The sequence below is a fragment of the Microtus oregoni genome, unplaced genomic scaffold (assembly GCF_018167655.1).
Source record: "Microtus oregoni isolate MIOR12 unplaced genomic scaffold, Mior012 000008F_ref0000371, whole genome shotgun sequence".
Taxonomy (NCBI): Eukaryota; Metazoa; Chordata; class Mammalia; order Rodentia; family Cricetidae; genus Microtus; species Microtus oregoni.
This window is the reverse complement of record NW_024543067.1, coordinates 1,075,203-1,147,291: the sequence shown is the minus strand read 5'-3', so window position 1 is coordinate 1,147,291 and position 72,089 is coordinate 1,075,203.

The following is a 72,089-nucleotide window of genomic DNA, read 5'->3' as shown; positions in this document are numbered from 1 at the left end:
TGCCTCCTCCCCATTTCCCATTTCCCTCCCCCTCCTCCCACACATTGCCCCTCCCCCCACTTCCCTCCCCCTCTCCCCCCCCCACTCTATTCCCTCTCCCTCTAGAGAATGACAAGCAGTCCAGATTTCCTGCCCTTCTGGAAGTCCAAGGTCCTCCCACTTCTATCCAGGTCCAGGAGGGTGAGTATCCAAACAGGCTAGGCTCCCACAAAGGCAGTTCATGTATTAGGATCAAAACCTAGTGCCATTGTCCTTGGCTTCTCATCAGCCTTCATTGGCTGCCATGTTCAGAAAGTCTGGTTTCATCCCATGCTTATTCAGTCCGAGTCCCGCTGGCTTTGGTGAGCTCCCAATAGATCAGTTCCACTGTCACAGTGGGTGGGTGCACCCCTCGTGGTCCTGACATCCTTGCTCATGTTCTCCCTCCTTCTGCTCCTCATTTGGATCTTTTTTTTTATTTATTTATTATGTATACAATATTCTGTCTGTGTGTATGTCTGCAGACCAGAAGAGGGCACCAGACCTCATTACAGATGGTTGTGAGCCACCATGTGGTTGCCGGGAATTGAACTCAGGACCTTTGGAAGAGCAGGCAATGCTCCTAACCACTGTGATGTGGGAGTGATTTCTTATTAATAAAGAAACTGCCTAGACCCATTTGATAGGTCAACCCTTAGGTAGGCGGAGTAAACAGAATGGAATGCTGGGAGAAAGAAGCTAAGTCAGGGAGTCGCCATGATTCTCCCACTCCAGACAGACGCAGGTTAAGATCATTCCTGGTAAGCCATCTCGTGGGCTACACAGATTAATAGAAATGGGTTAGATCAATATGTAAAAGCTAGCCAATAAGAAACTGAAACTAATGGGTCAGGCAGTGTTTAAAAGAATACAGTTTCCGTGTAATTATTTTGGGTAAAGCTAGCCGGCTGGCGGGACACAGCCCGCCGCTCCATATTTCAACAGAGTGGCACCCAACATGCTAATGAACTCCACGTAAAACCTGAGAGGGCTTAAAAAGGAGAGAGGGAGAATTTAAGACAGCTTTTTGCTGTTTGTGGGTTGCGTGCCGCAAAGAAATTGTCCTGACTCAGCAGCAGAAAAAACTGGCTGTTTTAAAATGCTGGCTTTCTGGGCTGTGCCGCCATTGCGATCTCTGTCTGGCTCCTGTGGGAGACAGAGCTTTTGAATGGAGCATTTGGAGTAAAGCTCTACGGCTTGCTTGATGGCAATGTGGACTGCTGTGTGCCTGAAACTGTGTGTGGCTCAGGGGCACCAAATGGCTCTGAGGCAGGAGCGGCTTGGCTCAGCTCTGCCAAGCTGAACTGTGCTGGTCTCAGGCAGAAACTACCGTAATTACCATAAAAACAGCGCAGTTAAGGTTTCAACTGGGCAGGACACAGGCGGTACCGTATTACCTGTACATGGCACAACTTAAGTTTTTAAGAACTGTTTAACATTTTAAGAAATGTTCCTGGATAGTAAAAAATTGTTACAGATTCACAATAAAACAGATTCAGACATAAAAGACCACACTGTTGGATGAATGCACATAAACTTGAGAGAGAGAAAAAAAAAATATAGAGATAAAGTTAATGGTTTAAAAAAAAAAGGTAAAGTCTTTAAAGAGACAGAGTACAGATAGTTAAGAGATTAAAAGAAATAAAAAAAATAAGCCACATAAAAATAAAAAATTCACAGAGAGTCTGGATTATGTACATTGTGCTTTCTTTAAAATTTTTGACTGTAAAGGAGCTAAGTACAGAGAGACATTTCATTACATGGGCTGCTAAGCTAAACCACAATGGATATAAGGGTATTACGATTTCAAAATTTGGGTTTAAGAATATGATGCTTTGGAGAGGGTCTTCTTTTGTTTTCACAGAGGACCAGACCCTGTGGATTTCTTCTATTACGATTTGGTATGATAGACCACGCCCTCCTGAAAGGTTGTTGTAAACATCTTCAGAAAATTGCTTCGCTCAACTGCCAACTGAGATGAAACTAGCACACAGGTTATACCATAAAAGACCTAATTAACGACGCCCCCATTCAGCAGGAAGCAGTTTGGAGAGAAAAAACTGCGCCCATGTTCCCAAAATATTGTTTGTAAATGTTCTTTTACATTTAAAGGGGGAAATGATATAGGTATGAGTAATTTGCATTGGTGTGGATTTTACAGTCAATTTTGTTATATGTATATGTATTTCTGATCTTGATTAAGGTATTGTGATTATGTAGTTCATTTAAAAATGTAATGTATAATTAAGAAATATAGGTTAATGGTTAATCATCAATAATAGTCAAGCTTGTAGTCATGTTAGTTAGATTTTCTAGATATATAGAGATACATTTCAGTTAGAGAGACATTCTTCATATCTTTCAAAGACTGCAGGATATGGCATTTAATGTTTTAATAACTTAGGACTTTTCATGACAATGAGACATATCTGCTCCTGGTGGCACCAATCTACTTCGAGAGGAAGATGGGCATCGAAGAGGATCCTTATGGAGTTGGATAGCCATTTGGGCAAGAAACTGCTCTTGCCTGGACTGTTGCATAAAATGGACACAGAGAACCCGCAGAGAGAGGACTGCTAAACTTGCCTAAAGGTGAGACGGTCTTTTGGGGTTCATGACTCATGAAAGAGTCTGCGAGACATTCTGCAGGACACAGCAGATAGTGACTGAACTGTCTTTGAAATTTCCTGCTTCATGGAAATGTCTGCTGGATACTATGGGCCTGAAGGCTAAAGATGGATGCCCCAACCATACAAAAGAACTTTGGGTGACTGTCCAGGCAGCAAGATGTCTCTGTCATTTCTAGAGTTTTCTTATTTCTTGTTTACTTAGGTAGTATTATATCCTTCTAGAGTCTTTGATGGAGTTGAAAAATGAATAGATAGTTATAGTTTTCCTTAGTTATGATAAAAGATAAAATAGATATAAATATTGTAACTGTAATTCTTGCTTGATAACTGTTTTGCTATATGTAATTTTACTATGTTAAAGTTAAAGCCTTTCTTTTTTGTTTAAACAGAAAAAGGGGAAATGATGTGGGAGTGATTTCGTATTAATAAAGAAACTGCCTAGACCCATTTGATAGGTCAACCCTTAGGTAGGCGGAGTAAACAGAATGGAATGCTGGGAGAAAGAAGCTGAGTCAGGGAGTCGCCATGATTCTCCCACTCCAGACAGACGCAGGTTAAGATCATTCCTGGTAAGCCATCTCGTGGGCTACACAGATTAATAGAAATGGGTTAGATCAATATGTAAAAGCTAGCCAATAAGAAACTGAAACTAATGGGTCAGGCAGTGTTTAAAAGAATACAGTTTCCGTGTAATTTCCGTGTAATTATTTTGGGTAAAGCTAGCCGGCTGGCGGGACACAGCCCGCCGCTCCGTATTTCAACACCACTGAGCCATCTCTCCAGCCCTCCTCATTTGGATCTTAAGAGCTCAGTCCGGTGCTCTTATTTGGGTCTCTGTCTCTATCTCGATCCATCGCCAGATGAAGGTTCTAAGGTGATATGCAAGATATTCATCAGTATGGCTATAGGATAGGGTCATTTCAAGTTCCCTCTCCTCAGTTGCCCAAGGTACTCTCTGGGGACATCTCCCTGGACACCTGCGAGCCCCTCTAGAGTCAAGTCTCTTGCCAACCCTAAGGTGGCTCCCTTAATTAGGATATATATTTTTCTGAATAGGCAGAATTCTTGTAGAAACCCAAAATTCTTTTCTTCTTTAGTGTGTGGGATATCAGATGACTAACTACATTTATTTTTTACAACTGTAAAATGGGAAGATTAAAGGAACATTCCCACTTCATACAACTTTGAGGATTAAAACTCTCAGTGTGGGTGATATGGTGATGAAAATTAGGCCTGATCCATTTAAGTTCAATAAAGTCCAGTTATCACTATAATAATAATTTTTATAACTATAATTACTACCAAGGGAAATTATTTCCATTTTAGATTGAACTTTGACTATTATAAATAACCCCATTACACTGTTCATATATTGAATAAAATATATGTGGAAATATTAAATAAGATTATATGATGATATAAAATTTCAAGTTGTTTCATTATTTCTATGGGATCAAGGTCTTGTCAAATTTAGTATTCCATCAGGCAGTCCCGAGCACGAGTGGGTGGTCATTCCCATTCACAGCTCCACTGGAGAATCCCATTCAGCAGAAATTCTTTGCTTATAATTAACGCATTTGCTTCCTGAAGATGCCTCTTTTAATCATTACTGCTGCTACCTCTTCACAACTTATTCTTAGCTCATCAGCCCACAGTGATGAGGAAGAGGAACATGGAGAGAAGACGCTCACAAAGACATTAAGGATAATCATAATGGGAATGATAAAAATTTCACACTGTGCCAGACATAGGAACTTATTATTTCAAGGGAGACAAACAAATAATTATCATGATTATTTTATGTTTTAAAGTGAACATCTGTCCTCTATTTCTCATATTAAATGACACTACTAATTATTTCAAATGTATTTCTACACTTAAATTTAGTTCAGAAGCCAAAACTTTGGTGAGATGGTTAGAAAATGCAAATCAATCCTTTATGGACTTACTTTTCTGTCTGTAGTCTAGAAAAAAATCAACATACAGTTTAGGGGACTTTTTCATTTTTTTTTTCAATTGCAGCCAAGTTTAATCAGTTCTATCAAGTACAGGTAAAGATACAGTATCTCATTTTTTAAAGCAAATTGAAATTACATAAAGTTCAGCCTTTTACTAGAAAGCTCATAGGTTACTAATATTCATGCTATTTTAAAATTCATAAATCCCTTAGTGTTTCTAAAGATAGTTGCTTTCACTCAGATATTTGGGAGAGGATTCAAGACTATCCCTACATGTTCCTGTGTGTGCACTGCAGGGGTAGTGGTGACAGATTAATTTACTCTATGAAGAGAGAGTACTAGAACGCAAATCTAACCTAGAGTCACTGAGCTAAAAAAGAAAGCTCATTTCTTTCATTACTCTCCACTTTCATCCGCTTCCCAGTCAACTCTCTCTTGTTCCCATCCCCAAGAGCCCACAGTCTACCTAGGACTTTTATTTCCTCTTCCCAGGGGTCTCCTTGCTACCTAACCTCTCTAGGGCTGTAGATTGAAGCATGAATACCCTTTACTTTGCAACTAATATCCACTTATGAGTGAGTGCATCACCCTGTTTGTCTTTCCTTGTCTGGGTTACCTCACACAGGATGATTTTTTTTCTAGTTTTATCCATTTGCCTTTAACTTTCCTAATGTCATTGTTTTTAACAGCCTAGTAATACTCTATTGTATAAATGAATCACATTTCCTTTATCCATTATGTACTTGAGGGGCTTCTAGGTTGTTTCCAGTTCTGGCTATTACCAATAACACTGTTATACATATAGTTGACCAATTGTCCTTGAGTAATGATTGAGCATTCTTTGGGTATATACCCAAGAATGGTATAGCTTGATCTTGAGGTAAACTGATTTTCCATTTTCTGAGAAATTTTCACATTGATTTTCAAAGATCCCACCAACAGTGGAGTATTCCTATTATTCCACATTCTCTCCAGCATAACATGTCATTAGTATTCATGATCTTAACCATTTTGATAGGTGCAAGATGGAATCTCAGAATCATTTAGATTTGCATTTTCCTGATGGCTAAGGATGTTAAACAATTCTTTAAGTGCCTCTCCATAATTGGAGATTCTTCTAATGTGAATTCTCTATTTATATCAGTACCCAATTTTTAATTGGATATTTGTTTTTTTGTGTCTTGTTTCTTGAGTTATTTATATATCTTGGAAATTAGTCCTCAGAGAGTAATGACAGAGATGTCTTGATTTTGGGGTCGGATAGAAAACTGGTGCAAGGGAAACTCCCACAAATCTACAAAGAATGACCCCAGATAAGACTCCTAGAAATTATAGATAGGTAGCCTGAACTGACCATCTCCTGTAATCGAATTGGTGACTACCCCAATTGTCATCAGAGACCCTTTTATCAAGTGAGTGATGGAAACGGAGAGATTCACAGCCAAGCAATGGGCTCACTTCGGGGTATCCTGTTGAAGAGAGAGAGAGAAGGACTGTACAATCCCAAAAGGGTCAAGGTCATCACAAGGGAACCCACAGAGACAACTAACCTTGGTTCATGGAATTTACAGACTCTGGACTGAGAGCTAGGAAGCCTGCAAGGGACCAACCTAGGCACTCTACTGTATGTTTATGACAGTTGCTTAGCTTGATGGATTGTAGGACTTCTAGAGTTTGGAGCAGGGCCTGTTCCTAACATGCAGGCTGGCTTCAAAGGACTTATTCCTCATACTGAGTTGCCTTGCCCAGTTTTAATACAAAAAGAGGAGCTTAGTCCTACTTCAACTTGATATGTCATGCTTTATTGTTGACCCTGGGAGGCCAGAACTTTTCAGAACAGAAACAGAGGAAGAGGAGATGCGGGGTGTTGGGGGAGGAGAGGTGGAAGGAGCAATGGGAGGAGAAGGAGCAGAAACTTCAGTCAGGATGTAAAATAAATGAATAAGTTTATTAAAAAAGAAAAAAGAAAAGGTGATCTGTAAAGTGGAATATGGCTCTTCCTTATATTCTTTTTCTAATATGTCTCCTGAAATCTCACCTTGAGAAAGGAGACTTCAAGAGTCCAAAATATTTGATATGCCTTTTGTATGTTCTCTCCCTCCTTCGCTCCCTCCCCTTCCTCTCTCAGGATGCTTAAAAGAAATCCCACACTAGCTCAGAATTGACTATAATATAGGGTTATGTATGTGGCGGTAATCTCACAAATGACACAATCTTTGCTGGAATGGGGAACAGTAACCAAATCCTGCAGCCAGAAAAAAGTCCAGATGAGTGCTTTACATTGACATATATAGTATAAGAGATCATGCCAAAGTGGGCAGGTAACATTCTTTTTTATTTTATTACTTAAAAAAATACCAATCCAAATTCCTATCTCCTCCCCTCCTCCCACTCCCCTCTCCCTCCCTCCACAGTCCCTCCCACCCAACTCCCCTCCAATCCTAAGAGAAGGCAATGCACCCTGCCCTGTGGAAAGTCCAAGGCTCTACCTACTACATCTAGGTTGAGCAAGGTATACATCCAAAGAGAATAGGATCCCAAAAAGCCAGTACATGCAGTAGAGACAATCCCAGTGTCACTATCAGTGGCCCCTCAGTCTGCCCCAACTGTCAACCACATTCAAAGGGACTTGTTTGTTCCCATGCTCCTTCAGTCCCAGTCCAGTTGGAGTTGGTGAGCTCCCATTAGCTCAGGCAAACTGTCTCAGTGGATGCACTTCTTATGGTCTTGAAATCCTTGCTAATACTCTCGTTCCTTCCATTCTTCAACTGGATCTTGGGAGCTCAGTCCAGTGCTCTGATGAGAGGTCATTGCCTCTGTTTCCATCTGTTATTGAATGAAGGTTCTATGGTGATATTTAAGATAATCATCAGTCTGACTACAAGGTAAGGCCAGTTCAGATATTGCTTAGGGTCTTAGGTAGGCTTCATCATTGTGAATAGCACCACGAGGCTTAAATACACTGCAGTCAATGGCCAACAGGTGAAAATCCCATCCTCTGATCCTCTAAGCAAAGCACAGCTTTTAGTCACTTCAATTAGAAGGCTCTAGACAGGGAAATGCAGCTGAAGGCCAGGACTTAATTGGTCCCAACAATAACCCAGACCCAAAAAGAGGAATATGGCATGTATTCACTCATTAGTGGATTCTAGACATAAACAAAGGACATTGAGCCTATAGTTCATGATCCTAGAGAAGCTAAAAAATAAGGTGAACCCAAAAGAAAACATATATAGATCCTTCTGGAAATTGAAAGCAAAATTGCCTGGCAAAAGTTGGGAGCATGAGGGTGGGGTAGGGGTGGGAGTGTCCTTGGGGGAAAGGGAGAGGTGGAGAGAAACGGGGAGAAGGGAAAGACTGGGGAGAGCTTGGGGGAGTGGGAGGGTGGAGATGGAGGAAGGGAGGATATAGGAGCAGGGAAGAGGATATCTACATTAAGGGAGCCAGTTTAGGGTTGGCAAGAGACTTGGCTTTAAAGGGGATCCCAGGTGTCCACTGGGATGTCCCCAGCTAGTAGAGGGTGGCAGCCGAGTAGAGGGTGCCTGAACTGGCCTTGCCCCACTACCACACTGATGATTATCTCGAATATCACCATAGAGTCTTCGTCCTGCAATGGACGGAAATAGAGACAGAGACCCTCATCAAAGGAACGGACTGAGCTCCCAAGTTCCAGTTGAAGAGCAAAAAGGGGGAGAAGATGAGCAAGGAAGTCTGGACCACGAGGAGTTGGTCCACTCACTGAGACAGTGTGCCTATTCCAATGGGAGCTCATGAAATCCAGCTGGACCGGGACTGAATGAGCATGCAATCAAACCGGACTCTCTGAATGTGGATGACAATGGGGGCTGACTGAGAAGCCATTGATAAAGGCACTGGGACTTGTTTTTATGGGATGTTCTGGCTTTTGGGGACCCTAGTCTATGTGGATGCAAAGCTTCCTAGGCCTGGATGTAGAAAGGAGGGCCTTGGACTTCCCACAGGGCAGAGTTCCCTGCCTTCTCTTAAGGAGGAAGGGGGAGGGAGGAGAGTGAGTGGGGAAGCAGGAGAGGAATGGGAGGAGGGGAGGAAGTGTAAATTTTTGAATGGAAAAAAAATTTAAAAAATTAACATAGAAGGGTAGAGGATATGTAAGCATGGTGGCAGTGGTTTATGAATGCTCTGTTCACATAATATGTTCTGTTTACATATTAATGACTTAGGAAATGGCGATTCAATCTGAGACTGCTATAATCTTCAAAGCAACATCCTATTAGGCTACATTTGCAACAGTGCCTTCTGATTTCTCCCTAAATGACCTACCACCTTTTAAAGCAGACCAAGTGTTCAAATGTATGAGTCTGTGTATATGCATTCAAATATGACTTTGTAGTGTGCTTTCTCTTCCTTTTGTTTTGTTCTTGTATTTTAAGAGTGCTACAATGACAATGTGGCTTTTATATTGCTTTTAAAACCCAGCCTTTCCCCCTTTTTACTTTCCTTTATGTTTTTGTGTATCATCGAAGTGTATTGACTTTTAAAATGACTATCTAGACAGAGTTTGGACAAATGTTTAGCATCACCAAGTGTTTGCTAAATGAAACCTTTAGACCCACAAATAACTCTATATTCTTCTGGATTGTTACAAAGTGTAAATATAACACCCAGGTTACTCATATTCTCTTCACTTCAAAGTCCCAAGCTTAAATAAAAAATGAACAAATCTACCAACCAATAAAAACAGAAAACTAGACTTCTTGGGTCTTCAGCTTTCAGATGGCAGATCTTATGCTTTCTCAACCTACATAACTGAATGGACTGACAGACAGATATATATATATATATATATATATATATATATATATATATATATATACACACACACACACACACACACACACACAGAGAGAGAGAGAGAGAGAGAGAGAGAGAGAGAGAGAGTAACCAAAACTTCAAAGTACCTAACACCTGTAGTGATTACTAGACTTACCAGGACATATCTCCTTTCGTTCTGTCTACTAAAGTCTTATTAAATTTGAGGCATCATGGCTCAGTGGTACCGTTTCCTGATACACACTGTGCTATACTAAATAGCATCCCCCATCTTCTCACCCTCTCTGTCTTCTGTCACTTTCTCTCACTATCTCTTTCTTAAACTCCTACTACCCAAATATGGATCTATAATAATCCTCTTTCTAACACTCTAATACTGTGAATTAACTCTACACCTGTAATGGGAACTGGATGACAACTCACCTGTGTTTTACTCCCTCTATCCTATAATGCCTTACTAAGTGGTCCTCTGTGGTCCATGGATTTTATTCTTCAAATTTGTGAAAAAATAACCAGAAAGAAATTGGTTTGGGTTTGGCTTTGGTGGCTATGGATTTTGGGCATGATCCTTCCTCAAAAAGTCCTCACCATTCTCAAGGATGCCTTTGTATTCCCATATCATCTGTCTTCACATAAACTTGTGAATTTGAAGAAAATTCTGACTTTTTCCCCTATCATCATTATAAATAAAAACTGCTTATCACTTCTAATGACTAGAGGGAAGATATTCTGCATATTAATCAAAAAGTATTAAGACTTTCTTATCTTTCATTTAATGTTGACTTTTAATGTCTCAGGTTTCCAAATAAGCATTAGAAAAGGCCACGTCCTAATGAGATCTATGTGTCTTTAGGGAGGAAACTGGTAACTACTTCTCAGATTTACGGCACCTTATCTGCCACAACCAGTGAGCATAGGAAGGGAAATTTTCACTAGTGATCCTTGCTTCAGTTTGTGCATCACCAAGTAGAGCCAAGGACATCGTGTTCTCCCTCTGTCTCCATGGCAGCACTCATTAGCACATGGCTACTTTCTTCCAAAGTTACAATATGATCAGATCTCACGAGGAGTTTCATTCACACGGAAACTGAAGGTTTTTAAATAACAAACAATGTGGAGTGATAGCATCCTAGAAATAAATCTTTGACTATGGAAATGTCACAGCTAAATTTTTAATATCAAAAGCTGGAGTTCTATTTTAATGAAATGATCACATTCAATTAGATAACATGACTCGTATTTGTTAAGAGCCTCATATCACCAGATTCTAATTCAATTTATACTGAGTTCTTTTGTCGCCATTAGAAGCTCCTTTATTATTTAGAGTAAGATTGTAAACAGACCTTTAAAGTCCATGATATAAATGGAATTTCTTTCAGTGTATTTTAAATATGAAGATAAAAAACAAGATAAAATTACTTAATGGAAAGTTGAAAACAAAATTTCACTGATTCTATAATTTGTATTTTACTAACAAGATTGTGAAGCTTCTAGTTTGTCTTGAAAGACAGATTTTAATACCTATACATCAGCAATAACATCCTGTCTAAAAGAAAAAAGAATCCCTAATATTTCCAATTCTGGAGTTACACACCTAATTCAAGGCTTATTAGGCTCCAGACTAAGTTAAAGACTATCATTGGACTCTCATAAGCTAGGAAAGCCATACACGCACCTAACTTTTTCTATTTTTATATTGTGATATGAGAATTAAGAAAGCACCATTTGCAATAATAAATAAAACTTTGAAACATTTTTTTCAATTCCTAATTTGCCTGATATTTTTCAGTCAAAAATAGACAAATTTGTGTATTTAAAATGAAGTATTAAAATACAATAAAGCAAATTAACGATAAACATACAATGCTGACATAACTGGCATATCAAAATTACTTGTAGAAGTATTTACAAATATATATATGCACATGTCAATGAACCCATGTGTATAAAACAAGCGCAGAGAAATGTATCATAATGTACATTAAGTTATACTTTGGTACCTAAACATTTTGTTATTTTCTCATGGATTTGATTAGGGAGTTTTGAAACAAGATAATGTCTTTGTCTAAATCAAATTCCATGTCAAGTCCATGATTTCTTTGGTTTTATCAAGGTGACTGAAATCTTCTTAGGACATAAATTCTTTTCAGTTTGGTCACACATCACTCTTGCACAATGACGTCAAGGCACATGGCATTATTGCAGTCTATTCTACCATCCCTAACAGGATAAACTGCTCCTCATCACAATAGAAAAAGGAAAAGGGGAAAGGAAAGAAAAGAGAGAGAAGTGCAAAGAGAGGACATAAGGAGAGGGAGGGATAGAAAAAGGCAGAGAGACGGACACAGAAAACTTTTGATCCTATGGTAAGATATGCAGTCTTCATATTTCCCTTTTCTGAAAGGCCGTTATGTGGGATGTGCTTGCTGACACTGTGCTCTAGCCTGGAAAAGGAGTTCAAGGATGGTGAAAATCCCACATCCAAATTTCATTCATCAGATGTCATTTGCCCAAGACATTTGTTTTCATCCTGCTTTTTATCCACAGGATGGCCGTCTTTATTTGATTTTCTTCTCAGCTAAGGTCCTGGAAGAACACTCCAATTTATGCCAACTATATGAACTAATTTCTCTACTATGTAGTATAATTTGATGAACCTGAAAGTTCAAATTTCTGGTTCTATTGATAAGTATATGCCTTTCTTGTGTTAATAAAAACAAGCTCCTCTGTTTGGTACTGCTTACGAACCTTAAAAAAATATAAGAATTTTGGTAAGTTTTGAACAAATAAAAACAGATAGTAGAAGAGGGATAGAAAATAAACTAATTATTCACAAGCAAACAACAACTAGAATGTTAATATCTGCTGTGTATTTTGTTCTAGGGGTCAAGTTAGAAGCATGAGAAATTAAATGCACACATTTTCTGTTTTAGAGTCAACACATCTATTGTTTCTAATTTAGCATATTTGCTAACACAACAGTAAGAATGCATAATATTTACCATACTTTTATATAAAAGTTTGCTCAATAAAGTTTAGCAAGGATGTACCTGAGGACAATCAATTTAAAAATGTAGATGGGGAGGTACAATAAACATGTATGCACATTTTTACACACGCAGCAAAAGGAAATCTGTTCTCTGAAATAAGGATTTTAAAATGTTCTGATTTTCAATTATTCATTTGGCTTTTTCTTTTTGTCATAGAAGTGTTATTTCAAACATAAAATGTTTCATTGAAACCAATGATAAGGAACAGATGACTTTAAGTCAGTGTGTAATTCTAGAAACATTTCCCATGGCTTTACCATGGAGCTCCTATGAATTCTTTTATGAAGGATCTGTTAAAGTGTTCAATTCATTCCTAATTGGCTCATTTAACTTATTACTCATTCATTGTAGATCTCTCTCTATTTTAGATAAAAATCTTTTTCCATAATGCATACTAATGTTTTCAATCTGTAAAACTTGCATTTTTATATTAGCCATTTTTGCTGAGTTCTCTTTTTATGCCTCCCTTTGATCTTTTATTCTTCTCTCTTAGGTAAAATCCTTACTGCAGCTTCCCCTCCCTCTACTCCTTCTAACCTTCCTCACATCCCCTCTCTCTGACATCCATTCCTCTTCCACCTCCCTTGAGAAAATAGCAAGGCCTCCCTGGGTTATCAACTGAATATACACAGCATTAAGTAATTAGAATACAACTAGGCACAAACCCTCATATCAAGGCTGGACAAGGCAACCCAAGTAGGAGAAAGGGGGTCCCAAGAGCAGGCAAAAATGTCAGAGACAATCCCTATCCCCGCTGTTAAGAATCTCAGAAGGACTCCAAGCTACACAACCATAACATATATGCAGAGGACCTAGGTAAGATGCTTACGAGTTCCCTGATCGTCACTCCAGTCTCTGTGAGCCCCTATGAGCCTTGGTTGGCTGATTCTGTGGGCTATGTTCTCACAATATTTACAAGACCTATTTCCCACAATCCTTCTCTGTCTTCCTGGAAGCTCCTCGAGCTCCTCCTAATATTTAGCTGTGGGTTTCTGCTTCTGTTCCTATCAGTTGCTGGATGAAGCCTCTCTGATTATAACTGGCCTAGGCACCAGTCTTTGAGTACAACAGAATACCGTTGGAATACATTTCATTGATTTTTTTTTTCTAGACATGTTTGGCTGTACAGCTCTCTGAACTACCCAGCCTCTGATTCATAGTCATCACTGCAAGGTCAGTGGTGAACCTCTTTTCCGTTTCCTGGCACTAGGGCCTAAGGTTGGACCAGTAATTGGTTGCCTCCTACCACAATTTATGTGCCACTTTTACCCCCAAACATCTTCTAGCAGAGAACAAATTATAGTTCAAATGATTTACGGCTGGGTTGATGCCCTAGCCCTACCACTGAAGCTTTGCCTGGTTACTGAAGATAGCCAGTTCAGGCTCCATATCTGCCATTGCTAGAAACCTTCTCTAGGGTCACCATATTAGATTCCAGGGAATTTCCACTATGCTAGGTTTCTTTATGCCGTTTTTAACTTTTCATCTTTAATGAGAAATTTTGGGCTCTATACACGAAGAAATGCTTATTTGATGATCATTTGTATGTTCTGTAAACTTTATAGTCCAAAAAACCGGCTGTGTATATCTGTGATTCAGCATCACACTGAATGAGGCAGAGGGGTCCAGACTGCTGTTTCCACCACATATATTCAAAATCTTTCCCCAATGATATGTGTTATCATCTTTTGTGACAGATCAGTTGTTTAAGTTTGGAGGGCTATTTAATTGAATTTGCTCTCTCTCTCTCTCTCTCTCTCTCTCTCTCTCTCTCTCTCTCTGTGTGTGTGTGTGTGTGTGTGTGTGTGTGTGTGTGTGTGTATACAGAGACCAGAAGAATGCTTTAGGTATGACGGTCTCTTGTTGAATCTTAAGTTAGGCTTTTCAGCTGGTAAACTCTAGCAATACTCCTGTCTCTGCATCCACTGTGCAGGTGTTTCAGCTAATCTGCTACTTCCAGCTTTTGTTTACTGCGATGCCAGGATTCCAGTTTAGGTGTTAAGCTTGTGCAGCAAGAACTCCTACTCATTGAATCATCTCCCTAGAGCTTGGGATCTATTTTAAAATATTTTGGTTTTATTAGTAGTTTGCCAACTATTTAAATGTTTTACCTCTATGTTTTAGATATTTGCTAATACATTATCTCTATTATATTTTCAAAAAAGTAATTATATATATATATTTATAAGAAGCCAGTAAGTCAATTACTTTGCATTGTTTCTAACATACTAATTATCATTATATTATTTCTGTCAATCATTGTTCCTTCACACAAATATGAATTTCAATGATTTGTCAATTTTCTTCTAATTGAAGGACACTATTTACATTGCATATTATGTGGGTCTGGTGGCAATATGTTCTCCAGTTTCTAAAATAAAAGAACATGTTTTTATTTAGTTGAAAATGTACAGTTCTTTATAATATTCCCCTCCTTTCCTATATTTGGTGATATCACTCTATTATCTTCCTTTCCCTTATGCTTTGATTAGATATTTACTATCAAATACATTCCACCCCTTTCTTCTTTCTGTTGTAGCGCTTTAATGTTCTCAGTAACTCCGCTTTCCTGCATGTCTAATACAGTAAGGTTTTTCTTTGTAGTCATCAAGATTGACTTCGTGGTTAGATGTCTTTCATCTTCTTTGGGGAAAGAAAGTAACTTTTATCTCCTAAAGCCTTTCCTCTTCCCATTATCTTTGCTATTCCTGGAATGAGAACTACACAGAGATTGAATGTGTTGACCTAAAGTACAGTTCCCGAATGCTTTGGTGTGTGCTTTCATTTTCATTTTCCTTTTCTTGCTTTAGATCAATTTGAAATATTTTCACCCAAATTCTTAAAACACAAAGTAATTTTTGTCTATTCCACTAAGTATTCGCACTAAGGATTCTATATTATATTTGAATATTAGAATGCTTAATATTTGTTTTTAATTAAGTGACTCCACCATTATTCTATTCATTTTTTTTCAAGAATAGCTGTATTCTTAGGGTTTTTTCCCCCTTGTTTTCCTTAGAGATCATCTTGCAAGAAGCATATTTAAGACTTTAATCATTGTATGATGAGTATTCTCTGAGGATAACACTGTTCTTAATATCTGTTTGCTACAAAATGAGTTGTTTTATCGTAGACAGACTAGCTGCATTCTGTTTGAACTCCATCTCTTCCTGGTCCTCAGCCACCTTGGGAATGCTTTGAGAAGCAAACTCATGAAAAGTAAAGTTCTACTGGTTGGCAGTTTTTCATTTCAAGTATCTCAGCCTTTTGTTTATATATTGCGTTTAATTTTAAAGCAATGTCTATACTTTTCATTGGCAGATATGTTAGGCAACTGCGTCCTGCAATCAAGGGAGAACCCAGAATTCAAATTTATATTAATATTATTATTTCACACTGTTCTACAACAAAGGCACTTATAATTCCTATTGTTCCACTGAGGAATCCAAGAAGAAATTTCAGTAAATATCTCACTATCAGTAGAAGACTAGAAACTATGAAATTGTATTTTGATATAAATTCTTATTTTAAAGTATAAAATATATACCAAAAAAGAACTCAGTGTTTTTCCTTTCCTTTTGCTCAGTAAATCAATTGCTTCGAACTGCTTCTAGCACACTGATTATCATCCATCCTAATTATTTCAAGTGTGTAGTTCTTCTATGGATATGCTTAATTAAGAGCATGATTAATTAGAATTGTGGCAGATTATTCCTTTTTGATTAAATTCCAAGTGGCAGAATACAATGGATTGCAACTACTTCTGCAGCTACCTACGATGGTGGCTAATTTTCTTTTGCCTTGACCATCGCTCTGATTGTTGTTCTCCTAATCAAGCTTCTATGAACCCAAAACAGCTATTGCATATGCAAAATGGAACATTTTATGCAAAAATACTGAAACTAAAAGAAATCTTGCATTATTGAAAAATTAATGAAATACCATTTATTGAGTCTCTCATAGCTGAACAATTCCAAAATCTTAATTTGTGATTAATAATTGTAAATATTCCATAGAATAATAGACACTGTACAGGTTCACAATTATTTGGTTCTATGTTTCATTCCTGTTTTGCTTTCTAGCACACAGAGCTGATAAGGTGATAATATGCACAGGGGTTTTTAGTGATCAAATTGCCAAAATAAAACACCAAAGTGAGATTGATGGATCAGCAGTCTTTCTTTTTATTATACATCTCGAAGAAAATCTTCCAAGATCTATGAGAATGCACACATCATTTAAAGTAACAGAAACTAAATAATCCTCATAGTCTAATGTTGCATAGAACTAATGTTTGATATAAATTACAGTGTTTATCCCACAAATTCACTACATAGATATATTATATAATTATTCCTACAACTGGATACCTATATAAAGGTAGGTCTTACAGGAGAATGGGAATGGTGAATAAAGGATGAATGAGACCTTGTGCTGAGCAAGACAAGTTCTTCATCAGATGCTAATATACAATTCATAAAAAGATTTGAAAAGTAACAAAACGGACACTGACAGTAATTATTGTCACCTCTGGTGTTTCCTGGTACAACACTGAAAGAGTCTTTTATTCTGGATATAGCCATTATTGACGAAGATATTTTCTGTACATAGAGCATTGGTATATCCATTTGATACCTATTTAATTCGTACTTTCTGTTAATCAGAAATATACAAAAATAGTTATGATTTCCCTTATAAAGAGAGTTGCACAAGGAAAAATAGAAAATGAAATAGTGTTAATTAAATTTCAACACATAAAAAAAGAGATGAAATATGGAAAGACTGAAAATGTAATGAAAATTTGGGAAAATATGCATACATTCAATATAGTGAATGAATGTTCATTATTTCTGATTTAGCCATCCATCCATCATTCAGCCAGCCATCTAGCCAGTCATACGATAACAATAAATAATGGCCTATTAGGTACTGGACAAATAGCTTACTGGGCAGTGGTATTTCAGTAGCACACACAGAGAAAAAATAAGAATTACTTGGGTCACAACAGAATTTAGAAATTGCATATACTTTGGTATTGGAAACAAGGAATTCAAAGTTGTTATTTTTTCTTTCTATATACAAAAGTTTTAGTATTTCTAAATACTAAGAGTTGAGAAGTAAATGTTTAGCTCTTTGTGAAGAGAAAGTATTGTTCTTCTAGGAAACAGATTGACAAAGCTGCCAAAATCAAAGGATGCGTAACTTTAAATGTAGTTCTTTGAATGAGCCTTTCATTTGTTTATCTTTGCTGAAATTAACTAGTCCTGAGGTTAGCTTGGTATGGTTCATCTTTATATCCTAACAATACGTAGATTTTATTAAACGTCAATTGGTAGCATAAGGCCCTCAAGCCACACAGGAGCTCAGGACCCTCCCTTGAGGATCTCCAACTTCCAGGTTGTACCTACAGAACACTCTGACTGCCCAAACTCCACCCTTCACAGTAAAAAGTCCAAATTCTGGACTTGAAATTCCAGCAGTCTCCACTCTGGAAAGCTTCATCCAGAGAAGTTTTCCCCACTTCCTCAGGAACCTCTGTATAAACCTGCCTTCTCAGTTTCCTGCTGTTTCTTGCCCAAGCAGAAGGTGCCACCCTCCTGTTTTTCCCTCTCTTAATAAATCTCTTGTGTGAGGTTTGTTGTGTGGTGTGACATTGTGGTATTCCCCTGCTACCTTTCTATGTGAGCTATAATACTTACAGATAGATTTTCTTGAATTGAGAAAAAAGAGGTTCTGTTTTAGACAATTGTGATCAGCTTATTAATGGGAGCTGAGTAGAAACAAATATAAGTGTATAATATTAACAAATATTTTAAAAAGAAATGATGCAGAAATTACTTAAATTAACTTAACATGTAAATAAACTATACTCCAAGATGATACTCCAAGATGTTTTATTAGTTATAGAAACTAACTAAATAAAAACAAATGCTCTCTCTTCCCACTGTTCCCAAGTTTGCAGCATCATATCACTAGTCAAGAATAACTAATAATAAGTTTGTTGGCTGAGGATTTGTATTTGGAATTGGCTATCAGGTAGGAGGTAAGACTAAGCTCTCTGAACATGAGAGCAAAAGAGCAACTTCCTTTCTTTAAGTTATGTCTCTTGGATAGTTCATTACAAAGGAAAGTCAGACTTATAAAAAAAGAGCATGTACAACTCCATGAGAAGCCAGGCATCTGCTAATGCTATACTGACATGTACGTCACTCTCAGGATGTCCAGTTTCCTTGAGCAATAACATATTTTTATAATAATATACTTTCTGTGACTCATCAGTTCATTTTCTTTGTTCTCAACTATAAGGAAATGGCTAGTATAATAAGTTGAATTTCCATTTTACCCATGTGTTTCTTCTCATCTCCATTCTATTGGGTTCAGAAGAAGAAAATAATTTATTTTACAGAACATGCATTAAATATTTTAAATAAGTAGATTTATATTATTGATCAGTTACTTCCTTAGCTACAACGTCTATAAGCTTCAGTCTGAAAATCATGGGTATAATCATTGTTTGAAAAATAAAGAAATGTCCTAAAGTAAGGTTCTTATAAGAGAAAACAGCCTTTTCTAGTTATCTCTGCAATGTGCACTGACTGTCCCTACATTTAAATAATTGGGAAGTTTTAGGAGAGTCATTTCTCATGAAATTCAATTCTAATGGGTTATTGAATCTGACATATTTACAAGATAACTTTCAGAACTATTTTATGAATGTCTAAGTTTCATTTTACTCCAACTATTGAATACAACTGAGATTAAATTATCCTGTACATTTTTAAAATGATACTTTAAGATTTTGAAATAGAAATGTGTCGCACTTTTTGATAGTACCAATTATTGCATTCCCCACATGCTGGTGTGAGGTTTGACTTGTCCATCACATAGCCCACTAGTTTAAAGTGATACATTAGTGTCAAGTATTGTAAATGTGTTTACTTTCTGTAATTAATGAAACTATAAAATAATTTGTAACCGCAAACTTTTATTTGATCCAAATCTATACTCATGAAATATTGTTGTATTCACAAAATTCAAGCTGATATAACATTATTTCTATGTGTAATTGGCTGCTGAGTTCAGTTTGACACTTGTTTTGGGGTCCTATTTATATGACTCCACTGTTTCTAAACACTCATTAATTTATTGAAAAAGCCATAAATTCTTCATAACTGAAAATAATTGTTTCTTTAATGACCCTTAATGTCTTCAAGAAATTACAAATAAACTTTGATGTGACAATTAGCTGCTCTAGCTGAGCATAACAGCGACAATGCTACAATGTTTCCATATGTCTGCAAAAGTCATGCTTCTATGTTATTATTTTCCATCTACAACTGTACAATATTTTGAATTTATAACAACATACCTATTTAATCCAATTCTACAATTTTGTTTCATAATTTATCTTTACATATATTAAATATATTTCACAATTAAAAATATGTGGTTGCCACTATTATGTTCAAAGATTAATATAGCTGGGATTGTGCATGCCATAAAAAATAGCCCCTGGATATTTCATATCCTTCAAGTGGAAATTTACCTGCAATCCCTTGCAATGATAAGCATTATTCAGTAACTACTGACTCTTTCAGTCAGATCAACATCACATCCTCCTACCCACCACATGAACATATTTTACTTAAGCTTGTACACTCCATTATGCACCTCCATGGCTCTGTTGTACTTCGCATGGAAACATAATTTAATAGTGGGTTAATGTCATATTTCAAAACTGATTTCCTGCAATTAGGAAATTTTAAACTTTCCTACTGGAAACATTGCCTGTCAATTTTACTGTGTCATCAGGAGCATGTCACCTTAAGACCACAGAGAATTAAATACAAAGAAACAGTTTTTAATGACATGAGCTCCCAAGGTCCCAAGGAGGAGCAGAAGGAGGGAGAACATGAGCAAAGAATTCGGGACCACGAGGCGTGCATCCACCCACTGAGACAGTGGAGCTGATCTACGGGGAGCTCACCAAGGCCAGCTGGACTGTGACGGAAAAAGCATGGGATAAAACCGGACTCTCTGAACATGGCGAACAATGAGGGCTGATGAGACACCAAGGACAATGGCAGGGGGTTTTGATCCTACTTAATATGCTGGCTTTGTGGGAGCCTAGCCAGTTTGGATGTTCACCTTCCTAGATATGGACGGAGGGGGGAGGACCTAGGACTTAACACAGGGCAGGGAACCTGGACTGCTCTGTGGACTGGAGAGGGAGGGTGAGAGGAGTGGGGGGAGGGGGAGAAGGGTGGGAGGAGGGGGAGAAGGGTGGGAGGAGGGGGAGAAGGGTGGGAGGAGGGGGAGAAGGGTGGGAGGAGGGGAAGGGAAATGGGAGGCTGGGAGGAGGTGGAAACTTGTTTTTTGTTTATGTTTTTTTTCTTCTTTTCGCAATAAAAAAAAAATGAAAAAAAAAAGATATATTTGAAGAACTATGATAAGGTCAGCCTGATCAAATAAATACATAAATAAAGTGGAACAGTCAATCCAGGCAAGAATTAGCAATGTTTAAGTAGAAATACGAACACTATGATTGAAATAGTTTATTCTGTTATATTTTGTTATACAGAAGTTGGATGTTTTAAATCTAGAGGACAAGTGTTGTAGATTTGTATTATTCTGACAACCAAAGCTGTTTTCATCTCACCCCAATAATAAAAAGAAAACATCAGATGTTGGAAAGAATATAGGATAAAAATGAACTTCATGTCCTGTAAGTAGGATATGAATTAGTTCAGTCATTATGAGAGGAAATATGAATGTTTCTCAACTCACTTTTCCAGAGATTAACCTCCTCTGGTACTTCTGCTAAATGAACTTAGTAGTAAATTGCCCTCTAAATTTGGACCCTCATAGCTTACTGCTGCTCTCAGGCCTCATGGGAGAAGTTTCTTTGTGTAGTGGACTGAGATTAACACTTAAACTAGAGTATATGTACCAAAGTCTATTCTGTTGTGAAGAAGAATATTATGTCCTATTTTAGGAAAACATATTACATATTATAATAATAATTAATATTAGGTATTACATGAGCCACACTTTATCTTGGAGAACTTCATTGGATTGTAAAATATATAGGAAGAGAAAATTCTAGTGTAACACAGTACCATGACACTGATGTCACCTACTCCCCAAACCAGACTCCTAACTAGGACATGAGTCCTACCTGGCTCTTTATTTAGTTTATTTTCTCTCTGCCTTAAGATTTTTATGATGTGCTTCTAAATGTTATTGTCATATTCAGTTCCTGTTTTTACTTTTAAAGATATGATTCACAGTGCAACATTCAAACACTGTGTAAAATGCTGAGTACCCACAATTTGTAACTGATATCCATTAGACAAGAGATGTGTTTTCAGCTTCTGCTATTGTAAGTAAAACACTCAGTTGGACTGAGTAATTTATTTGTGATTCTCATAGAAGCTCTTCCTCCCTACAAACACTAGTCAATACATTTCTGATTAACTCATTTATAGGGTTTCAAAACACACAGGAATACTTAGTAATTGAGTCATCAAGAACTAACTCTGCTGGTTCAGATGATGCTCTATAGATCACATGGTGAATAAAATGAGCTATAGAAAAGGTAAGTACATGACTTAAGAATTTTATTAGATAGAGTGGAATCATTTAATATAAAACTTCTCACAACTTCAGTGACAGGTTCATGAAATCAAATAGCAAGCAGCATAAAACAGAATCCAATTAGGAAAGATCATTTTCCAGAAAGTAACTCTTTCGTGAACTTCAGAGTGATTGCCCAGTTCGAGTCCCTGTTTCATAGAAGTCATTATCATTCGAGTTGTTCTTTTTAATTACTGTCCTGAATTGTTGAAAAGCAACTGTTATGTTTTTAAGTGAAAATTTTAAGTTGGAGGTGCTTCAGGGAAATTCATTATACCAGACTGTCATCTGACAAAAATAAAAATTCAAAAATAGAATTATCCTTTAACAGCAGAGTTATACATGGATTCCACAATTCAGTTTTTTTTTTTATTTTCAGCACACTCTTTTCCAAAACTTCCAGCGAAGCTTGAAACTTCCATGTACTATTTCTTTATTTGACATCAGGATGAGATATATCATACCGTGAAGCAATATTACAGATCCCTGCCTTATCTTCTCTAGGAAGCAATGTATTTTTGCAAGCAGAAATTTTGGAATTATTATATATTTGTAATTTTAAGTGATATTCTTTATATTTAGTTTTTTGTCAAAAATGGAATACCAGTAACTCTTGTCTATTGATTAACATAATTATTATCTAATATAAAGTGTCTATGTGTGGAAATAGAAGTGCTAGCTGAACTCAGGCTAGGTGACTCTATTTAAAGATTCCAATGCAAAATGGAATTTTATTGAACTATAAACAAAAGTCACATTTTGAAATTTCAGATAAAAGATTGGACATTGAAGATATTATACCTAGAATAAACAAACATCAGATGTTCTCACTTATATCGGATGCTAGGATTAATGGTTATGTTTGTTTGTTTAACTTGAAATAACCGAAGAATTCAGTAAACAAGAAAAGTACTCTTAATGGGAAGGGCACAAATGATCTTAAGGATAATAGAACACAGAATACATTTAAGAGAAAAGGATAATTGGGAGGGAGAGTTATCTGGAAAAAAACAGATGAGAGGATAAAGCAGAAGAGGGATTGGGAGAAGGAGAACTATTCACTGAGGATGTTTGGAAAACCCATAGAGAAATCAACAGTTATGTGAGATGAGCCCCCTAACTATGCATATGTCAATATAATAGTGTTTATTTGGAATTACCCTATATGTGGTACAATACCACTATTAGAGGCCATATTGCTAAATAAAAATCCTAGTGTTAAAAGTAGGATTACCCTCAAGTCATTGGTATGGTGTATTATATTATTTAGAAGCAGACTCCCTCCCCCACTCCCGCAAAATAAAAAAAAAATTAAAAAAGTTCAAGCTTTAGTCAACTCTCTTGGTTGCCCACCAGAATTTGTAATAAGACTGCGTTGCTGAAGACAACACACAATTTGGTCACAGGACCTGGAAAAACCAGGAGATTCATAATTTTCATTATACTGGAAGATGTTACTTAGGTTGTTGGGGTTGAAAGTCATCCACAGATTTATGAATTCATGTATGTTTGAACTGAAATAATGTCTGATATGGCCAGATATGACCATGGCTACAATGTTTGCTTGAATGTTATGGTAGAAAACCACTGCTTCATCATTGAATTTAAGATCCACTCCACAGGAGAAAACATAGGTATATAAACCTGGACAAACACACATGGCTAGGACACTTCTTGGCCATAGTTCAGAACCTTCCTACCAGTATTTTGCTATATGAAGTTCATTAAAAATTGCTCTATAAATTCCTATCTCTGTGCTCATAGAAAATTTTCTCCCAAAGTCAACATTAGTAAAGTTTCTCTGTGCAGTTGTTTTTGGTTAATGCAGTAATTCGCAACTCACCAAAGTATAGACAATAAGAGTCGATGGAATACCCAGCCACAAATGAGATATCTCTATCACACTTCCTCCTGAATTAGATATCACTAAGGAAGATCGTGAAGAAAGATTATATGAGTGACAGGTTGTAGATGACCTAACATATACTCTCTGAACATGACAGGACAGTTATACTCATGAACTCACGGAATCTATGGCTGCCTGTCCAAACATACCCATGATCGAGTCTGTCACCAAGGCAGAACAGAGAGGTAGGAGAAACTAATGATCCCAAACAAAGAAGCTGCTTCAGCCTATACCAGGGCAGAATATTTCCTGACTGGAAGTGATATACAGAGCAAGCAGAGTCAGAGAGACACAATGTAGCTGCCAAAAGAGACAGACTCCATATCCTTAAGTAAGACACAGTCTCATGCTGATACAAAGATGAATAGAAATAGGTTAATTCAAGATGTAAGTGCCAGCTAGAAATATGCCTGAATCATTGGCTGAACAGTGTTGTAATTAACATAGCTTCTGGGTGATTATTTGGGTCTAAATAGTCAGAAAGGGAAAGTCAGTCTCCAACTACACAATAGTGTGTCAGTGTGGGACAAGTACATCCACATAAAACCTGAGAGAGCTTGGGAAGGAATTCTAGACACAAAAAGCAGAGTTAAGCACAGCTTCTTGGTAGTGAATTTTTTTCAGGTAAAGTCTGTTTGCAGGTACCAAGCAGAGGCACAGCCCCTTTAAGAGAACTCTTCCTAACTCAGTGTTAGGTATTTCATATCTGGCTTCCTAGTCCATGATGACAGAACAAACTCTGGCTCTTTTGGGAAGTCTTACACTTAAATTGGGTTTGTGAGCAGAGTGCTACCAATTACACAATGGTGACATAGAACACTTCGTCCCTGGAGCTTTGGCATTGAGCCTGCCAACACTGTGGGCAGAACAAACAGACAGGGCCACAGAGTTGGTTCTAGCCATGCCCACTTAGCATTTAACAGCAAAAAAAGTATTCCTGGTCAGAAAAGGATTTCAGGTATACATTAGGACATTTGATTCAGACATCAATGACCTCTAAATGAGACACAGTGTATTTAAAATGTATGTAGGCTTGTGAGAGAGAAGAAAAAGAGTATAGACATTTATAAAATAAGTAAAGGCTTAAATAAACAGCAAAAGAAATATGAAAGATTACATATATACAGTCATAGATTAAAGAAGTAAAAAAAGCCAGGGAGTTTAGATTATGTATATTATTGTGTTTTCTTTGACATTTTTTGGCTGTTGAGAGACATTTGATTCTTTCTGGGCACTGCTGAGTTAAAGCAACATAAAGGCATATTGACCTCAAAATTTGGGTATAAGGATATGTTACTTTGAAAAAGAGGTTATGGTTTTTTTTTTTTTTTCACAGAAGATGAAAACCTGTGGATTCCTTCCAGGCTAATGTGGTTTGATGAAACAAGAGCCCTCCCCTCCATGAAAGGTTTTTGTAAATACCTAAAAGTGCTTCACCCAACAAACAGAAGGAAGCAGTTTGGAGAGAACAATGCCCAAATTCCCAAAATGATTGTTTATATACGTTTATTTTCACTTAAAGAGGTATATGATCTAGAAATTATTGCTTTACATTGGTATGGTTTATTGACACAAATTTAAGGTCAGTTTTGTTATATGTGTTTCTACTCTTGTATTTGTGAACCTCATTTAAAACTGTAATATATAATTAAGAAACACGGGTTAATAGATAGTTATATATAATATTTAAACTGTAGTCATGTTAGTAAGGTTTTCAAGATATATAGAGATATATTTCAGTTAGATAGATAATCTTCAACACTCCAAAGACCTAAAGATTATGGCATCTAAAATGTTTTAAAGAACGTAGATATTTCCTGACAGTAAGACATATCTGCTTCTGTCTGCATCAGTTACTTCAGAGAGGTTGATGGGCTTTGAAGAAATTCGTTATGGAATTTGCCTTCAATGTAACAGGTCTAGGCATTTGGGAAAGAAACTGCTCTTGCCTGGACTGTTTGATGGTATGTTGTATGTACTGGACTTGTAGCACCCACAGAAAAGTGACTGCTGAGCTTTCCCAATGATGGGATGGTCCTATAGGTTTCTGCTTCATGAAAGAGATTTTCAGACATTCTGCAGGACACAGAAGGAAGTGACTGACAAACTGGCAATATAGGCAAAACAATTTTTTTACTTCACTGAAAAGTCTGCCAGATATTACAGACCGGTAGGCAAAAGATGGATGCCCCAATGTTACAGAGAACTCTGGGTTACTGTCCAGGCAGCGAGATGTCTCTGTCAATTCTAAAGTTTTGGAAGCTGCTTATAATGCACTTCCTGTTTACTTAGGTAATATAATATCCTTCTGGGGTCTTTGAAGAGCTGAAGACAGATAGTAATAGTTTGCCTTAGTTATGATGAAAGATAAATTAGATGTGAAATTTTAGACTAAAAAGATAGAATAGATGATAGTATGTTTTCTTTAATTTTTCCAGACACAAATAGACTAAATATTGTACTGTAATTCTTGCTTGAAGCTGTTTTGTTATATGTAATTTTACCATGTTAAAGCTAAATCCTTTCTTTTTATTTAGACAAAAAAGGAAAATGATGTGTATCATTTTTGTATGCTATAAATACCTTCTAATACCATTGATTAATAAAGAAGCTGCTTTGGCCTATATCAGGGCAAAATCCAATCAGGCCGGAAGAGATATATAGAGTAGGCAGTGTCAGAGAGATGCCATGTAACTGCCAAAGGAAAAAGACACATTAGAACTTTACCTGGTAAGCCACAGTTTTATGGCTATGCACTATATAATAGAAGTGGATTTATTTAAGGTAAAAGAGTTAGTTAATAAGAAGCCTGAGGTAATAGGCTAAACAGTACTGTCACTAATACAGTTTCTGTGTCATTATTCGAGTCTGAGCAGTCGGGAAATGAAAGAGCACCCTCAGCCTAAAAATATGAGGAGAAAAGGGTTTATTTAGCGTATGCTTCCACATTACAAATGAAGTCAAGGCAGGAACTCAAGAAGGGCAAAACCCTGCGGCAGAAACTGATGCAGTGATCATGAAGGGTGCTAATTACTGACTTGCTAATCACAGATTGCACATCCTGGTTTTTCCTATAGACCTCAAGAGCACTATCACACGTATAGCATCACCTTCAATGGGCTGGCACCTTCCCAAATAGTCACTAATTTAAGAAATGCCCTGCAGGCTTGCCTGTAGCCAGATCTTATGGAAACATGTTCTCACATCGAGTTTCCCCTTTCTCAGATGATATAACCTGCATCAAGTTGACATAAAATTAGCCAGTACAATATGGTCAAAATACATTGTAAGAAATTCCTAAATAATTAATAAAAATATTGTAAAAAAAAAGCCTATGTACTTACTTATTTTTTACTCACACAATGTTTTCTTTCTTTTATTTTTTAATTTCTTGGTATTTAAAATAGGAAGAGCTACCCGAAATAAGGATCTTTGAGATAGAAAGACAAACCTTTAATCTAGATCTAATATGGGCCACACCTTTTACTGGAAGCTGATGTAAGAACTTGGAAAAAGAAAGCTTTTATTCTTTGTCGGTTTGCCTGTCCCTTTCTAGCAAGACCATTCTTTCATTGTCATTAGAGTCTATTTCTTTGTGGTTCCAGAATATACTAGATACCAGCTGGAATATCCAACCACATGGACTAATCAACTACTGGATTTTTGAACTTTCCATTCATAGGCAGCCATTTCTGGATTAGTTGGAACACAGCCTGTAAGTCATCCTAACAAACCATAGGAAAAAACATATATATTATAAAAACATACAGAATATTCCATAATATAATAAATCATGTTTCTATATATTTGGATTGATAGCATATGTTAATCTCCTTGTTAATTATCATAAAATATACAAATAACATGAATTTATAATATGCCAATAAAAACATAAATATGCATTTTTATGGCTTATTAGAATCTATATGTGTGTAAGTTATAATATATATAAATATATATTTGAAGAATAAAACCTCAATTCTACAACTTTAAATTTAAAATTTAACCTCTATATAAACTACCACTTAATAGGTATTAAATTGTTATTACTTAATTATTTATAAAAATGATGAAAACTATAAATAAAATGAATTGGCAATGAAAGAGCTCTTTGTAAAATGGTAACATCCAGAGTAGTATGATTCTGGCAGGTTCCCTTGGCTTTTGCCAGTAGATGAAAAAAATAAATGAAAATTAATAACTACAGGGATAAAATGAAAAGATAAAGGGGTTTACTTTACATAACACAGGACTAATGACTATTTCTGAGTTTACGACAATGTAACTTTGTAGTGTTATCCACCATCCTTTCAATCAAGCTGACAGTCTGTGCAGAAAAGTAAGATACATAGGTAGAATGGCAGACAAGTAAAAAGAAATGATAGGGACTAATGAAAAAGCTGTATGTGTGTATGTATGTGTGTGCTACATTTACTTTAAAAGAAACTCACATTTATATTTTAATATAAAGTAAATTTAATACTTTAATATAAAACAAATTATGCAAATAGTAATAATGCTCATGATAACATCTGCTAGTAGGTTGACACTTTATAAATACCCAGTGTTTTGTGATTTTAATGAGGGTAATACCCTCTGTATTTATTCAGTCAAGAATAGCTATTATATTACAAGAGCACTTTTTGTTCTATAAAACCTAATAATGAATAATCTCACCTTTTAATTTATTTCTTACAGTTTTACAACAGGTATGCAGGCTATGTTTAAAGGATAATTAAATGAAAATTAATCAGAGGGAAAATTTCAGTTGGGGTGTTTGAACTTACAATGAAACTTCATAGTTTGCAAAAGGTTAGTGAAAAGGAAAAGTTCACATTATGAATTAACAACACTTGAAGTAAAAGTATGTCACAAAATGTGTTTTATACTGCTACAATGAAAGTATAAATAGGACATTATGAATAATTAAGCTATACAAAGGAGACTGGGGGTGGTAGGATACAGCTGCAGTCTCAGATGCCATCTCCTCGAAAGGGAAAAGGAAACAAAAAGTTTAGTTATATTAAATAACCCTTCATCTTTAATTTAAGGATAATGTATTCATACTGATATAACCTAGCAGAAATAAATTGTATGCCTTGAACATTAAAATACCCTATAAAAATCTATTTTCTTCCTTAAGTGGTATTGAACACATTTAATTCCAGCACTCTGGAAGTAGAGAGATGTCTTTCTGAATTTGAGACCAGCCTGGGCTACATCACAATGTCTAGGACAGTGAACGGCCAGGGCTACACAGAGAGACTGTGTTTCACAGAACTCTAAAAGAGAACAAAGAGAACTATTATCTAATTGAAATGCACAGGATGCTGCTCCATTTAAAATGCAGTGTCCTGTGTAAAAAAAAAAAAAACAGAGTTCTTCTTCTTCATTCATACATATGCTAATTTACAAGCATTCATTAGCTACCTATGGAAATGACTATCAGTAGTTTGTTAAAATATTAAATGAATTACACAGTATCTCATGCTTAATGGATGACTGATGTCAATGCAGACTTCTGTGTTTACTCTTAATGACTTTTTTTGTCTTTGTTTTAATAAGTATTTCTTTGAGCTACCTTATCTCATCAGTTCAAAGCAGTGAAAGCTTTAATTACAGTAAATAAAAGGACCATAAAGCTGATGTGATCTGTAGGTCCCAGGGCAGCTTGGTACACACCTGCCAAGACAGGCTCAATAAAGAAAAACCAAAAAGTTGGCCTGAGTCTCAGTTTACCCTAAGCCAACACCTGACTCCAGAAAAAGATCACAAACTGGGACCACCCAGGCAACATCCAGGAATGGACCAACCAGTATCCAAAGGAAATACCTAACAATGCAACTATTATAGATAGGATTACCTGATGCCCCTTCCATTTTCACCAGGACACCCCTAAACAAAAGTCAGCCAATCAGGGGTCTTAACCTTAGAAATCCCTCACCCTAACCTCTGCTATTATAGAAACTTTACCTCAGCTGAGCTCAAGGCTTTCTGAATGTGCCAATGCACTGGACGCATGCAAAGTCTTACTTAGAACTTGAATAAAAGCTCTTTGCTTTTATATATGGTATTCAGTGTCTGTAGTGGTTTTGGGGGAGTCCCCGCTATCTAGGGATAACATGAACATTTTAATTTGAAAAGTTTCTTTTCACATGTTTAAGATTATTTAGCAGCACCATGCCCTTCTCAATCTTAGCATCCACCCCACTATTTAAACTAGTGAAAGGGCCGGGTAGTGGTGGCACACGCCTTTAATCCCAGCACTTGGGAGGCAGAGGCAGGCGGATCTCTGTGAGTTCGAGACCAGCCTGATATACAAGAGCTAGTTCCAGGAAAGGCTCCAAAACCACAGAGAAACCCTGTCTAGAAAAACCAAAAAAAAAAAAAAAAAGAAGAAAGGAAAAAGAAAAAAATAAACTAGTGAAGCACAAGAAACTCTGTGTGTGTGTTTGTGTGTGTGTATGTGTGTGTGTGACAGTATGCATGCATGTATTATATATGGAGGTCAGAAAACAATTACAGCTATCATTCCTCAGGTACTATCCACCTATTTTATTGTTTGTTTTGTTTGTTTTGTTGTTTTCTTTTGTTTTTGATACTGGTCTTTCACTGACTTGAAACTCACCAATTAAGCTAGACTTTCTGCCTAATGTTCCCAGGGGTTCATGTCTCGTTCTCTCCCCAGAGTCAAGATCACAAAAGCATTACCACTCCAAGCTTTATCCATGAGTTCTAGGAATTAAACTCAGGTCCTTATGCTTGGAAGGAAAACACTTTACCGAATGAGCCATCAACTCTGCCCTTGGGTTATCTATCTTTCTCAAATCTAATTTCCCGAGTTCCTTATATAGCTTGTGTTGGATAATGCCTTGCTAAAATCTTTTCCTATTCTGTAGGATGCTGTTTATTCCTTTGTCTTAAGGAAGCATTTCAGTTTCAAGAAGTCCCATTTACTAATTGTTGATCTTAGTGCCTATACTATCAGTGTTCTATTTAGAAAGTAGTGTCCTGTGCCAATGTGTTCAAGGTTATTTGACACTTTCTCTTTGATTAGGTTCAATGTGTCTAGTTTTACATTGAGATCCTTGAGTTTTTTGCATGGTGATAAATACAGTAAGATGTGCTGGGGCAATGGTTGAATGCCACTTGTGGGAGTGGCCAACCAATGTTTGGTCTTACTTGAGGTTCATACTGTGAGAGAAGGTCGTGCTCTACACTGCTTGTATGTCCAGAAACCAGAGATTGGATAGCCCAGAGCCCTAGTGTGTTACCAAATACAATTGGTCAAAATTAAAATAATAAATAAAAAAGGAAGTCAATGAAACGATTCCTAGTGATATAGTCATTAGGGTGGTGCTTTGTTTAGTCATTACCAGAGAGGCTTCCTCCAGCAGCAGATAGCAGCAGGTGCAGAGACACACAGCTGGAGGTTATGAAGATAGCGGGTCTAAATTGGAAGTCTTAATTGGGTTCCTCCTTTGAGTGCTCCGGGAACCCAACAGAAGGAGAGGAACGATTGTAGGAGACAGAGAGTATGGGTGACACCAGGAGAACATGGCCCACTAAATTAACTAACCTGACTAATATTGGCTCAGAGCTTGAAGCAACAAACATGGGACCTACATGGGGTCAGCACCAGATCCTCTGGGTATATATTATTGTTATGAGCTTGGTATTTTTCAGGGATATCTAACAGTGGGATCAGTGTTATCTCTGACTCTTGCCACATTCTTGGGATTCTTTTCCTTCTTATTAGATTTTTTTTTCCAGCTTCAATTCAATATGAGGGCTTTCTTGTTTTGTCCTGTTGGATTGTTTTCTTCTTGCTGGACTGATCTTTTCTGAAGATGAAACAGAGTGGAAGAGGTCCTGGGAGAGAAGTGAGATACAGGGAAGCTGGAAGGAATGGAGGTAGGGGAAAACTGATTGGGAGGTATTTTAAGAGAGAATAATTCTTTTGAAATTAGAGATAATAGTGATTAATAATAATATGAAATTCAACTTTGCATCAAAGTGTGGTGTTGTGGAAGAACAGCATGCCATCGACTGGTGGACTTTCCTTTCTCAGGTCCCACATCAGGCTTTTGAGAGGGCAGGAGAAGGGCATTTTCATCTTCCAGGTCTTTGCCTCCTACTGCATCCTTGTCATCCTCCTCTTTCTCCTCTTCCAAATTATCATAGAAGGATATGGTGGGGTAGAAATCTGACTTGTCAAAAGGGGTGAAGCCTTCATATAAGTCAAGCAGGCTCCAGGAAGGGGTCTTTCCTTCAGTGTCAGGTTGATTGACTTAGGCTCCTGGTGACCCTGGGAATTTGAAACGAATGAGGAGTCTCCATTCACAATGTTTGTTTGCAACTTGTCCCTCTTTTACCTACATTGTTTTTATTGTGCTTCCTGCATATTATAATTTCAGGTTGGTACTTGTGCATAATTTGCACAAACGATATTTCCACAAGTATGAGTTTGGAAACAGACAACCACAGAAGTGAAGAAGACTCTTCCTTTAACCAACTGTAACTGTTACAAAATCACTTCCATATACTTTTTCCCTTAAACCTATTATATAAAATCAGATAAAAAAGAAAAAATACTTTTCTTATGATTTCTTTCAACTGGACAGAGAGACAGAAACATACATATTTGCAGATATACATAGGTATGTATGTGGAGAAACAGAGAGTACTGAAGAGAAATCCACTGTCACTCGTGATGTTCACATTCTCACATCAAGTGTGGGGCCCACAGAAGTGGGTCTGTTCCACCTTGATCGAATGTGCGGGGGATGAGAAAAGTGGGCCATTCTACCTTGATTGAAGGTCAGAGAGTTTTAGCTTATTCTTGCTCTTTCACAGTTATTGACAAGTGGTCTCACATGAAATGTGACTCCAAACAAGATATCTTGACCTAGGGTGTGGTTATCTGGTATTTTGGGTATCGATATGGTTCACAGAGGTGGATCTATTCCATGCTGGACAAAGATCAGAGAGTTCAAGTCTATTTCTGCTCCTTCAAGGATGTGAGAGGAGAGTTGACTCAGGAAGTGACTGCTTACAGGATACTTGGTCTAAGGTGGACTCACTGCCTGTCCTGTCTAAAACAACAGAATGATTAACACAGGATATAGTGGATTGATATTTCAAGGATTGAAGCAAATAATTGTTCTGTTTATTCTTTGTGACATGTTTTTTTTTTTTTTTAAATTTATTTATTTATTAAGGATTTCTGCCTCGTCCCCACAACCGCTTCCCATTTCCCTCCCCCTCCCCCGATCAATTCCCCCTCCCTCATCTGCTTGAATTTTGCATACAAATGGATGGAAATAGAAAACACTATCCTGAGTGAGGTAAGCCAGACCCAAAAAGAGGAACATGGGATGTACTCACTCATATTTGGTTTCTAGCCATAAATAAAGGACATTGAGCTTATAATTCATGTTCCTAGAGAAGCTAAATAAGAAGGTGAATCCAAAGACAAACACATAGGCATCCTCAGGAATATTAACCTTCATCAGGCGATAAAAGGAGACAGAGACAGAGACCCACACGGGAGCACCGGACAGAAATCTCAAGGTCCAAATCAGGAGCAGAAGGAGACGGAGCACGAGCAAGGAACTCTTTGTGACATGTTAAAGTAGTCTTTTTCTCCCCCTTTTTGGGTTGGTCTATATAAGCATATGGAAAATAAACACGAGCATATTCAGTATTCACTGGATCACCCTCGCAGTTCTGTCCTATGTCTCTGTATTTCTTTTGTATTTCTCTTCCTCCTATCTAATATTTCTAATCCACATGCCTCTCCCCTGAAAGAAGTGAACCCTGTCAATGCTGGACCCTAACTACAAGCAACCAGGACTTTGCATTTCCTTTTCAACTGTGAAAGTCACCAAATAAAATACAAAACTTAGTCAAGTGTTCCTTCTAAGAAACTGCCTTCTGCAGGTCTCATCTACATTATGTGCCTTTCTATCGGATTATGACGCTGGTATTCGAGTTTGCTTTGTTGATACTTCTCTGGATAACATTTTTTATTCCCTTTGGGGCTCAAGTCTTTCCGGTAGCTACTTGTCTGGCCTTGAAAATAATGACCATGTTTATTATTTCTAGTAACTTCAGAAAATATTCAAGTAATTATTAAGATAGTAATTAAATTTAAAAGGAATGAGTCATCTACTAACTCATGATTTGAAGTCAGGTCTATTTAAGGTATTAAAAAGTCAAAATTCTAAATGTTTTGGTAATTTCTCGGTGATTTGACTGAAGTAACTTTCTCTACTGTGGAAGGAGGTGATAGTCTAGAGTATTTCTAAATATCATTACTAGTCACATACCTTGGAAGTCAGTACTATTAACCATTAAGCATCATGCTGAAAATTAAATAGAAAGTTTCTTAAGTGACAATGAAAGAAATCATATTTAAATAAAAAATATCTGCTAATTGCAAGCAGAAATCTCCAGTCACATTTAACGGTGATGTTTAGACTGTGAGTTTTGCTTTCTCTCCACAAAGAAACTACTCTTGTAAGCAGGCAATTTCTACTCCTGCCTAAGTGCCGACATGATTTATTTTGTGTGCTAGTTTGGAGACTCTCACAGATATCCTCTGGTTAATGTTGCCCCTCTCTGTCTGTGGAACTTAGTGACACTGCTATTAATCATGTTGAATCAAGGTATGGAAAGTAAGCCAGAAAGAAAATACATCCACTCTCTAAAATTGAACCCTCCCCCCAGCTCAGTCCAATTATAATAACCTAATAATGAAGGTTTATCAGAAAGACCAAGGTTTTACACAGGGAATATTTGACTTTTTAACAAGTTTGAGTAGAAGTCTAATTTGTGGGTATCTTTACTTTGTACTTTCTCTCACTACATGCCATGTGGAGCATTTAAGAAGTATTTAGGAAACATTTCCTAAAAATTACTGATTTGCCAGTTACTCATATATGGAGGTATACTGGATAGAAGTTGTAGCTAACTAAAAGAAGCTTACACATTCTGAAACCCAATAGCACAGTTTACTATGGGGACGTACAGTTGCTTCCAAAACTCCTTCTACTGAAATATAGTAGACCCGTCGGGTATAAGAAGAGACTAGAATAGATTTGGATCCCACATCTGTTTCAGTCTCTCCACTTACTTTCTGATCTGGATTCTTCCCTTTAAAACCAAGTTTTCTTTCTAATTTGTTTATAATACCAAGAACCTTGAAGTATTAGCTTCCGTACTGGGTCATCATCAGGAGTTTTGTTGACAACCTGTGTCAATATCCCATGAGAAAGAAGGAAGACCTCCACAAGGTGTTTATCACTAGTTAACCAGCAACCAAACAAGGAATGATTTAGCCTAAGAAAAATGCTGCCTATGGATATTTAATTCTATATATTAATTATTAAATAAAAAGTTGCTCTGAATACAATGAGCGAGTAAATAAACAAGTAAGTAAATAAATTGGTGTTCATGGCTGAGAAGATACTTAACTCTTCCTCTCTGAAATATAAGAGCATTACCTTCCATAGTGCCAATGTCATCATTCCTCTATCGCTTTTGTATAATTGTGTTCAAAATGTGATTCAATTAAGTCATGAAATTATATTAGATCATTGTATCTTTTTAATGACTCTTAATCTTAGACAACCCTTCAGTTATAATGATTTAGTTTTACTATGAAATTTTTCAATATGGATTAATATGATTTCTTCTCTATTCCTATAATTTAATTTGGTCTTGTATATACTTTGCTTTTACACACAGTTTTGAAGTCATTACACTTGGCTACCTTCAAGAATATGAAATGGATGATTGTATGCATTCATGAGGTCTCACATCAGGACACAGATAATAACAGTTGTCCCCATCACTATTGCTCTTTGTATCAAATTCACTGTCAGGGTTACAAATATATTTGCAATTTTTTTCTCGATGTGATTAATAATTCATCATCTACTTCACAGCTTTTATTTGAACTCATTTTTCTTCTGGGTGAAACAATATTAGTATTACTTTGAGAAGAAGTTTTCTATGAAAAATAAAATTTCTTAGTATTTATAAATTTAAAAGTACCTCTGTTTTACTACCAGTTTAAATTTTTCATGCTAAAACAGTCTTGTTTTTATAGTTTGTCTGATTTTAAAGATATTTTGAGTTTATTCATATCCTACCAGAGTCTTATTGGTATTGAATTAGATAGTTTCTCTACTTGTAATGGATGGGCCAATTAAAAATAATATGATTCAAGTTTCTAATTTTTAAAAAAAGATATATTATTGCTTATTTTTAATGGAAAATGAGTTCTAAGGGCATAATATGAATTGTGCTTCTGAATTAGATCATTTGATTGAAAAAGTCAATATCATAGACAGATATAATCAATTAAACATCCTAAAGAAGAAATATGTCATCTGAATGAAAGGAAAAATAAAATAAAGACTGCCTTTAAAATAACAGTCCACATTAATATGACTTCATTAGTAACTTAACAAACTTTTAAAGAACATAGAATTTATTTATACATGTTCTCTGAAATGGAAATATAGAACAAGCCACTCATTCTGTGAAGCCAATGATGCTGTTATGAGAACCACAGAAAGTGAATATCATGGGAACAAATGAAAATACTATCCTTTAAATCCTAGCACCTGGAGAAATTTCTAACTAAACACATAATTGTACTTTCAGCTAAGCCTATAGACTAAGTGAGATTCCAAGGAGCAGCATGGCAGAAGGAGAAATCAGACTGACTTTCATCAATTGCTCATTGACCTCCACGAGGACTCTTACACACACGTATGTGCAAATGGATAAATGGAAAAAATTTGATTTTTTTAAAGAAAAATGAATGAATTGGTTCTCCTAAATCAGTATTTTCATTCTGATTTAATAATACTCTACAAGATTTCATTGTTTGGAATATTACAATACAAAAATGGCATCACTCAGATAGGAAAGAAGGAAGAAAACTGTGTACCCTTAAATCATGCATGTCATAAGTAGAAAATTCTAAAGAATTCACAAAAAGTTTACAAAATATATTAAGTGAGCTAAATGAGTTTACAATGCATGTGACCAATGTACAAAATTCTTAGAGATGTAATGACCATGATGAACTCAAAATTCTAAGTTAAGTAACACAGCAATTCTATTTCAGAGATATTAAATTAATAATGTAGTGAAGAATTAATGGAATGAAATTTAGGCAAAATATATTCCCTGAAAATAACACAATAGTTTAAAATAAATTATGATAACTTGGGTAAAAACACCTCATGTCCATAAATCAGACTCAGTATTGTTAAAAACACAATACACTTTAAATTGATATGAAGATTCAATGCAGATTATAGTGAAATCTGTGAAAAACATCTCGATGATTTTGCAGAAAATGGCAAGCTCAATTCTGAAATTCATTTGAAATGCAAAGAATCAAGAATGACTAAAGCAATCTTGAAAAAGAATAGAAATTGGAATACTAATGTATCACAGTTTCATAAGTTATAACAAAGTAACAGTGGTAAAGACTGTGGTACCTGCCTAAAGTTTATTGTGCAGAGACATGAAAAGGAATTGAGGATTATGAAAACTGCCCTCCCATCTTAAGTCATCCAGAGGTGACATGATGGAAAGGTGGTTCTACTGTTATGTATGCACAGTGCTCTTGCAGAGACCTCATGTTAAGTTGTCAGCTCCCAGAAAAGGTATCTGACAACCACGGAAAACTAGGACTCTGGGGATCTGATGTCATCTTCTGGGACATTAACATAGCAACCTTACCCCCAAATACATTCACAGATAAAACAGAATAAAATATAGCTTTCCAAAAGTATTACACTGGTTTCCACCAATTAATTCCTCAAATAGCAGTTAATTTTAGCTCCCTCCCTATGTTCCTTCCCTCACTTTTTTACTCTCTTTCCTCATTTGATCCACCACTTCCAGGTCCGCTGAACCCCTACCATTAATCTAAAACTATCTATTCTATTTCTCCTTCCTGGAGAGTTTGTTCTATTTTCTCTAGTTCCTTCCTCTCTACTTCAGAGTCTACACCTTGTAGCTTGCTTACCAACATTTTAATAGTTAATATCAATATATAAGTGATAAATAACCTTTATCTTTTGTGCTCTGGCTTACCTCACTCAGCATGATTTTCTTTCTAGTTCAGTCTATTTACGTGAAAATTTCGTGACTTCATTTTTAAATGACTGAACAATATTTCACGGTGTAAATGTACCATGACATTTTCTTTATCGATTTATCTGTTGACAAATACCTAGGTTATTTCCAACTTCTGAATATTATGAAAAGAGCAGCAGTGAGCAAGATTGAGCAAGAATATCTATAGTAAGAAGAAGTATTCTTTGATATATGCCAAAAGTGACATAGCTGAATCCTGTGGTAGATCTGTTAGCAGCCTACTTCAGAAATAACACGCTGAGATTCACATTGCCTTTTACAAGTTTCTATTTCCACCAGAAAGGAATGAGTGCAATGAATCACTTTTTAAAGATAAATTTATAAAACCTAAATACATAAAGAATTTCTCTGGACCAGAGAATTATTAAAATAAAGAGATAAATAAACTAGTTTAAGGATTATTTTATAATACAAGTGTTTCCAAAATGAGTGTGGTAACAGATGCACAAATCTGATTATAATGATTTTTTTAAAACTTTAAAAGTTCACTTGTATTAATGGAATTACCAAAAGTAGGATCTATGTGCAAAAACTCTACTGTAAGTATCATTGAAAATAAATAGTGAAATATTGACATGGCATGCTTCACTACCCTAGCATACCACTCTGTGATGTTGTGAGTTCTTATTTGAGAGAAGTTCCCTTTGAGTAATTATTGTTTGTAAAAGATTTACAGTTTGCACTGCCACCTTGAACATCTCATTGTAATCCATAGATGATCAGTGCTGAACACTATAGGTTAATTGTATCTTGAAATGGCTTAATTGCACATTCTGAATGACATGCACTCATGAATATCTGCTTTTCTTAGATGACTTTTAGATGACTATCCTTTAAGTTGCAGGTATGATGTTAATCATGCAGAGATTGTATTTGATATATTAAAATAAAGAAAATGGTAAAATGGGGCTGGAATATAAAAGTTAGAGTACAGTTAGACTGTATCTTAAACTAGTATTTAGTAATATTTCTTGGCCTGGGCTTGTAATCTTCTGTGTGAGTAACACTGACCCATTTCTATGAATAATAGGAACACAAAAGATCCTTTTGTAATTTTTCATTTTATCTGTTTGGGTATTTTTCTGTAACCAGACAAATTGATTCATATGAGAGACAATGAAAAAACATTGTAAGAGCAAGTAAATGAGTTTAAAATAAAAGTCACACACCAGGTAGTAAATTTTAAAGGTGTATAATTGACATACAATAAATATTGTATTTCTATAAATGGATAAAATGACCATATTAACAATAACATGATTAATATCTGCAAGAGTTCAATTTTTGTTAAATAAAAGTAAATTGCTATTAAAGCTTTAAATAAAAATGATATATGGCAAGTGGGCATAATGGTTCATGCTTTTAGTTCCAGCACATAGGTGGCAAGTCTCTGTGGAGTTCAGTGATAGTCAGAGTTCCAAACACTGTATTTTCCCCCAAAACATTGCATTCATAGTGATACAAAATTGTTAATTGAATCATAAATATAATCAATTCACATAAAATTTACTGGGGACAGTCAAAACTTTAACCTTATATTCTGTCATCATGGGAATTAATAGAGAAATAATTAGTTTTTTAGAAGTACTTAATGAGTTATCTGAGATCCTGAACTTCTGCTTCTAAAGGTTTCAATGTTTCAATGAATATCATAAATCGATAAACATATATTGTCACCATGTTAGTAGTGTTAATCATTGAAACAGTACAAATCACTATATAAGGAAAAATAATGAATATATTGTTTATAGTCATATAAAATGTAGTATCAGAGGTAAAGTATGTAAGGGTAATTAAATTATGTGAGTGTGGACAACAAAGAGCCGTGTTGACTGAGGAAAGCAAATCAACCATTATCTGCAAGCCCAGGTACACCATGGTACTGTGTTCCTTGAAAGAACGAGGCATTGTTTTTAAACTTCACACACCTCAAAAAAAAGTATTTTAGAGCATCTATGATCTATTATCTAGTTTGGAATAAACTTAAGTTATGAATTTCTATTTATCTGTGAAAGAATTACAAAAACAACCCTTTTGCCAGAAGCACCTAATTCCTATTCACTTCCATGAAGATACAATAATATTTCATCCATAATTAAAAAGAATAGATGAAGGGTACTTAGAAAATACTTGTGCAAATGTAAATAAACCGTAAATGTGACTGTGCTATATATAATCATAAAGTCATCTAAAATTTTTATACCCTTTGAATCTCTAACAAGGCTTTTACAACTGACTAGCAATAATACCATGAAGAATACATGAAATTCTGTTATTTACAGACACTAATTTTGTCTTCCTTGCTCAGAGCGGCTACTCCCAAGATTTCACGCTCTCAACTGTCATCCCAAATTCATTGCTGCTCTACAACTTCAAGTATTATCTATAATATTAATTGCCAAGGAAAAAAACCTGTACTCCAATTAAAAGAAGATAAAAGACAGCTTTTTACTGTGAGTGAGCTTGACTCAGTGCTATTTAAAACTCATTGACAATATGTGGCAGCCTGGACATACAAAATGGTGTGTATCACAGTTTCAAATTTAAGACATCTGTTAAATTGAACAGCAATAGTGTCTTAAAATAATACTTGGTTTGCAGATAGTCCAAATATTTTTTAGCTGGCAGAATTACTGAAATTAAACTTTACCTTCTAATATACAGATGTTGATATTATTTTTTTAAAGTAACCATTAATTATCTTTTTTTTCTCTAAGAATCTACTTCCTTCACCCTTTCTGCTAGATATATCTGTTTCACAAAAAATTCAAAATATATTTGAATGTACCAAGAAATATTCCTCATTTTTCGTTATGTATACTGGTATTCTAGCCTTTCCCCCTCACCTCTCCAAGAACTATTCTTTTTATCCAATCATATGTAACATGTGCTTGTTTGTTGGCATAAGTGTCAGCTCATATTTGCCCCTCTGTCACCAGTTTAGCATCATGCTAAGGATTGGAGATAGTACCACTGAGATAGGAGGTCTAAAATACATGAGAAATGTCCCCATTCTTATAGAACTATCTTTGTTTTCAGCAATTCATCATGCCAAAGACAAGTGAGACAGTCAAGAAAGACAGTGAGATTATCACTTCACTTTCTCAACTTTTAAAACTGCATCAATGATTAGAATAAAGGATAATCTTCTCGAGTTCCCTTTCATATACATAGGCAAAGTTTTCACATTGCTTAATGACGTGTCTTTTATCTCGCACACAACAAACTCCTCTATTTTTAAGTTTAATTCTCATGTGAATTTATAATTATTTGAATGTACTATATGCAACATGTCTGTGCCTTGGGAATGCAGAAAGCAGAAGAGGTTGTTGAAACCCCCAGAAATAGAGTTGCAGTTGGGTAAGAGGTGTCTTGTAGATGCTAAGAATTGATCCAGGATACAAGCATAACAAGTGTTCTTAATCACTGAGCTCTAAAGAGAGCCTGTTCTTCTGATTCCCAGCTGCCCAGACCCAAATACTCACAAAAATTAAATTAATTCCAACACAGTTTGGCCTATTAGCTCAGGCTTCTTATTAACTAACTCATACATCAACAATTAACCCATTTCTATTAATCTTTATATCGCCATGAGGCTGTGGCTTACCAGAAAGTTTGGGGGCACCTTTCTCTTTTGGCAATTATATGGTGTCTCCCTGATTCTGCCAAATCTCTCTCTCTCTCTCTCTCTCTCTCTCTCTCTCTCTCTCTCTCTCTTCCAGCCTGGCTATATTCTGCCCTGCCATGGGACAAAGCAGCTTCTTTATTATCCAATGGTAATGAAATATATTCATGGAATACAGAGAGAGAATTCCACATCATCTCCCTTCTTCTGTCTAAATAAAGAGGAAGATTTTAACTTTAACATAGTAAATATATATATATATATATATATATATATATATATATATAACAGTTATCAAGGAACAATTATAGTTACAATATTTAGTTCATTTATATTTGACAATTTAAGGAAAATACTCTAGCATCTATCCTATCTAAAGTTTATTTCTAATTTATTTTTTGTCATAACTAAGGAAAACTATAACTGTAACTATCTGTCTCCAACTCTTTAAAGATCCCAGGAAGATAGATTAACTGAATAAAAAGGAAGTGTATGTAAGCAACTTCCAAAGCTCTAGAACTGACAGAGACATCTTGCTTCCTGGACAGTCACCCAAACTTCAGTAGTGTTGGGGCATCTGTCTTCACTTTACAGGCCCACAGTATCTGGCAGACTTTTCCATGTAGCAGTAAATTTGAAAGGCCGTTTTGCCTATATAGACAGCTTGTCAGTCACTTTCTTGTGTGTCCCGCAGAGTGTTTGACAGTTTTCTCTGTGAAGCAGTAACCCTGAAGGACCATACAGTCATTTACACAGTTTAGCAGTTACTTTTCAGTGGGTCCTGCATGTCCAATTTGTACAGCATACCATCAAGCAGTTTATGAAAGAGCAGTTTCTTCCTCAAATGGCTAAAATTGTCACATTGAAGGCAAATTTTATAACAAATTTCTTCAATGACCATCAACCTCTCTGAAGTAACTGATGCTGCCAGAAGTAGACATGTCCCCCTGTCAAGAAAAGTCTAAGTTCTTAAAACATTTTAAATTCCCAATCCAACAATGAAGAGAGCCATGCATTCATCTGCATTTATAGTACATGAGACACTTCCCAAAGTAGGCTGGTAAGTTAAAGGCTATTGGCTTAAGGAGTTCTTGCAACACTGAACCAACTTTCCTATAACTTTCTGAACTTTTTATTTTAGAATGTGAACACTCCTATTTTTGTTTATGTTTTACTGAAAGACATGCTCAGTTCAGTTGATATTCTGAGAACATGGCAATAGTGTAATTTTAATTTGAGTCCAATCTGCATTTTAACTTACGGCTTCAGTTTGATATTCATAACAATAAAAAGGAGTAAATGTTTCAATGAACTCTTTTATGAATAAAAACCAAAGATGTACACATATTGACCAAGTATATCAAGAGGCAGGCAGGTCTCTGTGAATTCAAGGCCAGTCTGGTCTACAACGTTAGTTCCAGAACAGATAGAGCTGTTTTATAGAAAACTCTTTTCTTAAGTACTAAAGTAAATAAATAAATAAATAAAACAAAACAATAACAACAAAAATAATGGTAAAAAGGTTTTCTAATTTCTAAACAGGTCATAAATCTGCAGACTATGTAAGAAGCTTAAAGACAAAAGACAAAAAAACTGGAAAAATAATCTAAGCAGTGGAGAGTGAATGTAAATGAACAGATGATACTATTCAAATTAGGAAAAACAAATGGTCAAAATACATGTGATAAAGTGTTCAGCATCTTTAGCAATCAGGGATGTTTTAATAAAAAGATGTACTGAGGCTCACTCTGGTCAAAATAGCTATCATGAATAAAATAAGCAAACCCAAAGGCTTGGGAGGATATGTGAGGAAAACTACTCATATTCACAGCTAGTGGCTATGTAAATTAATTTAGCCACTAGAGAAACCAGTATGAAGGCTGCTTGAAAAATTAATGTAGAACTTTAATGTGACACAACCATACCATTCCTGGGGAGATACCCAAAGAGTCCAAGTCAGTTAATATAGAAATAGTCATATAAATATATCTCTATTGTTAATATGCACAACAGCTATATCGTGGAATTGGCCTTCAGTACATAAGTGTATGAAGGGCAATAAATCTTGCTAGGATATGAAGAAAGAGGAACCCACTTCACTGCTGATAGGTGGGAACATAAAATGGTATAACCACTGTGGAAATCAATTTGAGGTTTTTCCACAAAGATAGCAATAGAAGAGCACTGAATTAGCATTACTAATTGAGTATATCCCTAAAATACGCTAAGTCAATATACCACAGAGATACTTACAAATCTATCTTTACTGTATACTGTTCACAGAATCTAGGAATGATGTCATACTAGATGTCTATCAACAGAAGAAGGGAGAAGAAAATGTAACACACACACACACACATACACACACTGCAATTTCATTCATTCATAAGAATGAAATATAATTCTAGGAGCCAATGAAGGCTGAGAGAAAACAACAAACATCAAAATTGCTATCTGTTTTGACAGAAAAGCTTTTCTGTGCAGTGGTCAGCAGTGACTCCATAGACTCATTGTTCCAAGTACTGAGAGGGAAAGATTGCTGGGATGCCTGGCCATAAATGTACCTTGTTGGAAGGGGCTGCTAATTTGTTCCTGTCTGCTTAGCCCCAAAATAATCACACAGACACTGTATTATTTAAACCACTGCATTGCCCATTAGCTCTAGCTTCTTATTGGCTAACTCTTACATCTTAATTTAACCCATTTCTATTAATCCGTGTATCACCACGAAGCTGTGGCTTATCTTCCTTCTCCCAGTTTTCAATTCAGTTTTCCCCAGCTACCTAAATTCTGCCCTATCGACAGGAGAAGGCAGTTTCTTTACTCATTAACCAATAAAATTGAGGTACACCATTACCTGAATTACCTCTTCAACAATCTGTGAACATGAAAGAATAAGGTTCAGAAAGCATATCACTTGAAGGCACTGGGGCATAGTGGGGAACACTGTGGGTGTTTCATGACATTGAGTTCCCGAATTCACAGTGCTGTAATTGCTTTCATGGGATCAGTACATAATTGGAGCCGCCAGTTCTATGTTATGGGGAGGGCACGGTCTATATCATGGCTGATAGGAGAATGAGAGACATATTCTTCCAGGCTCAACTAAGCAAGCCACATTTATGATCCTGTAGATACCCAAATGAGTCATAAACAAAAAATAAAAGACATGAAGTAACATGTGGAAAGAAAGGGAAGGGAAAATGATATAGTTATATTATAATCTCATCTTTTATTTTATTGAAAATAGATTTTATTTCATACAAAAAGTTCTATTTACAGTTTCTCCTCCTGCAACTTCTCAAAGATCTCAGCAACTTCTGAGACCATTCTGAATAAAAAAAATTCATATAAAGGACAATGATAAAATAATATAAGTTAAAACAAAACCATCAACTCAGAGTAGGACAAAACAAACAGAACAAAAGAGCTAAAAGACACACAAGAATGACATATATTAACCCAGAAACTATCTCCAATGGTAACTACTCACAAATGAAAAGTTATTTTAGCCATGGAAGACTCATAGGGGTAGAAAACACTCTTAAAGGCGTGTTCCACCTCAGCAGTAGATAGCCAACATAAAATGTAATAAATGCTATTTTTGAAGAGTCTTTGTCTCATAGTATTTTGTCAGGATATATTTTTATTGTTGTTTGTTTGTTTGCTTCTATTTTTGTTTTGTTTGTTTTAAGCTTACATGTTCCTTATGTATTCATTGTAGCTGGCTTCTCTTTTATGTTTTTATGGGATTCCTATATACATAATATCCAAATTCTAAAACATTTTAAAAACCTGGGTGGTGGTGGCACACCCTTTTAATCCCAGCACTTGGGAGGCAGATGCTGGCAGATCTCCGTGATTTTAAGGCCAGCCTGTTCTACAGATCAAGTGCCACAACAGGCTCCAAAGCTACACAGAGAGAACCTGTCTGAGAAAACAAACAAACAAACAAAAAAAAAACAAAAAGAAATATGATATTAAAAACAAAATCAAAATGTAGAATAGTCAGATAGCAGGTAATTATCTGAAATGTGGTGGGGAAACAGAGGGTAATAGATCAATCTGATACAAAATATTATGTACATGTATGAAAATGCTCAATTAAAAATATTGTCCAATATAATTCATAAATGTCAAAGAAAACATTAAAATGAAATAATGACATATGTAGAGTAATGGAAAGAATTTTAAATAATTATTGTATTTCTAATCTTTCAAAATACCTGACATTTTTGAGCATGTTCAATCTCAGATTATACATCAAGAAGGAAAGATAGCATGTACATTTTGTGCCATGCTTTGCCTGAGTTTCTGGTACATATGCGTGGAATGTTAAAATAGTAGCCATGAACAATTTTGGGCATACTCAGTATTGTGCTTTGAAAGAAAATGCTCCTCAAAGAGAGTGGCAGTTTGGTGAGGTGTGGCTTTGATGAAGTAGGTGTGGCCTTGTTGGAGGAAGTGTGTTACTGTGGAGATGGGTTTTGATGCCTCAAATAGGCCCAGGGAAACAGATGACTGCCTGTTGCCTTTGGATCAAGATGTAGAGTTCTTTAGTACCATGTCTGCCTGTATGCTGCCATACTCCCAGCCACCGGGCTCCCTGCCATGATGATAATGAACTATATCTCCGAAACTGTAAGCTGCTACCTCAATTAAATATTTTCCTTTAAAAGAATTGCTGTGGTCATGGCATCTCTTCACAGCGATAGACACCTAGCTACTATATGAAAATCTTGTATACATGCCAATGGATATGCTTCTTTTTCTAAGCTGTGTTAGATTAATAAAATTGAAATCATATTCACAGGTCATATTAATACAGGAGTTTGTTAAATTTGCCCAGATCAGAATAGTTGGCATGACAACACGACACCTTTAAATGCCTTTCCTTACTCTCTAGATGTAGGATTTAGTTGGATCTCTATTTTTGGTAATAGTCAAGAATACTAAAGGCTTTCATAACTCACTGTATTGCACTCTAAACATAATCTTCCCCAGTGTGGTCATACCAACAATAAGAGTTGACTCAATGTTATGTTTCTCCCACCAGTCTCCTCAAATATTTGACATCCATTCTTTGGATCTGCTCATAATTATTAGGAAACTCAGATCATGTTGAGGAAACGTATCTTACCTGTGTAAACTCTGTATTTTTAAAGCCTGCTGGAACTTTAATCTTGTTCAAAGCCTAGAAGCAAATTTAGGAGATAAAAGATGTGGATTGTTTTACATAGAAAAATGTTTCTCTGAAGTTCATTGCCAGTTTGTTAGACAACACATTCGCTCAAAGAGACGTAGAAAGACTTTTACAATCTTTCTGGGAAACAAGTAACACTGAGGATAGAGATTCAGGGAATGCAATTCTCCTAGCATCACTGAAGGCAGAATAAATCACCTTAGATAGTATATTTAATTATTAATTATTCTCATTGGTTGCATTGAGCTAGTATCTATCCCTATAGCTTCTAATTGAAGGAAATTCACTTTCGAGAGCAGGGTGCCTTCAGTCTAACAGTGATCCTTTTGCTTCTGCTGTCTGTAATTTTATTCTTTTTCTATGATAACAGTAGTCAACAAAAAGAAGACAAGTGAAAATGTCATTAAATACCAAGTATAAATTCTGTGGATTTTTTCATATTCCATTTAAATTCATATAAATATATTTCTGCGTATTGTGACTGACTCTTCAGGGTTTTGTTGTTGTTGTTATTATTGTTGTTGTTGTTGTTGTTATTGTTCTTTTTTTCCAAAATTCTCAATTAAGGGCCAAAACAATATCATTCTATCAATTGGTCTTTAGTTTACACACTTTTATAAAATTATTTACTTCTAATGATTTCACTAAATAATATTTAATGAGTATATCAGAAGTTGACAGGGTAATTTATTATTATAAAATGATGTTTTGCTTTTTTTCTTTTTCTTTTTCTTTCTTTTTTTTTTTTGAGACAGGGTTTCTCTGTAGCTTTGGGAGCCTGTCTTGGAGCTAGCTCTTGTAGACCAGGATAGCCTTGAACTCACAGAGATCTGCCTGCCTCTGCCTCCCGAGTGCTGGGATTAAAAGCATGCACCACAGCTGCCCAACTAGCATTCTATTGTATGTTAATATTGTGCAATAATTGTTCATAGTTTTTGATAATTTGAAGCTTGCTAAGTATTTGCATATTTATGTACAGGTAACTTTTCCCTGTCAAATTTTTCTCTAATGATAATTAATTAAAATAAATAAAGCACAGTGGGTTTGACTTTGGACGTTGTAATTACTTTGACTTGCTTCAATCCTGATCTAACAAATTCTAGCTCTAAGATCTGGTAAGTATTCTTAATTACAAAATAAGTACATAATCATATTGTGATGAAGATTATGTAAGAAGGACATGTAACAAGAAATCCATAAAAATTTAAAGGATGGTGCTTGTCATAACTGCTTTTATTCTCGATAATCATAGTCTTAAATTTATACTTATTGTTTTGTTATATTTGGTATATTAATCCTTTAATTCTGTGGCTTCTTTCAAGGACTGCATATTCTCCTGCTCATCGTGTATTTTCTGCACATTTGTTCTTAAGTTGTATAAACATTGCTTATTCTAAAAAGATACAGGCAAAATTTAAAAGCTATATATAAAAGAAACATTACAAGCAGATGTATTTTTTGAACCCCTGATGCAATTGTAAACACAAAAATTCATATTTCAAAATTGAAACCTTTCTCTAAATGACAGAAAATATCAAGACAGATTCTAGAAATTCAAAGGGGGTAAAAAAATTTTAAGTTAGCTTGTTTTCTCTTCAAAGGAAATCTAGTTTGGTAGTGTGTGAAATACATAATTTTTTGTTCCTATTTTAGTTTGGAGAAAACTTTCAAAATTTCTCTTATTTATCTATATATAAATCGTTTATTTATAAATGATAACATTCATAAATTAAAAACCTATAAATTGTTTATATATAAATTATTCATTCATATATAAATATAAATTCATTTTATATAAATATAATTTATTTATGAATTCATTTATATAGTAATTATATATAAACACATAAATTATTTTAAATGCTAATATTATCTATTATTTTGGTCATATTTTTGTCCTTTCAGATCCCTCCTCCACCCAACCCTAAGTCCTTTCTCAAACAAAACAAAACCCCATACAATAAAAGCCCAAACAAAGCAAACAAATAACAAAACAAAACAAACAAACTCCATCATAGTGTAGACAAGTAAAAGCAGAAGCACATGTGTGTCTATGAATTCATATGTCTCGGTCTCTATGTATTCATATGAGTTTTGTTAATCTTGATTTAAAGGGCTTTCTTTTTATGGTGTCTACCATATCTCCTGTCTCTTACACAATTTCTATTTAGAACTTAGTGCTCCATGGTCTCCCACTCTCTATGAAATGTCTGATTGTTTGTCTCTATATTTGTTCCCATTTGATGATGAACACATCTCTTATGATGACATCTCTTATGATGACGTTGACTTATGAGCATAGTAGAATATTATTAGGAGTCATTTTATCACTATCTGTGTGATGTGTGTGTAAGTTTGTGCATGTGTGTTTGTGAGTGTGTGTGTGTGTTATTTTTACCAATTTTATTTGATTTTGCCCTAAGTTCCTTGGCTATCTAGTCTATGAATTATCATGTACAGATTCTACTTCATAAGGTTTGCCTTAAGTCTAAACAGATATTATTTGGCTATTTGCATAAGGTTTATATCGCCCTTGCACTAGTATTTATTTTAGACAGTAAACTACCACAGGTAAAAGGTTTCTGACTGGCTGGATGGCTTGGTGTTTATGCATCTCTATCTGTAGCATTTAAAATACTTTATTTTACCAGAGATCCAGTAGCAGAAAAATGAAAGATCCATGTGTACACTAACATCTCTTTGCTTAATAAGTTGTGTAGATGCTATCTTCAGCACTGGGGTTTTGAGGACGATTTGTTGAAAACAACATATGATTTAAGCAACTGTGTGCTTTGGGGAATTTCCATAGCACCTCTTTGGCCAACAATTTATTAAGTGCCTACATTTAAAAAACAAGAAAACAACAACAGAAAAAAATGAAGAGTTCTCATGCTAGCAAATTAAAGGCAGACTGAAAAGATCCAAAAGAAAAAATTACACCCAAAAGGAGTAAATAGCAACAAATAATAAAAACTCAAGGCTGAAATAAATTATACAGAAACAATAAAATAAACAAACAAAAACAATACAAAGATTCAATATACAAAACAGTTGGTTCTTTGAGAAAATTATTAAGATATGTAAACCATTTTCCAAATTAAATAAAAGGCAGAGAAAGTCCAAATAAAAATATTAGACAAAAAATATTAGACATGGAAAGGGGGACATAATAACAGATATCCAAAAACTTCAGAAAATTTTAAGGTATAATTTAAACATTCTTTACTTCACCAATTTGAAAACTCTAAAGCAAATGGATATTTTTCTCAATATACAACACTTCTCAAAGTTAAAATAAGATTTCAACAGACCATAACCCCTAGTTTAATAGAATCAGTCATTAAAAGTCTCCCAAACAAATAAAGCACAGGGCCAGATGGTTTTAACACTGAATTCTACAGGACTTTCATGAAAGAGGTAATGTCAATGCTGCTTAAATTATTCCACAAAATAGAAACACAAGAGACTTTTCCCAATCAATTTCATGAGGCCACATTTACTCTGATACCAAAACCACATAAAGACTAACAAAAATTACACACCAATTTCCCTTATGAACATTGATTCAAAAATACTCAATAAAATATTTCCAAGCCAAATCCATTAATATATCAAAAAGATCATCAGCTATGATCAAGTGTACTTCATCCAAGAGATGCCGTGATAATTCAACATAAGATAAAATCATACATTTATATAAGTTATATAATTCACCATTATAAACAAACTGAAATACAAAATATACAGAACGGGCTTTTGACAGAATTCAACACCCCTTCATGATAAAAGTCCTGAAGAGATTTTGGATATGAGGTACATAACATAACATGTTGGAGGCAGTTTAATGCAAGCCTATAATGCCAACCTCAGCTGATATGAATAGAAACTTAAAGCAATTTCACTAAAATCAGGAACAAAACAAAGTTGACTATTGTTTCCTTACCTATTCAATATAGTGCTTGAAGTTTTAGCTAGAATAATAAGACAATTAAAGACTATCAATGGGATACAAATTGGAAAAGGAGAAGTCAAAGTATATTTATTTTTGGATGATATGATAGTATAAATAAGTGACCCTAAAATTTTCACCAGGGAAATCCTACAGCTGATAAACACTTTCAGCAAAGTAGCTGGGTAAAAAAAAAAATAATTATCAAAAATCAGTAGCCTCAATATACAAATGACAAATGGACTAAGAAAGGAATCAGTGCAAAACCTTTCACAATAGCCTCAATAACATACTGAGCAACTAAAACACGTGTATGATAAAAACTTCAAATCATTAAAGAAGAAATTGAAGAATATATCTGGTGATGTTAAGATCTCTCATGCTCATGGACTGGTAGAATTAGCATGTTAAAATGGTCAACCTACAAAAAGCAATTATTTGCTCAAAAATTCAATGAAATAACCATTAAAACCCCATAAAATTCTTCACCAACACTGAAAGGAATTTTCAGGTTCATGTGGATATACAAACACCCAGGATAGCTAAAATGATCCTAAATACTAAAGAAATGCTGGAGGTGCCACCATCCCCAATTTTAAGTTATACTACAATGCTATAATAATCAAAACTGCATGGTATTGGCATAAAAACAGATACATTGATCAATGGAATAAAATTGAAGACCCAAACTTAAATCCATACACAAATGGGCATCTAATATTTGATGAACAGCTATTTCTTTAATAAAATTGGTTACTATTGCCACAGTGCTAAGAATCAGTGAATATGGGGTTCTCAACTCCAGTTAGTAGATCATTACTACAATCCCTTTGCTTAAGGCAATAAAGCATAACACTAGAGAGGGTAGTATGTTTTAAGGGCTATGAGATTATGCTTTATATATTACAAGGAAGTTGCACCCATGAAGTTTCAACACTAAGGGAGGCTAAACTTGAAAAATGACAATATCAATATATAGGTGAACCTGGAAAGAAAAAATTCTCAAAATGTCCCAAGGCCAGATAAAGAACTCTAAAATAAAAAAAATAACATATAAAAACAAGGAGTGATCACATGAGTTGATATTAATTATGTGGATAAGAGACATCTGAAAAAAAACCTCAGTAGTATTTGATTTGGGTGAAAAATGTGTAGCCTGTATGATAAACATATTTGAATTAAGTAGGGATGCAAAAAGGGGGCAAAGAGAAAACTTGAAAGACAAATGAAATTTCTATAAGAGATTATAAGGATCCAGTTGAGAGAATATTTATGAAGAAGATACAAACAATATCAGACAGGCAAAATAAACCACATTTGCTTACTATTAAACAAGGAACAAATGGGAAGTAAAGCAGATTCTGAGATTCCCGATTGTGTAAATTAAAATTCATTTTAAGATATGCAGAAAAATTACAACTACAACATTATTTCTCAGAATTTATCAGCTAATAAAGCAAAAGAAAAATACATAAGAATGTAAGAGATTTTTGAAATACAAATAAGTCTTCAATATATGGATAACTTATTTTCATAAGAAACTATAAATTAATATTCCTACAAAAGCCACATGGAGGCACAACCTATATGAGCACCTATGGTGAAGGAAGTAATTGTTTTCCTGAAAAACATTTGTTAAGCAGCATAAAAACAGAAGGGGATCGATACTAAATGGCTTGTCAAAGCTACTATCATGGGATAAGAATCAGTCTCATGATTTATCAAAACAACATGTGTTCCCCCTAAACTGTAAAAAAATACCAAGCAAACAATATTTCATTCATGAGAATACTCATACCAGTGATTTCGAGACATCAAAGTTCAGGCCTCCCAGGGATATCAACTGACCACGGCATGACTGTAAGTGTGGGTATGTACCCTGACACCAAGCCTTGGCAAGGCAAGGCATTGGGAGAAAAAGGAGACAAAAAGGTCAGAATCCGTTTGTGCTCTCACTTCTAGGAGTTTCACAAGAAGGCTAAGCTACACAACTGTAACATATATGCAGAGAGGGTCTAGATAAGTCACATGCAGACTCCCTGGTTGTCAGTGCAGTCTCTGGAAACCCCTTTGAGCCAAGGTTAGTTGATTCTGTGGAATATGATCTTGCGGTGTCCCTCAAACACTCTGGCTCCTATAATCCTTCCACCCTTTTATCCATGGGGTTCCATGAGCTCCACCTAATGTGTGGTCATTGGTTTCTGCATCTGCTCCCATCACTAGTTAGATAAAGCCTCTCTGATAATGATTATACTAGGCTTTGGTCTATGACTATTAAAGGCATAGCAGAATATCAGTAACTTATTATCCAGTTATGTTTCTTTCTCCTCTCGAGTATGTTCTTAATCAGGGAGATCCACAGACACTCCTTTGGGCCTTCCATGTTACTCAGCCTCCCTAGGTCTGTAAATTGTAACAAGATTTCCCTTCCATTTATCAGTGAGTACATACCATGTTGGTCTTTCTGACTAACATGTTACCCCACTCAGGATGATTTTTTTCTAGTTCCATCTACTCACCTGAATATTTCACAGTGTTAATTTTTATCAGCTGAGTAATACTCCATTGTATAAATGTATCACATTTTTATCTGTTCTTCAGTTGAAAGAAATCTAGGTTGTTTTCAGCTTCTATATATTATTAATAAAGCTTCTATGAAAATAGTTGAGCAACTGTCCTTGTCCTAGGATAGAACATCCTTTGGGCATATGGCAGGAGTGGTATTGCTCGGTCTTGAGGTGGATGAATCCCAATTTTTGAGGAACCGCTATATCGTCAATATTTATGTTTTTATGAAATGTTTAGAAGAGTCGGGGAAATAGCTTGCATATATTGCAAAAGTAATAAAATGTGAATTAAGGTTTTATAAACAATGCAACAACTGCAAGCGTGGTCTATAAAAACTGACTACTAAGAAACTGGCTTATATTGTTTTAAAGCTAATCTGTATCAAAGCATAATCAGTGTGATGCACAGCTTGGTTTTTTTTATTATTTATTTATTTATTAAAGATTTCTGCCTCCTCCCTCCACCGCCTCCCATTTCCCTAATCAAGTCCCCCTCCCTCGTCTACCCAAAGAGCAATCAGGGTTCCCTGCCCTGTGGGAAGTCCAAGGACCACCCACCTCCATCCAGGTCTAGTAAGGTGAGTATCTAAACTGCCTAGGCTCCCACAAAGCCAGTATGTGCAGATGGCTCAGTGGTTAAGAGCATTGCCTGCTCTTCCAAAGGTTCTGAGTTCAGTTCCCAGCAACCACATGGTGGCTCACAACCATCTGTAATGAGGTCTGGTGCCCTCTTCTGGCCTATCTATACATACAGATAGACTATTGTATACATAAAAAAATAAATAAATATTAAAAAACCCATTGCCATTGAGCCTATAATTCGTGATCCTAGAGAAGCTAAATAAGAAGGTGAACCCAAAGAAAAACATATAGGCATCCTCCTGAATATTAACCTTCATCAGGCGGTGAAAGGAGACAGAGACAGAGACCCACTTTGGAGCACCGGACAGAAATCTCAAGGTCCAAATCAGGAGCACATGGAGAGAGAGCATGAGCAAGGAACTCAGGACCGCGAGGGGTGCACCCACACACTGAGACAATGGGGATGTTCTATCCGGAACTCACCAAGGCCAGCTGGCCCGGGTCTGAAAAATCATGGGATAAAACCAGACTCGCTGAACATAGCGGGCAATGAGGACTACTGAGAATTCAAGAACAATGATGCACAGCTTGTTAAGTCTAAGGCTTATCCCTAGTCCATGTGTGAATGTCTACAAGTAAACAAAGCTGGTGATAAAAACTGCAGTCTGAAAACTAGCAGGTATGTCTCTTGTGATGCACCAGTGGCTCAGGCAGAGCCTGAAGGTAGAAAAAACATGGATGCCTCAGTTAAAACCATCACTTAGCAATTTCTTCTTGTTTGGCTTGACTTAGTATCTGAGCATCCCATGACCCAGTCGACTTAATGCACAAATTTAACATAATATTTATAGGTCCGAAAAGAATATCTGTAGCTTTATAAATGTATAAATGGATAACAAATTCATTCATTGACAGAAGTATTAAGTATATTCTTATAAATATGCATACTTATAGACAGAAATATTGGGAATACCAATTCTGAAAAAATACATTTTTCTCTCTCAGAAAATAAAAACAACAATTTTTTAACATAGATGAAAAATAATATTAAGTTAGACAAGTACTTAAACTTTTGTCCATAAGTTTGTGCATATTAAAGGACCTGGTAAGGTGAATTTGGCTTTGCACCTGCTGTTTTTGGAAATGGTTTTGTACACAAGGTATTTTTTTCTTGCCAATTTGCGTGTGTTTTTCTATTGTGTGCCAGCAGTCTTTGCCAAGATGTTGTGTAGAGCTAACTTCAGTTTTTGCCAGGAAACATAGAAACATAGTGGGGCTTCCTTAATGGCTGGGAAGGTATCCAATTAATCACATACACATGACAGCTGGAAGTTCATATCCTCAGGAGTGAAGTTGCAATTACCAAAAGCAAGGAGCAAACTTTTACCCAATTGCATTCCTTGACTGAATTTCTAGTTTTGTAAGTATGCATGAATAAGTTTGGATCAGGTTAACCTGTTTCTACAAAATGTTGTGAAGGTACTCTCTATAAATTACAATGAACTATGAGTAAAGAAAATGTTATAGGAAGTGATTATTTAGGATTTTTTTTCAAATATGGACCTTGTCAATTGTTTTTCCTCCATGTTTTAGAAATTAAGGTTAAAAATATCATGATACATAAGGTATTCTTGTTGATTTTAGAGATCTTTTTAGTTTGTCAGTCAATGGGTAGAAGTGTTTCACTTGAAAAGTTTAAATTAAAACACTTAGTGATACACATTTGTACAAACCAATATCTCTACATATTCTGCTTTCCCAATACACACAAGTATATTTATGGGAACTGTCTTTCGGACTAAAAAAAGTGTGTGCAGAAAAAATGAAAGGTCATCTTTGCATAGAGCATCAGATGATATCAATAATTTGAGGACTAATGACTTACAGACTTGAGGAGCGTTGAAGAAACAGAATTGTTTTCTATTTGATTTATTTGACTCTTACCTTACGGCATGTGCACAATAAATCATCCCAAACATATGCAATGGTCCCCACAAATTTCTCCAAGCCACAGAAGTCAGTATAAAGAAAAAGAACACGGCGTAATGATTATATGGAGATTATAATGATAAAAAATTGCCTTTTCAAGTCAAAAACCCTCAACTGCAGATTTCAGTTCACAAATACTATTTGTAAAAATAGTATATCCCAGCCGGGCAATGGTGGCGCACGCCTTTAATCCCAGCACTTGGGAGGCAGAGGCAGGCGGATCTCTGTGAGTTCGAGACCAGCCTGGTCTACAGAGCTAGTTCCAGGACAGGCTCCAAAGCCACAGAGAAACCCTGTCTCGAAAAACAAAAAAAAAAAAAAACAAAAAAAAACAAAAAATAGTATATCCCTTCAATAAATATTTATTCAAAACCAAAATAACTACACTGGTGTCTCTAGTTTATGATAATTTTTAAAGAATAGTAATCTTTGAGATACAGTAGAGAAGCTACACCCTTGAAAGTGTAACAATGCTTGCCGCTACATGACCTAAACAAGGACAATACCAGTTGATCTGCCAACATGTATGGGGGAATATCCAGAGCCCTACCCATAAAGGGAGAGTGACAAGCAATTTGTAACTGTTGAATGAGAGAGAAATACGCTTCTCCAGGGATTATTCTCCTAATTCATTTTCTAGTCTTAAATGGTCAACCATAAAAATGTAAACATATAGGCACCATAGGTAATATGAAAGAAGAGATCATTAGTTTGATATGGAATGGTGGGGAGGCATGAGAATGGTATTTTAGTTAAAAATAATTTGAATCTTAAAAATTAAATTAAATTTTAAAATAATAATAGTTTTATTTTATAAACTGGTCTCAATTAACAACACATTTATTCTGAAGTTTTAGGTCAAATTGATTTTCAAGTTCAAATAGAGGAAAATAAACTTATTATGAAATAATTTGATATTTTTTGATATTTATGACTACAGTATTTTATGTACATAAAATTGTTCAGAGAATTATTAAATAACATTTGTTTAGATTTTAATCCATCCTTGATTTGTACTGCTTGGCAATGTAGTTCTAGAAAAGTTAAAAGTAACTTTTTCATAATATTTGATTCTAAATATTTTCTGATAAAAATAAATCTAAGATGATCTTATATTGTGGTGAGGTTTTGCTAACAAGTCAGAGTTACTTTGTTTTTTATTTTTAGGAAATAAGATGGCATGGCATTTTCTTTTTCTATTTATTTATATATTGGTTTGTTGAGACGGGGTTTCTCTGTAGCTTTGGAGACTGTTCTGGAAGTAGCTCCTGTAGACCAATTTGGCCTCTTAGTCACAGAGTCCACCTGCTTCTGCCTTCTAAGTGCTGGGATTAAAGGTGTGTGCTGCCACTGCCAAGCAAAATTTTCTTTTTATAAGCTTTAAATTCTGTCAGGGTCTATATTATTTAAATATTAGATCAGTTACTTAGATCATTAATCCAAACAAGACAAATATTGTATTCATTACTATTAAAACTTTACTGTGTACCATTGCAGAAAATAATTAAACTCCTATGCAATATAAGGATATATATATATATATATATATATATATATATATATATATTCTAAGCATCCAGCTTATTTGACATCTTACCAATCAATATGACTTAACATATTCTTACTTGATTACAAAAAGGGCATTGATTTAAGAAACCACCCAAGCAGAAATACACTGTATTTGAAAACTAAGAAGGACACATGCAGGGAAACTGTTTCTCCCACACTTTCTGTCCCCAGGCAACACTGTAGTGTGGATCATAGTCACATTGCAAAGGCTTAAACCATCTCCCAAGTTCAAGCTGCTTTTTGTTCTTATAGATTAAGGATTGATCTCTAATAACATATTTTCGCCAATTATAGCAAATTTACCATGTGCCAGAGACGATGTTAAATCCTTCACAGTATAGACTCCACTGGACTTCTCAAGTGGCCCTAGGCTAAATTATTTTCATTTCCTTTTTCTAAAGGATGCAAGTTAGGCTTTACATAATTTGTCACAACATAAAAATTAAAAATAATTATAATAAGAATAGACCCTGAGATAATAAAGTTCTTATATAGGAAGTCAAAAAATAAACACCTTACCAAATGGATAATACAACAAGTTTGCTCCTTTCTAGGCATGTTCTCTGGTATTTGTTCTAGAAGCCCTAGTTAGGGCAACCAACAGAAGAGAAAAAACAAGAGTGTTCAGAGTAGAGCACAACTCGGGTTATTATTGGTTTCATATGACCTTACATATGACCTTAGAGAGAACACTACAACAGCCAAAAATAAACAACCGTATTAGAACTAGCAAGAAAGTTAGCAAAGTCTAGGATACAAAAATCAATATAGCAAAATCTGCAGCAATGTTAGATGCCAATAATAGATGCTTTGAATAAGAATTCCACAAAATAAAATATCTACAGATGCATTTAAGTAACAAAATAAAAAGTCCTACAAGAAAATTATAAAGAACCTAGGAAAGAATTTGAAGGAAAAAGTTAGATAAACAAACAAACAAACATTAAATAGAAGCTCTTCCCATGTTCATGAATTAGTTTGAATCCATGCATGAGAAAATGTTCAGACTACATAGAGCAATTTATAGATTTAATGTTCATTAAAATACCATTTATATTAAAACAGAAAACCACAATTCTAAAATTTATTTGGAGTCAGTAGACTGCTTCATATCTGAAGTCATCTTGAGCAAAAACAACAAAGAAACTTTATATAACCTGATTTCAATGAATGTTATAAAACTGCTGTCACAAATCATCACAGTGATAGAATTAAAAGTAGATGTACAGCCTGAAAGAACAGAGCAGAGACCCTTACAGGAAACACTCACATCCATAGAAAGCTCACACTTAACAAAGTAGGTAAATCTTTTGTAGCAATTACATAATTTTAATAAATGGTGCAGAGTAAATGGAATGTCTTCAGCTGATGAATTAAACTATATCACCTTTTACAACTCAGCTTCAAAGGATTCAAGAGATAAATAGTAAAACTTCTAGATCTAAGCACTGGGAAATGCTTCAGGAAATGATAATGAGTAGGGGATTTTGGATAATACGCCCAAAACACAGGAAACAATAGCAAAAAAAAAAAAAGCAATGACCAAATGATTTAAAGAGTTTCTGTTTTTCTTTCATGTTGAGTGGGTTCCCTCCACTTGATCTGGATGTCTATGGCATTCTTTGTATATGTTCTGCTCTGGAGTCACCGAGTGTCTTAGTTCATTAAGGTAATAGTTCTCATTTTATTTTCAAATTATTTGAGCAGGATTCTTTCAATTTTTTGTCTTCTCTTTTAACTTTCCTTCTATAATTATAATTATGGATATTTTAAAAAATTATCACTTGAGTTACTATGGCTCTGTTTATTTCTTTCCTTTTTTGATTCTTTAAGATGTATTATGTTTTTATTTGGTTAAGTCTGCCTCTGAGGTATTGGATTTCAATATCAAATGTGAATGTGATTACACTTTGCTCTAATTCACCCCCATTTTCCCACTGTCCTTCCTTCTTCCTCTGCCTCTTCTACTTAGCGTCATTCTTCTCTCTAAATAGTCCTCTTTGCTTTTCTGACACAGGTACTCCTTTATCTTGCCTTCTCCTTCCAGATATCTTTTCAAATATCTAAATATACAGTTTATTGATTCCATATTCATAATGCATCCAAACTGACCCATTAAGGTTATCTTCATTTTAACTTTGCTCTATCAATTAATTTATTTGTGTGTGTGTGTGTATGTGTGTGTGTTTCTGTAGTGTGTCCAAGAGTGCCACAGAAAACAACTTGAGGGCATCAGTTGTATCCTTACTCTCAATGATTTCCAGAGACTGAACTCAGGACACCAAGCTTGGAGGCAAGTACTATTATTACTCACTGAGCCATCTCACTGGGTCCCAACTTCCTAATAAAAAAAACCCATTTGGATATACATTGAGACTCTTTGAGTAGTGCTAGCACACGGTGATGAGGTACACAGAACTGGGAGTTGTAAAAAGAATACCGTGACACATTCTGTCAGAACAGCTGGCAAACTTCTTGTCTATGCTAATGTAACATTAGGTAGATATCAAATGCTCTCACCCTTAGCTAAAACATTAGTTGGAAATAGGATATGTCTAACTGATACTGGTAATTCCCAAAGAAAATAAATTAGGAAAAATAAGTAAATAACTTTGTAAATAAGACACAGAAACCTTCTGTTTACCAAAGCAGGAGAGGATGCTTCAAGCTATAAAAGGAGATCTTCAGAACCTCAGGTTTCCATGGCAGGAGTGAGGCTGAAAAAGCTCCTGAGTGGTAAATGTGAGCTGTAATCAATTGGAGTGGACTTGTGTTCAAACTGAAGGATAGCTGTCAAACAAAACCTTGAGATGGAAACCCACTCTTACTGACAGAAGTCCAGCTCTCCAGTTTCATGTTGTCTCCCCTGGTCTGCCTTTTAAACAACTGGAAACAGAGTTTTTCTTTGTCCCTTCACAGAAAGCATCACACTGTTGTTTCATATTGCTGGATTTTTTCATTCAAAACACATCTGAAATTCCATTATTTTAAACTAAAGAAAATATTTTTCTCTATAACTTTGTTGTAATTTGAGCTCAGTCTTGTTTCTTTTTGTGTTCTCGATTAATACTCTGTTACACAAAGATGGTTTAGAGTCCAAGTTTACAGAAGTCCTTTTATTGCAAATAATTAATCTTGTATTTACCTTCATGGTTAGAGATTGATGTCAATAAGGGCAATTAAACAGGATATGATTGTTTAATTGTAAATGTCTCTGGAGGTCTGAGGCTGTATTGATATGACGGTTCAAACACATTTTCTTGCCATAGAAACATTTGTACTTACTTGTGCTGTGGCACGTGTTGATGCTATAAAATTGGTTTCATGTGTATTTTTTTCTGCTACGTCTCATACCCAGAAGACTTTTTCCCCTCAAGAAAGTCTTTTTAAATAACCCTCATTGTTAAAAAAAAAAGTGTGAGAAATCATAGTCTTACCTATCACAAAATCGTTATTGATTGGCAAAAGTGGGATATCCTGGTTTGGTTTGGGGTTGCTCCTACCTTCCCTGTCTTCACATTTCCTGCTCCTTCCTCCCCCTTACTGACTCTCTTCCTCTCGCTTTGCACATATCATTTAGGCAATTGTATTATAAAGTGTTTTCTTTTAAATGGGTGTGTTCTGTTTGACAAGTTTTATTTGTTCAGGCAATGTTCACCTCAGCTTTATTCAGTAGGCAACACTCCAAAATCTATTGAGAAATGAAGGTTCATAAATGTTAAGCAATTTATCTTAATTTCTACAGCTAATTTTCAGAAACCACTTATTTGGTTTGCAGATTATTCTCTGGATAATAAATAGTGCATGAAAAATATCAAGGGTAAATTATTCTTTAAAATCTCTGTTTAATTGAAAGAAAGTGAATTTTTCCATCATAATGGATCTGAGAGAAAGAGGAGAGAGGAGGTAGGGAGGGAGGGAGACAGAGAGAGAGAGAGAGAGAGAGAGAGAGAGAGAGAGAGAGAGAATATGCTGGAACTTTGTAATTATTTCACTTCATATTTTAGAAACACACCGTGCTGCCTACATGTGTGTGTGGAAATGTGGGTAGTTTTAGCTGGCTAATTTAGGGTTAATCTTTTACAAAAGTATACATTTTTTTAAAAAAATGCCTCATCCCAAACAACAAAAGCAAAGGTTATGGAAGCAAATCTTCAATTTTATTTTATCCTTCCCATACTCTGTCGCAATGAGAACCATCTTCCAGGCACAAATAGAATCAATTTCAACTTTTCTCCCTAGAAATAAGGAAAGAAGCAAAATATAAGAAATCCTTTTCTTTGTCAAATAGAGATCATGCTCAGTTGCCTTTTCTGCTCAACCATTGTGAAGAGAAGCTGCTTGGCTTTTCTTTTATTAGTGCCATTAATATCCATGGCATGTCAGCTCAACTCTCTGCTACAGGCTAATCTCCAGAGTGGCTGCATACCTACATGTTTTTAGGAGACAGTGAGTGTGGCTTCAATCACTTAGAAAAGTCTGGGCTCACACGACTATATTGAATTTGGAGAAATCTCCCACAGCCTGTTCCTGCTGAAGGGTAGTGTTTCCAGGCTTGACACCACCTGCCTGATACTCACACTACTGTGGACACAAATGTCAGCCCTCACCTCTGTTTTTCAGATGTTGTTTTTAACTTCCAAATTTGAATGTGATTTTTTTTCACTGTTATTTTTCAGTCTGAAAATATATAAGCAGATATCTTGATTACTTCAGTAAACTTGAAATGGTTCCCTCTTCATATCATCATATGGAGATGAATTTTTATTTAAAAATAAAATGCCTACTTAGTGGGTGTTGATTATATGTGCTGCATATTTCAGAAAAGATGCATTCCCAAGTATATTATAATGTTGAATTTATTGAATCATGCTAGTCAGAAATTTAAGTCGAAATTTGAAATATATATAAAAAAGGATTAGATTCGGCCGGGCGGTGGTGGCGCACACCGTTAATCCCAGCACTTGGGAGGCAGAGGCAGGCGGATCTCTGTGAGTTCGAGACCAGCCTAGTGTACAAGAGCTAGTTCCAGGACAGGCTCCAAAAACCACAGAGAAACCCTGTCTCGAAAAACAAAAACAAAAAAAAACAAACAAACAAAAAAAAAGGATTAGATTCTACTGTAAAGTACCATCCAAATGGATGAAAAATACTAAAGCATCTAGGCACTAGTTTTAATTTATTCTGATTAATTAATACTCAATGAAGCATGTTCAATTTTTGAGGAGTCTACACATTTTTCAATATGTACAGCAGAACTTACATTCTCACAAAGAGTTACGCATATTCTAAATTTTATCCAATATTTCCAGAACTAGCTGGTTTTTATTGTTTAATAAATAAACTACCAGGTGATAACTCATTTGGCTTTGCTTTAAATTTTCCTAGTAGCTTGTATACTCAAGCACTTTTTTGTATGTGTATGTTATCCATTTCTATATCTTTGGGGATAAACTCTGATTAAAGTCAATTAAGGAAAAGGGATTTCTATTACAGTTCATAATGGTGAGGCAGTCAAGGAGTTAGGAGTGTAAATCAGCTGGCCAAATGTCTCCACAATCAGTAACGACAAAACAATGAATACAATTTCCTGGTCAGCTCCCTTTCTCCACTTATACAGTCTATAATCTTAGCCAGGAAAAAGGTTCTGAGCACAGCTGGTGAGCTTCCCTCCACCGTCAGCATAAATGATTTAATCTTTCATAGGCAAGTTAAAGTGCCCATCTCCAGGGGGCATCTAGATTAGGTCAGTTGAACAATTCATACTAAAAATAATACCTACCCAGATGACACACTGAAAACATTGCTCTTAACAGTATTATTGGCATCATGTGATGTCCACTTAGATGACCACCCATCAACTCTAGGAGGACTATCTGGCATGTTTGGTGGGAAGGCTTGTCGCTAGAGTATTTAGACATCCATCTAGCCTGTGTTAGCTGTGGATAACTTTATTTTCTGAGTTCACAAGCAATGTTCTAGCCAGTAGATTCAGTCATGCTTGGAAGGGGATCACAGACCAAGAACTTCTGGGACTGTATGTATACTGGCTGAGTCCATAAGATGCCAGTCAAGATGGGCTTGGTGTTATTGCTGGACTGATGCTGCTGTGGGTTTAGAGTCTTGGGGTCTGGATGTTTGTGTTCGAGCCTGCTGATGTCAATGTGCATTGGGATAGGCTTAGTGTGTACGCCTTCAGATATGCCTATTAAAGGGGGTTAATAGTGGTTTCCTGATGATTAAGATAAGCATAAATTGAAGCCTACAAAGCTCAGACTTGCCTCAACTTATATTTACTTTTCAAATAAAGTTTTAATACATTTAATTGATTTCACTTTAAGTTATTAATTCCATTAAATTACAATATTGTTATTGATATTTTAGATACATATGTTTACAGAACCAAATATATGTATATATATATATATATATATATATATATATATATATATATACTGGTTGTTATCTCCTCCCACCTTACCTATCCTCTTTGCTCTCCTTCCCACCACTGTCAAGCCAGTCCTCACTCTCTGTCTGTCATTTTCCCAGAATCATGCCTTTTGGTTTTGCTTTGTTATCTATCTGGCTTGTATTTATTTTAAAATTAAAATATTTTCATTGAAGTATAATTACACCATTCTATTTTCCTTTCTTCTCCCCCAGCACTCTCCTCAGAACCTTCCTCTCTCCCTTACTACAAAGTTGATATTCATTTCTTTGACTATGACTCTTACTATCTATCTATCATCTCTCTCTCTCTCTGTACATCCATCTATCTATCTATCTATCTATCTATCTATCTATCTATCCGTTTTATGTGTATAGTTTCAAGACGGATCATTCTGCATTGGGCAACAAAAAGGGGAGGCTCATCTCTGGAGCAGGAACTAATAACTTCTCCCTGGGGTTATTATTTAACTGAAGATTTTTGTCTATAGGTGGGATCAAACAAAATTTCTCCATTCCGTTTATCATGTTCATGTTGCCTTTTTTCTGGTCTTGTCTATGCAGCCATTTCTCTGAGAGACATTTTCACATCCTGATATTCTGTCCCCTACCATACTTCTGCCTCTTCTTCTGTGTTGGTTCTTGAACCAGAAATGCAGGAGCTATAATGCAGACGTTTAGTTTGGGGCTAGTCTTAGACTATTGAATTCTGTATTTTGTGCAACTATACTTTTTGGTAATGGTTTCCATTTACTGTAAAGAGATGCTCTTTAATAAATGGTGGCAATTACACTTTTGTGTAGGCATAAATATAATAATTTAGATGGTAGTAAAGAATTATGCTGTTCTAGATCAATGACATCACCAGTCCCAGGAAGCTGACTAGGTTTCTAGCACCAGGTATGATTTTCTGCCGGTTAATAATGAGCTTTAAGTCCAATTAGACAGATGTTAGTTGCCACCACTGTGTGAGTGACACTTTTTCTATATCTATACCTGTCTTTCTATGCTGGTGATAGTGGCTCATAGATGTTGGATCTGAGTAGGACTTTTAATTTGTTTTCTTTCCTTTGCAACTTGCATAATATTTTCTGGAATCATAGAAACTGCAGAAAAGAGACTTTCATAACAGATTTAGTTCAAATCCACTGAGTGCGCAACAGGAGGTAAGGACTCCTTGAATTCTCAGAAATAATAGTTCAGCATTAAGGGATATAGTAACCATAGCCCCTCTTCTTCCTATACTTACCTATTGATAGGCCCTTTCTTGTGGAGACCCAATGCAGGCATGTATAAATGCTGTGAACTTCTGAAGACAATGGATTTGTATTGCCCAAAAGATAGTATTTGCATCCCTTCTCACTGTCTTCTGGCTTTGCAATTGTTAATGCCTCCTTTTCTGCAATAATCTTTGAGTGTTAGAAGGGACAGTTAAAAAAAAGATTGCTTTAAGGCTTGAGAATTCAGTGATCTTTGCTTAGAACATTTCAAAGTCACAAGTCTCTGCATTTACCATATTTTACTTGAAAACGTCCTTTTGCATTAAGGTTAAAAGTGACAGCTGTCTGTGTAATATACGCATGCCCATATTTACACAAAAATAAATATGTGTGGCCGGGCGGTGGTGGCGCACGCCTTTAATCCCAGCACTCGGGAGGCAGAGGCAGGCGGATCTCTATGAGTTCGAGACCAGCCTGGTCTACAAGAGCTAGTTCCAGGACAGGCTCCAAAACCACAGAGAAACCCTGTCTCGAAAAACCAAAATAAATAAATAAATAAATAAATAAATAAATAAGTGTGTATATATCCAGACAACAGAATTAAGTCTGCTCTTAAGGTCTATGTTCTCACCCTGTGGAATTTTGAGCTGTTTTATAATCTCAGGTTTTGATTCCCTCCTGCAGTTAGGCCTCAAGTTCCAACAGAAAGCATTTAATTTCATCCATAACAAGTGTGCCACCATTGTAATTAGTGGGCACATCTGTGTAGATAGCTGATAGCATAGTTAACAGGGTCACAGGTGGATGAGACCATTGGTGTCTTAATCCTCCCCAGGAAGCTTTCGTAGCACATTTCTGTGCTGTGAAATTATCATAGAGAGTAAACGTCTAGCTCCTTTCTGCTTCAGATTATTCCTTTATACTTATAATGATGTATCAGTGTGAATGACTCCATAATGACCTGAATGACCAACAGTTAAGCAGGAAGAAGTCAGGTGAGATCCTGGGGATGGAGAGGTCTCTGGGAAGAAGAAAGGTGGAGTCACCAGCCTGGCACAAAAGGAGTAAGACATGTAGGAAGAGAGGTAAAAGCCACCAACCGCACGGCAACATGCAATTGAATATAAATTAATTAATTTAATTATAAGAGCTAGCGAAACAAGCCTAAGCTAAGGCCATCTTTTAATAATTAATAATAAGTCTCTGTGTCATTTTTTTTGTGAGCTGCCAGCCCAAAGAAAAATCTGTCTACATATGTTTCCATATATGGGGCTACATATGTCCACATAAGGCCTCAGAAAGCTAGCTCATTACTCTGGCTATTTAATAAGAAGACAACTCATCTCCAAACAGACATATCAGCATGACTCAGCCTCAGTTCGGAGGGATTTCTCAGACCCCAGGCAGCTGCCAGGTAGTATTGCTTATTCCCAAAGGAGTTGCAGAAGCAGGCTGTACGGAAGTACGGCAGTCCTCTGACTGCTCAGAATGCTGTCTTGGCTTTGTTTTCTCTACCCACAGATGGATCAATGGAACCTTGCCAGAAAGGGTCATGGTTTGTTTGCAAAGAAAGCTTCTCACATTTTTTTAGTATCAACTGCAATTCTTATCTTACCAGTTTACTTAGTCCTATAACATATAATCGTATGATAAGAACACTCAATTTTAATGTTTTATATGTAGTACTTAGACATTTCCTTGAATATTTTCTAATCATTTTGTTTGTGTTTCTTTATGTATTCTCATTTTCCAAATTACTAATAAAGTCACATTTTCTGGGTATTATTTATCCAAATTTAAATTTCATTAATTTTTTAAGGTTCTTTAAAAGCATTGTGCATTCCTTTCTACCTCCATTTTCCCATTCATATAAATATTTGCATATTTACTTTTTTGGCTAATATAATTTATTTTTATCAATTTATTAAAGGGTTATTTTATTAGTTTCCTGTCTCACAGCACTTAAAAAGTACTCCATAATCTATTATATCTTTACTTTTGAGATTGTGATTTTATCCATCCCTATCTCCTAATTCCTTAGTTTCTGGTAACATGCAGTCTACTTTCAATTTCTTCAATACAAACATTTTTATTTTCAAGGTGAATGATATCATGCATTGTTTGTCTTACTATGCCTGAGTGCTCTCCCTCAACACAATGATAAGTAGTTCATGTAATGATGTCATAAATGGCAGATATTTTTATCAACGTGTCTTTACCACATTTTCTTTATCATTTGTTCATTGACAGAGAGCAATTCTGTAAATAAGCTCGAGAAACAGGAATAATGTTTAACTTACATTCTCTAACATTTTAGAGATTTTAGTAGACTTTTATTCAAGAAATTTTTCTAATTCACTTATATTATCATAACCATTGAACAAAATTATTTCTTCATAATATCTCTTTACTTTTCTTTCAATGCCTATATAGTTAGCTGTGATTTCTTTTATTCGGTGTGTCTGAAAATAGTAATTGCCATAATATCCTGTTTTTATATATTACCTTAGCTAAAACAATAAATTTCATGGATTATTGAACATAAAAATTCAATAATCATTTAAAAATTCCTATTTTAAATTTATTAATTTCGATTTCAAATTTGTTACTTTATTCTTTGTGCATTTTATTCTTAGGTTTTAGTGTTTCTCTCCCACCAATATTTGAAGTACTCATACAACACATAACTTGTATACCACCCACACATAGACAAACATAAATAACACATACAAATGTGTGTGTGTCTGTGTGTGCGCACGCACGTGCGCGTCTAGAGCAGAAAACAACATCAAGAGTCATACCTCAGTAGTCATTGGAGACAGATTCTCTCACTGTCCTACAAATAGTCTACGAACTCCATGGATTTACTTGTTTCCCCCTAATCAGTTTTTAGATTACCAGCCTGCATCCTGAGGATAAAACTCATATCCCTGTGTTATGAAGGAAGTACTTTACTGACTGGTTTGTCTCCCTGTCCCATTTTATTATTTTTTCATTTTCAGTTTAATTCTAATAAGCTTATTTTATATCGTTTTCATGATTTTAAATTTGTTAATTATTTTTATACTACAGAATGTGATCAATCTTTGTGAAGTGCTATGTGATCTTGAGAGGGAGGTTTTGGATGGTTCTGTGAGTTTTTTTCAGATAGATTTTCTCTAAACGTCAATTAGAACTACCTGATTGATGGTGTTGTTTGCTTCCACTATATCCTCAACTGATTTATTGCCTGCTTAACTTGTCAGCTGTGGGTGGATGTCAAATCCTCAACTGCAACAGATCTGCTTATTCATGCTGAAATTCTATCTGTTCTGTCTTGTTCATTTTGACTTTTTGTTCTATGAAAGTGGCACCTTACCATGAGTTGTGCTTATTTGTCACTGACACTATTAGTCTTTGAGATTCTATTTAATCTGAAAACACTATTTCAAATTTCTTTCATTAGACTTAACATGCCTTAGTTTTTTAAACAAAACACTTTCTTCAACTTATGCTATTATATTTTAAAAAACCATTTATTTTATGCTGGATGCAGATTAAATAAAATCAAATTATTTCACTAATTGAATTTCTCTATTTTAGTTGCATTTAAATTTCTCTACAATTATCGTTTATATGAATTACTTTAAGAAAACATTTCATTTACATTACATGTAGTACTAATGCATTAAAATAATTTATTTTTTAAAAAAGATGTTAATTCAGCAGGGACCTAAGTTTAGCATCCATAAACAGTGAAACATAATCATGATAGAAAAAACTATTTTTACAGCAACACTTTCTGATCAATAAAATGCCTCAGATTTTTTCCTTTGGAAGGGAAGTTTCTTTTCTTTAATTATGCCTTTATTTTAGGTGCATTATTTCCTCTGCTCAGAAGATTAACAGAGACTAATATCTGGTACAATCTACAAAATGCATGTATTGTTTTTTGTTTTTGTTTTTCATACTTATAGATTATGAGAAACAATGAGTTTTCTTCAGAATAAAAAATCATTTATTTCTATGTTGGTCTTAAATATTCTCTCCAGCTACTAAAGTTGCATATTATCTACCTCCAACGTGAGATTATTAACTGACGATTAAAGGGAATGATGAATACCTACAGCAATTTCACGATGAATGTGAATGAATGCGTTGTTCTGTGATTATACTTACTTTTACTATAAACCAGACATACTTTTGTCCCCTCCAAAGAAAATGAAACATGAACCTTTGCTTTGATGAGATGTCAAGTATAATAGACAACCAAAATGGAATGCTATGAGAACTCTCTCCACAGAATGAAATTGTGCCTTCTGTTGGCATAGTAACTTTACAGCTCACTGCATGCTTTTAAAAGACTTTTAGTCCTTTTATTTCAAAGACAGTTTGATAATTAAAAAAAAACAAAATGTGCTCTTATGCTGTGTCTCTTGAGAATACAAAGACGATAGTCATAACCTCTTGAAATCTGGAAAATAACGCTGTATTTCAATGACTATACTTGCTTTCTGCATTGTTCATATAAATTATCACTTATGTTATTTTTAAATCCTTAAGGGTTAGTTAAGAGAAAACTCATGGCCAATGCACAGCAAAGAAACAGCAATAATACACAAAATTCATTCCACATAATATTCTTTACCTTGACTTGCTGCTGAATCCCATACATTATAATCAATCTCTTTCTTTCTAGTGTTGCCTTAAGGATCTCTGAGCAGTTACTCTGGTTACTTTTGATAATGGCTTTCAATTTTCTTTATTATTCAGATTTCATAAGAATTAAAATTCTGCCATTGTGACAACAAATTATCCACATGGTATTTTAAACAGAATGAGATTTAATGAATTTCAGAAATGCTGTCACAAAAATTTAGGCTTTGATTCAATAACCATATATACAATTTAATATACAGCCTTAATATTAATATTGAAATACAATTATATATCTCCTAATACTTGAAAATATGTGAGGGGTTTCAGAATGTAATAAGTGTCTACAAATACATTATTTTAAAAATGTATTCTTCATTTATGTAGCTCTTATTTAATTCTTATTTCCCATAAACATGAAATTCTATTTTCCTGTGTGTGCACATATGTTATTTATGGTTTCAGAGGACCCAAGGAACACAATAGAGTTTACTTTGAGGATGGTGCAGTAGAAAGACAATGTACAGTGTAGTGATCGGATGGAAACTACTGTGGTTATTATGCATCTGAAAGTTGTTGACAACAAGTATGTATTAGCTACTCAGCAAGTCAGCAGGATAGATCTTAACACATTTGAAAGATTTTCAAATGCTGGTAATAAAGAATCACCTGACAATGACTAAATTCCTTCTTTGAAGGAATTTTATTAGAGGATCACATAGTGACAAGGTGTTAGCTTGGTGATAAGCCTCCTGAAAGAACTCTTCTTGTTCTCATCCCCTGTCATAACTGTCCTTTAGATCATTCAACTGAGAAACCTAGACACTAGGAATCTTGATGCTGTTTTTGAATAGTTGAGTGTCTGTGGGTAAATCCAGTGGGATTCTTTTAGTGTGTGACACGCAGAAGGATTTGTAGCTTTTGGTCTATTTCTTGGAGAAAGCCTCTTACTTTTTAACTGAGAAGACTAAATATTATATATCTATGAAGAGAAGTAAAGGAATTGGGGCTGCCCATTAATTGTGACTCCAGCACTGTTTTAGGCACTTTACTAAGAAAATGTTGTTATTCACATTTCTTCTGTAAAAATGGGAGAGAAAGGGAGATAGTTGTGCAGAGTCATGAAGCAGTCAGGACTAGAGGTTCAGTTCTAGTCTTCAACCAAGAAGCACCTTCTTCTACACACCACATGAAAATTTTCTGATCTAATATTTAACATGTGTTTTAAAACTTATTACCTATGACTACTTGATGATGCAGACATTTGAAGTATTTATTTTATAAGTATAATAAAGAGCTACATTTAATGTTTTATTTGATATGATTTTATATACTCTATTCAAATATGAGATCTAAGTTAAGAGTCATCTAAATCCTAATACAGGAAATTTTAATCTTCTCTGCTTCCAAAATACCTTTATATACATATTTACTATAGTTTTTAATAGAACTGAACAATTATTATTATTTTTTTTATTTTTTACTGCCAAATTAGATTTTTAAGGATCTTTTTTACTTACTTTGAAATAGCCTTATCTTTATCTAAACTTTGGAATTACAAACCAATATATAACATTATTCTCTTCTAACTTAAAATCTCACATCTCACTTTAATTTGAAGTGAAACAGAAAAGAGAGATGCCAATGTATTCTTATTTGTATAGTCTATGCCTCTATGGATTATTACTCCTAAAGATATACCAGAAAACATTTGGATCAGATAAATACTTCTAACAAAATGACAGGATACAAAATGAACATACAAAGTCCAGGAGCCTTCCTCTATGCAAATAACAAACACACCCAGAGAGAAATAAGAAAGGAATCCCATTCATATTTGCTCCCCAAAGTGGCTTAGAATTAACCCACACAGAGAACTGTAAAATTCTTATAATCAAAATTTAAAATAAAAAAGCAAGAAATTGAAGATACTATAAGATGGAAAGACATCCTAAGCTCATTGATCACTTGAATCAATACTATAGAAGCAGCTATGCTAATAAGAACAATGGGTAAGGAAAATCTAGTGTGTATATATATATATATATATATATATATATATATAATCAAAATCTTGTCAATTATACAAAAATCAAGTTATGTCATTTG